This window comes from Mytilus galloprovincialis, chromosome 11 (assembly GCF_965363235.1).
Source record: "Mytilus galloprovincialis chromosome 11, xbMytGall1.hap1.1, whole genome shotgun sequence".
Classification (NCBI taxonomy): domain Eukaryota; kingdom Metazoa; phylum Mollusca; class Bivalvia; order Mytilida; family Mytilidae; genus Mytilus; species Mytilus galloprovincialis.
This window is the reverse complement of record NC_134848.1, coordinates 78,673,776-78,745,864: the sequence shown is the minus strand read 5'-3', so window position 1 is coordinate 78,745,864 and position 72,089 is coordinate 78,673,776. Positions and strand designations below refer to the sequence as shown.

The window sequence follows — 72,089 nt, the reverse complement described above, 5'->3', positions numbered from 1 at the left end:
CTTCTTTTTCACAACCTTGTTATCTGGTAAGGTGAAGATGTTTTATGCCGGACAACGCTATTCACTCGTACTGGAAAGTTCAGTTTGACACCTTAAGTTGAAAATACCAGTTATTTTGCTAAAATCATCTAGGCAAAGTAGACTGTTGTTAGCATCTGCACCTAAGACATACCTATATACATCTGCAGGGAATGAAATAGTAATCTTTGAATTTGTGGATGACAGGCGAGTTTGTACAGCCTCCTGTAGAATATTAGCATCTGCGGATAATTTGCCAGCACAGACTTCTGGTTTAAGAAATAATTCGAAATCTGGTTTAGGAATGTGGGTAACTGGTTGCCAGGTACAACCAGCAAGTTGATAGCCTTCCTATTTTACCACGAAAAGGTTACCTTGCCAAAAAAATTTACTTACAAGTATCAGGACACATCTTGCTTAATAAGGTGGTGTAATGAGAATAGGTTGCTAAATATATATATACATGCAACACTTCAGACATGTCAAATGTTCCTAAGTTATATGTGCTTAGATTATACATGTAGAATGCAAATACAATTGCTCATGTGATTGTATCATCATTACATATGGTTTCATATGTGTAACCTAACCGCTAATTATAGAGGGGGAAACAACAAATTTATAATATAAAGTAACTTGTTTTCACTAATACATCATAACATTTGGAATTGTAATAAGAAATACAATTAAAGTGATATAATATTGTAAACAACACTTACTGCAAGTGTTTTTGTATAAAATGAACCAGCTCTAAATTTGTTGTAACAAGCTCTTATACCCCACTAGTCCTATAACATATGACTTCGCATTCTTATTCAATTTTTAACGTTTTTATACTGATATTTTCATTTTTTTTTTAATTTTGAATGCGAAGTGTGACACATTGATAGTAAAAAAAATTATCAGAACAGTAAATAGAAATAGTAAATAATGCTCCCGAGGTCATATGTTATAGGACTAATTACCCACTTACTTATTAAATAAGTTTGACTGTCCCTTTGGTATCTTTCGTCCCTCTTTTACTAGTGACATAGTTATTTCTGTTACTTGAAGCAAATTCTATTTCTGTAGATTTACACACAATAGCATAATATTGCCAGCTGAAGGACGCCTCCGGGTGCGGGAATTTCTCGCTACATTGAAGACCTGTTGGTGACCTTCTGTTGTTTTTTTTCTATGGTCGGGTTGTTGTCTCTTTGGCACATTCCCCATTTTCATTCTCAATTTTATATATAAATATTAATAATAAGGACCATACACGTATAGGCTCTTAATTGATGCTCTTTAAGAATTATGTACCCTTTTGCTAAACATGGAAATTTCCAAGCCTTATTGTACTCTAATATTTGACCATTCTATGCTTTATAGATAGAGCATTATTGCATGCAGTGCAACATGTAGCAATTATTTCCTTTATGGTACAAGTTTATAGATCAAAATAAAAAACTTGTATATAAAGGTGCACTCGAAAACATTTTAATCTAAACAACTATTGATTACTACCGAGAAAAAAAGCTTTTAATCATTTATCTTATGTAAAACACCGAGAACCCTTACTGATTAACCAATAGAAATTGACTAAACTTTTTAGTTTACCCTGGATACGGACATGTAAGCAAAATAATAACAATGAAAATGAATTGTAAATTGAAATAAGCCATCCTACATATAATTCTAAATATATAAAAACCGTTACATTCCCCCCAACTTAAAAAGCAAATGTTTACATTTGAACATATATATATAAAAAAAATTAAAGTCACATTATAAAGTTCGAGTTTCCAATTCATGATATCTTTTCCAGTGGCGGACAAGCTGTCTAAAATTGAGGTGTCCTGTACTGCAGGCCTTAATGCTCTTGTGTCCATGTATAAACTAGCCATTTATCTCGAAGATAGTGTAATCCATTGCTTAAATTGAACATCAATCATCAGTAAAAACAAAACCAAAAGAAAAGAACACAAATACGAAATGAATAAAACAAAAATGAAACTTTTTTTTTAAGACATATAAACGTTTTATTCCTAAATATTTCCTGTGTACAATTACCTTACTCGTCCAGGATCAGGCTAAGGTCCCTGTTTACAAAGTGAAACCATCCATCCAGGGGAAATAGAAGGCAATACAAAAAAGAAGTCCACTTTTAACCTTGGATTTACATTTAGTGTAAAACATATATCCATATAATGTTAGAAGCATCTAACAGTTCTATACTTTAATTTCTAAATAGTAAGTAAATAAGTATAAGATACCCACATAACAGATGTGCATTTACTACAATAGCCATGATAGGCTAATACTTTTTTTTATCATTTTGTTTTTACAATCATTATTCTAATACTATAAACCATAAAAAATGTACTTTGACTCAAGCTTTATTATACTATATAAAATGTCTAAATTTTCATTATTACATACTCCAATTTTGTCTTATCAATGATATCAACGCCTTTCAAAAGAAGAACAAATTTTAGATTATATTTCAAGTTTTGTTTCCAGATTTTATAAATATCTTTTGGTGTTTTAGGCGTTTTGTTAAAATATTTGAAATCCAAAGCTTATGTAAAAGATGACGAGCTATAATCCAACCAGTGGATGCACAGTGTATGTTTGCCCAGGAAACACCCTAGACCTCCAAAGAAGACCAACACTTGGAGTTTCCCTTGTTGTTCTTAAGTTGAGCAAAAGACATAGTGATATTGACATTTAATTTGTACAATTTATTACATACCACTATGAAAGTGCATGCAAAATTACAATATATAAAATTAGTAAAAGTTCAGTTAACAATTGATTGTCTTTTATCATTGTTGCATACTTCTTATTTCTGTCTATGTTTTTATGATCTGCTTAGGTAATTAAGTTATTAGTGCTTCCATATATATATATATATATATATATATTTCATTATCATACTTTGAAACTGTTTTCATAAATTAAGTCATGAAATACAAATATTAATCTGAATGTTCTGATAATTTTGTACAATCATGTTACAGGTTGTAATTTCTGGTTTTTATTCATCTTCGTTCTCTTGTATGTCTTGGGCGATATCTTGTTCAGCAATCACGTCCTTCAATTTAGAATGGAAAATTATTATAATGTCTTTGTTTGTTCTTGACAGGCAAAGTCTGTAACCATTTAATTCACTCTTTAATGTTGCTTGGTATAATTTGTCAACGATGTTTTCTAGTAGATTGTCTGCAACATCACAGATAGAACTTTTTGACTAGTTTTGTATGTCTTTCATCTGCCGTCTTTCATCTGTTGTTACACAAACCATTGATGCATCCTTGGTCGCTTCTACATTCTCATATTTGGTGTCGTAATATTCTGTTCGTCGGTTTGTTTCCCTTTGCTGGAAATTTATCAGATCGGAATCTAACTCAATTCATGACAAAGAATGATGGGTTTTGGTCTTGTCTAAAGGCGAAAGTAGATATTCCTTCGAACGTAACAGTACTCTGTATGCCGTTATTTGTTCGCTGATGTTATTATTTCTTTGACCTGTCTGTCGCCTCTTTACTCCATACAGTTCTTTGCACTTTTTACCTAGTTGCTTCAACTTATCAAGATTTCTGGTGACCCGTAACCAGTCGTTCCCATCTGGTACACCACGAGGCATCCAAGCTTGCACTTCTTTATTGACTGTTTCGGCTTTGAAATCCAGTCCTTCACCAGTATAATGATCACCATTCAGCGAAACTGACTCTGTTTCATTGAAGAATTGTATCAGTTCATCTGGTTTTTGAATAAATATTAGGAAACTTTCCCAAGGAAAATGGAGTGGAGTGTGGTAAAGTCCAAAATCAAGGTGCTCCGTCACGAAGGAACATCTACGTCACAATGCACATGACCGGAAACCCCACTTCGATGATAGAGTTCAACCCAACAAGACGTGCTAATATCTTGGTACCGCGAAGTCAAAGAAGTCAAGTGACTGATTTAGTGACTATAAACAGATAGTTAAAAGGTTTGTAGCCATGAATATAAACGCCCATAACTGAAACACAACAGTACGGTAAAAAAGAAAAAAGATCGGGAACTCGCGTTAGTTCCTGCAGACCTAGTTAAGGATAAACTAGTTTGTACACCCGAATAGTGTAAACTTCTTCTTCTCTCGATCTTTACACCCTTTAAAGGGTAACCATACTTTCGTATATCGAACAGTTCCACTACCCCAAAAAATGAAGAATAAATTAACAATAGTAACACAACAACATTATATACACTATGTACATTTGTTAAGTCTTTATGTGTTTTTACAAGAGTGTTTACAGGTTTTATTTTAACTTTTACATGGGAAATTTAAAGTTTGTTTAAGACTTTAAAAAATGCAAAGTTAGAATTGTAATGATTTTTAAATTGAGCAGTTATTTATATATGAATGTAGGACAGAAAGTCACAGGACAAAAAGTCACAGGACAAAAAGTCACAATTCATTTTTTCTGATTATTTTCTTTCAATAAAAAACACTTATTTCTACAAAAATATTTTTGTATTTCTCTTTAACTATTGTAAATAAACAAAGATTATCAAATAATTGTTAAAAAAACAAAAAGTCAAAGTGACTTGGCACTTAAATGGCTTCATGGTGCCAAGAAAAACATCTTTTGCATGATTAAAATTAAATAAATCTTAATTCTTCAAGTATAATGACACATTTCCTAAACTTTAATATGAATATATGTATTTAAAAGTAAATATTTCAAGATATATTCGTATATATTAAAACAATTGTCAATAAATTATTTGTGACTTTTTGTCCTGTGACTTTTTGTCCTATCAAATTTGTGACTTTATGTCCTGTGACTTTTTGTACTGTGACTTTCTGTCCGTTTACCTTATATATATATATATATATATATATATACATTTTGATCTATATTTAATGTGATAACATTTACAGATTAGGTCGCATATCCACTTTTTAGCTAATTTATAAAATGAAAAAAACAAATTATTTTTGGTCTTGAAAATGCTAGCCATTTACTTATTCTAGAGAACAAAATTCAAATTCAAATTCTTTATTAACTTTGAGCCTTACGGCTCATCAGTATAATCAAGTACATGTACAGTGTATACATATGGCATATTACAAACAATATAAACAATATGTATAATAAACAATAGGTGACGTCAGAAGTTTCATCAATACAAAATATCTTTTATTACAATAAACTGTTTCTTAATTTAAAAGAGAAATGTATAAACTTTCCCAAGTTACAAAGCTGTTTTGTGTTTTCACCTGACAATAATTCTATTAATTTAAAAGTTGATGGCCTAGACCAGTAAAATTTTTTATATATTTTTTTCGCAAATCATTATATCTACTATATTGAAGGATAAAATGAAATTCATCCTCTATTACTCCTAAATCACAAAAAATACAATTTCTTTCATTTCTATTAGTACCAACATAACGTCCAGTTTCAAAACAAAGGTTATGTGAAGACAAACGAATCCTTGTTATACATTTACGAAAAAGTACAGGAATGCATTTCTGTAAATAAAATTGCAAACATAATAATTTTTTTTTATCCAAGTACTATGAACGTGAATATTATTTAAAAAAATATATCTATAATGTGGTCATGATAAGTTTCTGTTACAAAACTTTGAATTTAAGGATTTTCTAAACCCAGGCATAGATTACCATTCCCTATTTATTAATATTAATAAATCATTTATTAATATTAAATATTATTTTTTAATATTAATAAATCGAATATTTAATATTAATAAATATTTTTTAATATTAAAAAATAGTCATTTTTTAATACTAATAAATAGGTTTTATTTTCTAATATTAAAAAATCATTATTTAATATTAAATATTCGATTTATTAATATTAAAAAATAATATTTAATATTAAAAAATAGATCCTATTTATTAATATTAAATATTCATTTTTTAATATTAATAAATCATTTTTTAATATTAAAAAATCATTTTCTAATATTAATAAATGGTCTTATTTTTTAATATTAAAAAATGAATATTTAATATTAAAAATTCAGGTTGATTTTTTAATATTAAAAAATGATTTTTAAATATTAATAAATACGTCACCTATGTCAGAGTTGTTTGTGTGCTTTGATATACGGTGAATATACGTTATTACATGCTTGTAGCTGATATTGATCAATTGAAAGAAAAATTGACAAGAAAAATGGCGCGCGAAATTCAGGTGACTTGTTAAAGATATTTCAGGATTTTGATAGCCTTTCCACTCAAATTAACATTCCAGTGGAAGAAGTAGATCTTCTTTTGAGAGACGCTAATAGAAAATATGTTGAAGTTAAGCCGCAATTAGACAACCCCACTGCTGAACGTATGACTGTGTTACTGGATGAGATGTCGAAAGCAGCAGAATCGTTACGATCATCCACATCTACAGTTCCCTATCGTGCAGAAAGACCTAAATCAGGTATGTGTGTTAGTGATTTTAAAGAACTAATTATTCGTGTTATTAGATCAAACAGCTTTACATGGCTGTTTTACCCATTACAGGGCGGAAGGCACTCACTCGTCCGGTGTAGAAAAGGCGTCCCAGAAAAAAAATTAAAATAGCCTTGCCAGACGTCATAATTATTTGGACTAGTATGGTACCTGCCAACTTTTCAAAATGCCCAAATGAGGTCGGTGTTACGTGCATTGACTGACTTGAGTTATCATTGATACATTCATAATTATAAATTAATTGAAAACAAAACTTCGAATTTTTGAAAAAAAACTAAGGCTACTTCATGAATAGATTACCTTAGCCGTATGCTTTCGAGACGCGACGGCCATACTTCCATGACGGCCGAAGGGCCAAGTGAGCTTTTCTCATCACTTTGCGTCCGGCGTCTGTCGTCGTCCGTCGTCGTCGTCCGTCGTCGTCCTGCGTCCGGCGTTAACTTTTACAAAAATCTTCTCCTCTGAAACTACTGGGCCAAATTTAACCAAACTTGGCCACAATCATCATTAGGGTATGTAGTTTAAAAATTGTGTCCGGTGACCACGCCAACCAACCAAGATGGCCACCATGGCTAAAAATAGAACATAGGGGTAAAATGCAGTTTTTGGCTTTTATCTCAAAAACAAAAGCATTTAGAGCAAATCTGACAAGTGATATTATTGTTTATAAGGTCAAGATCTATCTGCCCTGAAATTGTCAGATGAATAAGACAACCCGTTGTTAGGTTGCTGCTCCTGAATTGGTAATTTTAAGGAATTATTGCTGATTTTGGTTATTATCTTGAATATTATTATAGATAAAGATAAACTGTAAACAGCAATAATGTTTAGCAAAGTAAGATTTACAAATACGTCAACATGACCAAAATGGTCAGTTGACCCCTCAAGGAGTTATTGCCCTTTATAGTCAATTTTAACCAATTTTAGTAAATCTTAGTAATCTTTTACAAAAATCTTATCCTCTGAAACCCAATATAACGTATTGGTGTTGAATTGGTATTTAAGAAATATTTGAACCATACCATTTACTTTACAACAATAAAGACCATGTTTTCAGTGTCATGAGTTTTAGTTTGTTGTACTTTGTTGTTTAAAATTTTCTTTGTGGTAATAAGATATAGCAAAAAGAAAGTCTTCAATGAAAAGTTAAAATTATACTTCATTTCCTGTTTGAACAGTCTGGAAGGTACAGGAATATATGTTTTGGAAGAGTTTGCAATAGTTATAATGAGTACACACAAACTACTTAGTATTTTTAGATATGTAATTATATGAAAAATCTGATTAGCTAGCATTCTAAATTTAGAATGTAAAATTAAGGTATAAAATAATAATGATGACAGGGAAGAATACAGATAAAGGACAGCAAATAATATTAACATAATTGAAATAGTTAAGTGATTATTTTGCTGTTTATATTTATTTCACTGTGTTGTGCAGTTGAAAATAAAGTAGCATACAATTAAAAGTAAATGTATCTAATTAACAAACACATGTAAATTTAGCATTTTTTGCATGTTCCAAACATTGGCAACAAATTATGTCAATGTTGTTGATGAGAAAACATTCTTGTAAAAGAGAAGGATGAAGTTAAAACAAGTTTTCAATGGATTTAAATGTTTAATGAATTATCATTATAATTGCATTTAAAGAAATTAAAAATATTTTAAGCATTTGTGTTCTGTTGTAACTTGTGAACTGATATATATTGTAGCTCTATAAATTGAAAATTAAAAGATTTTCTTGCTATTATTTTTATAATTTCTAAAAATATTTGACTATGTAAAAATAGGATCTATTAGTGATAGATCAATGAAATTGTGTACAAAACGGATTGCTGTGATTTCTTATCGGTCGTCCCACTGTCTATATTACTCTGTTCAGCTCTTAATATTATTCCATATCATGTCTTTGTGACGTCAAATAAGTTGACCCAGCTCTAATAACTTTGGCTCGGACATATCAGCAATGTCATAATGTTTGAACCGACGTTAATCACTTTGACCCGAACTTATCAAGTCATCTTTTGTGTGCTGGTGAAGCAAAGAAAACACTTCTGAAACACGCAAATATAGTCTAATAAATCGATGATCAAACCAACAAAGACGTGGGGGCCATATATTTTTACCATTGTCCGTCATTCCATCCACAACAAACCTTTCATACACAATTATACCCCCGCTTTAAAAAAGGGGGGGGGGGTATACTGTTTTACCTCTGTCTGTCAGTCCGTCTGTCCGATGAATATTTTAGTCGCCTTCTTCTCAGGAACTACAATACAAGGATTTCTGAAATTTGGTTTCAGGGTTTATCTGAGTCAGCTTTACTGCGTGATGCGTTTACAGATTGATCACTTGACAACTTCCTGTTTACCGAACACTTGTATGATTTTACTCATGATAACCATGGAATTTCGCATGGAATTTCTTACCACAAAAAGTGATTAGTTCACCCCAGGATTTAAAAGAAACAATTATTTTCTTTAGATTTGAATTGCAACAAGATATGTTCGTCTGTCAGTTTATAACAAAAAATGAAACTGAAAAAAAAAATGCTTTCAAAATTTAGTTTAAATAATAAAATCAATCATATAAAAGATTTGGCCAAAGTTTCTTAAAATTCGATGCAGATTTGACAAATTAATTCACGTGTAACCAACTTTATCCCTAGACTGTATACCTGCTAGTCAATCTACTAGTAATTTAAATGTTGACGCCTCTGACAAAATCTAGCATTTCTATGTATCACTTTCGCGACAATACTGTTGCAGGCTCAACAAAAATGCAAACCACATATTGAATCTCGGCATATATTGATTGCTTCAAACAAATGGAAGTAGAGCTAACAGTAGATTAAGACTTTGACAAAAAGTGAACAAACATATACAATCCTTTTTTTTTAAAAGCAAATTTTATAATTACAAGCAATTGAAGAAATATTTAAAAGTTTATGTGCTTTTTACCAGTTCTTTTTAATTCTTTTAGGTTAAAAGATTTGTTTACCAAAATTCAAGTGTATGCCCGGGCGTTTTGGCGTAAACGTAGCTACGCGCATGTAATGTAACCTAGGACATTGTCTTAGTATAAAGCTGGCATTTAAGGTAGCGCCTTCCTCATATTAATAATAAATTCTTTATTTAAAGAGGGTTAACACAGTTAGTTACAATTAATAATCTTCCCTGAGGCCCTCATATACATGGATACAATACAAGTAAAAAATAAATAATAATAATAATAAGAGAAAAAGCAAACATACTGTACAACATTTAAACACAATTGTATAGACATAATAGTTCAATGTACATGTACCATGATTAAAAGATATAAAATTGTTACAGATTGCATGTAGTAAATAGATATAATATACACATCATTTAATCATACATTCTAAGAGTAATATTTTTGACTGATTTCATATGTCAAAGTTCAAACTTCTGTACTCATACATATGAATGAAGTAAACATGTATTGTTTAAAACGTTAAGGGGGGCTCACGGGTCTAAATCAATTTTTTAATTTAATATAGGATTTCTCTATATTTTTCTATAAATGAACTTTATCTTATACTTAATAGAAAATGAAATTAAAAAATGGGGTCACTGTTCATTTACGCTCACAATCTGTCTTCGAAAGAAGCCTACATTTTTAATAATATCCTTTTTTTCTGTTGAACTAATAGGAGAAATAGCGGTGATATCAAAAGAACTTACTTACAGAAATCGCTTAAATTTTACAATTATTTAGTTTATTTAGTTTATGTACATTGATGTACAGCTTATTCAAAAACAACAAAAAATTTATGTACAGCTTATTTGAAAAAAACAATAATTTTTTTTATGTACAGCTTATTTAAAAACAACAATCAAAAATATAGGTCACCGATTGGTTAAAAAAGATATTTCAATTTTATTGACAAAAAATGAAATTTTTGCTTTAAAGGGAGATAATTTGGAGCTTTTTCAATGATATCTACATTTCAAAAGTCACCTGGGGCCTACACGAAATGATTTTTTGGAATGATTTTTGTACCATGTGATAAAGTAACAACTACTTTAACATGTTTAAGTAATGAATAAAGTTTGTAATAAAAATTTAATGTTTATTTTTTTTCTAAAAATCTTATACCCGCGAGCCTCCTTAAAACTAAATTTTACTCTATATGAACATTGGTGCATTAATGTTATCACCTTTATATACCTTATAATTACTTGATTTAGGAAGTCTGTTATAATGAATATATAGATATTTTTAACAATACTGTTTAAATATGTACAAATGCACCAGCAGTACCAATTTCATAAAGCTATACATTTTTTTTACATTAAAAAAAATCCAACATAATATTGATCATTATTAAAAAAAGGACATAACATAACTTTTCCTTTCTAGCCAAAGGCAACATGTTTAGCAACTATAATTGCACTTTGATATTTTATTTTATTCCAATACATGAAGCATATCATGCTTAGTTCAAACGTATTTCAAATTGGTTTACTGGCACTCCAAACATTTTAGTTCTAACCTCATTTCTCATTGAAATTGCAATACAAGTCAAATTTGCCTTACTGTCTTAATGATGTTATCTTTTAATTCCTATTAACAAAATAGTATTTCTAATGCGAATTGGATAAAATGAATTAAAAAAGAAGAGTGGGTGAATGTGATTAGCGAATTAGATTCGAATTGAATGTACATGTGAACAAGGCATCAGTGTTCTAGATACATGTATAGGTATATCTATAAGTATGTCTTAACAAGTGACAAATCTTTGGCAGAAAACACATATTATATTCATGATATATTTAGAATTACTACTTATATTAGCTCTCATTATGCAATTGTTCATCCAGCCTTTCTTTTATTGCATTAAGCACTTGTAAAATTTTGTCCTCATTATTGTACATTATTTGAAAATTTTGCATATATGTATTTATAGATTTTTAAAGATGCCAAGAAGAAAAAATTGGAGGGTAGCAGAGGCTAAACGTGGTGTGAAAAACCCAAAGAAACAGAGACTGACGGACTTGACTGGGGATACTGGCCCCATAAACAGTACTAGAATTGACCTTGACCTGGGTGATACTGACACCCTCAACAACAGTTACTCAAAAAATATGGGGGATGCTGACCTCCACACAAATATAAACAACAGTAACTCAAATAACATGGGGGATACTGACCTCCACTCAAATATAAACAACAGTAACTTGAAACTACTTGAAAAATCTGAATTGAATAAACTTGAAATATCTGAACCACATATACTTGAAATATCAGAATTAAATGAACTTGAAATATCTGAATTAGATAAACTTGAACTATCTGAGTTGAATCAAAACAGTAACAATAACTGTGCAAAAGAATTGAATCAAAACAGTAACAATAACTGTGCAAAAGAATTGAATCAAAACAGTAACAATAACTGTGCAAAAGAAACTTATCATATACAAACAGATTTTCTGTTAAATGAATTAAACAATAGTTATGCAAGAAAAGATTATCATAGTAATATCCAAACTGATCTGTTGCAAGACCAAAATGAACAACCTAGAAATAATTCAGAAGAGGTGCTATCAAAATTTGTCAATTCTTCTAATGCAAACTTTATTAAATTTGGAACTTTTGACCAGTATGCCACAAAATTTGCTGATCAAAGCAGGGGAAACCAATGTACTTGTAATTGCTTAGTTTTCTTATCACTCTCTACTTTAAATTTTGATTCAAACACATTGAACCTGGATTACATTTTAAATAAAGGAGATGAAATTTACAGGAAACATGTTCAAGAATTAACAACACAGGGATTATTTAAAAATATGCTATTGAATTTTGATGAAATTCCTGTCAAAATTGAAATTCCTGAAGGGATTTTTATAATTAACAAACAAAATATTCTGTTTGGTATAGCTTTACAGTACCAAGAATTGACTGGATTTCTCACATTACAAGAAGCAATTCAAAATTGTATTAAGCAGTCAAACACATTTCTTATAATGATTGGAGCCATATGTTCGGCAGTTTATTATTATAATCATATATACTATTTTTTTGACACTCATTCTCATTCAGAATGTACACTGAATAATCCATTAGATTCCTCTGGCAAAAGTATTTTGATTGGATTTGCTGACTTACATGACCTCCTCAGTTACTTGTATGCTTTTTACACAAGTTTACAAATTGATTTAGACTCTCAATATGAAATTTTACCTATATGTATCACTATCAGTAGTAAAGATGCTGAGAAAGATGTGACCAAGCAGATTAAGAATTATTTCGATGATCAGAAACTAAGGAACATAAAACAAAAAAATAATTCTTACCAGTATATAAAGGTACCCAAATTTGTATATATGAAAAAGTACATGCAAAATAAAAGAAAAGATAAAAATTATAGAAAGACTGAAGCAGATAGAAAGAAGTCTATAAGAGATGCTTCTGATATAAGACAGATAGAGAGACAAAGAGAACTTGCTGCTAAAAGAGAAGTAAGAAAGGATAAAAATTATAGAAAGACTGAAGCGGATAGAAAGAAGTCTCAGAGAGAAAATTCAGATATAAGACAGATAGTAAGACAAAGAGAACTTGTTGCTAAAAGAGATGCTAGAAAGAATGAAGATTTCAAGAAAAGAGAACTTGCTGCTAAAAGAATAGTAAGAAAGGATACAAATTATAGAAGGGCTGAAGCTGAAAGTAAAAAGTCTCAAAGAAATAATTCTGATTTAAGACAGATAGAAAGACAAAGAGAACGTGTTGCTAAAAGAGATGCTAGAAAGAATAAAGATTTCAATCAAAGAGAACTTGCTGCTAAAAGAGAGGCTAGAAAGAATGAAGATTTCAATAAAAGAGAACTTGCTGCTAAAAGAGAAGTAAGAAAGGATACAAATTATAGAAGGGCTGAAGCTGAAAGTAAAAAGTCTCATAGAGATAATTCTGATTTAAGACAGATAGAAAGACAAAGAGAACTTGTTGCTAAAAGAGATGCTAGAAAGAATGAAGATTTCAATCAAAGAGAACTTGCTGCTAAAAGAGAGGCTAGAAAGAATGATGTTTTCAAAAGAAATGAAACAGAAAAGAAAAAAATTGCCAGACAAGATGAAGACTACAGAAAACATGAGTCCGAACGGGACTCTCATAGAAAACAAGAATATAGATCACATCCGGAAAATTTAGAACATGAGCGATTGAAAAAACAGAGTTCTAGACAGAACAAATTAGATATAGACAGATGTTATGATAAGACAATTAAAAGTACTAAAAGAAAAAACATTGATTTCACAGATCATGAAAAAAAACTAAAAAAGAAAAGAGTTCAAGGTATAACTCTTAATGCTTGCATAAGAAATTTTAAAACAAAAATTAATGATGGTCCTACATATATATGTACTTCATGTGAACAAACTTGGTTTTGTGATTCTGTAGTTAATTCTAAAACTGTCAAAATGACCACTCCTGCTAACATGTCACATGTCTTTACTAATTTTAAATCTGTACAAGACATAGAATGGATATGTCATACTTGTCTCAATGCAATAAAAAAACAAAGAATTCCTCGATTTTCGATAGCCAATAAAATGGGATTTCCCCAAAGACCAAAAGAACTAAATTTGTATCCTTTAGAAGAGAGACTGTTATCATTAAGAATTCCTTTTATGCAGATTCGACAGTTGCCAAGATGTGGACAGTTATCAGTTAAAGGCAATGTTGTAAATGTGCCTGTTGAAGTTCAACCTACAATAAATTCTCTTCCACATACAATAGAGAAATCAGGTACAATATCAGTTAAACTGAAGAAGAAGCTGGAATTCAAAAAGTGTGATTTTAGTGAAAATGTGAGACCTTTTGCTGTCATTTGTGCATTACATTATTTGATGAGAACAAGTGACTTGTACAAGTCTTCTGGCATAGAAATAAATGAGGATTGGATTACCGAAATCGCTAAAATAAATGAAGAAACACATGAAAATGAAAACAATAGTGCAGAACAAGAGAATGACCAAGATCAGAATGATTCAGATAATGACTCCGATCATTTCAGTGAAGTAGATGAAAGTGAAACGCATGTTGGAAACACAGATACACTGTTAGATCACATTCCAGACGACAATCCACTATGTGATGCAGGTTTAACTTTTGCTCCTGGTGAAGGTCAACGACCAATTAGTCTCTACAGTGATCCTGATGCAGAGTACTTATCTTTTCCAACTATATTCTGTGGTCAACGAAGGCCAGATAACAAAGACAGGTCTGTCTCTGTTCACTTTACTGATATTGTCAAATGGGAACTAAGGTCCATGGATAGGAGAGTAGCACAGTCTGTACCAAATATATTTTTCAAGTTAAAAAAATTCAGTTAAAAAACATAAGTGATAAGGTCAATCTTGCTCTAAGAAGGTGTCAATCAGAAGGAAAAAAATGGACAGCAAAAGATGTACTCAATCCTAACACTGTAAATGATCTTGTAAGATTAGATGAAGGTTATTATATCTTTAGAAGTTTAAGAAATTCTCCAGTATACCTTGAAAAGAGGAAGAAAGATTTGTTTGCAATGATCAGACAGTTGGGTCTTCCAACATGGTTTGGCTCTCTTTCATCTGCAGACACTAATTGGAAAGATTTGTTACGAATTCTTGGCAAATTAAATGATGGCAAAGAATATACTGACAATGAATTGGAAGGAATGGATTGGCATCAGAAATCTAAACTTGTTCAGAAAGACCCTGTGACATGCTCTAGATATTTTGATTATCGTGTCCAACAGTTTATTAACTTGGTGTTGAAAAGTGATCATGATCCTATTGGAAAATTGACAGATTTTTTTTATAGAGTTGAATTTCAACAGAGAGGTTCACCCCATATTCATATCTTGATCTGGATTGAAAATGCACCAGTTTATGAAAGTGATTCAAATGAAGATGTTGTAGCATTTATTGATAAATATGTCTCCTGTTCACTTTTAGAAAATAATACTAATTTAGTTAATTTGCAGGTTCATAAACATTCAAAAACATGCAGAAAAAAAGGTCACCCAATTTGTCGTTTTGGTTTCCCCCTTCCACCTATGAAAGCAACAGTAATCTTAGAGCCTTTAAAAGAAAATGATGACATAGAAAAGTACAAAGCTATATATAAAGAAATACAAAACGAAATTAATACACTTCACAATTCTGAAGATATAGACCAGATGACATATGACATGTTTTTAGATGATGTGTTACAAATGGATGATGAAAATTATATTAAGGCCATAAGAAGCAACTTGAGTGGTCCAAAAGTTTTTCTCAAACGAAAACCATCTGAAGTCCGTGTTAATGGTTACATGAAAACTGTGTTGATAGCCTGGCAAGCAAATCATGATTTACAGTATGTTTTAGATGCATTTGCATGTGCAGTGTATATTGTTTCATATATAAGCAAGTCACAAAAAGGTATGAGTGCATTACTAGACCAAGCAGCAAAAGAAGCACGACAGGGAAATTTAGACTTGAAGCATCAAGTAAGGCACATTGGGAATTACTTTTCAAATTCTGTTGAAACAAGCGCACAAGAAGCAACATACTTAACACTACAGATGCCTTTAACAAAAGCTACAAGACAAGTCGTATTCATTAACACGTCTCCACAACACAAAAGAACTTTTCTCCTCAAGCAATCATCGGTTCTAGAAAAACTAGGCCCAGACTCTACTGAAATAGAATCAGACAATGATATTAAAAGGTACTCGCGTAGACCAAAACAACTGGAGAACTGGTGTTTAGCAGATTATGTATCTCAGCTTGAATTGCAGTATCCTAAAACTGAGTCCTCAGATGATCACGAAACAGAAGAAAAAGATCATGAATCTGATAATGAAAATGAAGCGGCAAATGCAGATATTATAGAAGAAATCAATAACAAAATCGACATAACCCTGAAGAATGGTATTCGAATATATCAAAGAAAAACACCTAAGGTTATAAGATATGTTAAATACAATTACAAGACTGACTCTGAAAACTTCTACAGAGAACGCTTAATGTTATTTTATCCATGGAGAAATGAACTTTCAGATTTGCAATGCGAACATGAAACATTCGAAAACATGTACTTGACCGTTGCAAGAATTTTAGAAAAAAAAGCTAAGCAATATGAAGGAAAAGTGATAGACCTAGAGAAAGCTATAGAAGAGGCAGAAAACGATTGTAATGAGAATGATCAAATAGCACCTGCCACACAGCAAGTAGAAATGGAAGATGCTGAAATAGGCCCAACAGAATCTGAACAGTATGTACATTTCAATCCAGATAGACCAACAGAACATAGACTGTATGATATGTCCCGTGAAGTTGGAATAGAAGCAAGAACAGTAGAATTGACAAATCATGCAAACAGAATAAGTGAGAGGGATTATTTTGATTTGATAAGATCCTTGAATAAGAAACAGTGGGAATTTTTCCAACATGTTGTCACATGGGTTAAAACAAAACATGAACCATTTTATACATTTTTGACAGGTGGAGCAGGATGTGGAAAATCTGTAGTTGTAAGAACAATATTTCAAGCTTTACACAGACACTTATGTTCTATTGAAGGTGAGGACCCTGACGATATTAGAATTCTTCTTTGTGCTCCTACTGGAAAGGCAGCTTACAATATAAATGGTCTGACCATTCACAATGCTTTCCAGATACAACCAAATAAAGGACTTGACCAGTCATTGTCATGCGATGTTCTCAATACACTCAGAATGAAATACAGAAATTTGTCTCTGATTTTGATTGATGAAATTTCAATGGTTGGAAATAAAATGTTCTCTTTACTGGAGAGAAGGCTGAAAAAAATCAAGGGAAGCAACTGTTCATTTGGTGGCGTGAGTATCATAGCTATTGGTGACTTTTTCCAACTCCAACCTGTATTTGACAGCTGGATTTTCAATGATCTAAGCAAAGGATTAACAGCATTAGCTCCTAATTACTGGAAATTATTATTTTCTTTTCATGAACTAACTGAAATAATGAGACAAAAAGATGATTTGGAATTTGCTCAATTACTAAATAGGTTGAGACAAAATCAGCTGACTGAAAATGATTTTGCAGTTTTAAATACAAGAACTGTTTCAATCAGTGATCCAACATACAGAACTAATGCTACTCATTTGTTTGTTGAAAATGCTTTAGTGGATAATTTTAATTTGCAATACATATCTAAATTAGGCTCACAAAAGGTTAAAGTTACAGCAGTTGACACAGTTTGTGGGGATTTACCAGCATCTGTAAAAACAAAATTACTTAGTTCTTTACCAGAAAAACAGTCTGATACAGCAAACCTTGCAAAGGAAGTAGTATTAGCAATTGGGATGAAATATGATCTTACAGCTAATATTGAAGTCACTGATGGTCTCACAAATGGTTCAACTTGTGAACTTAAATTGATAGAGTGCAAAACGAAATCTATAAGACCAAGTATCATATGGGTTAAGTTTGAGGATGCCAGAATTGGTGCTAACAATAGAAGAAAATATTCACACTTGTTTGGAAAAGATGTTGAAATTACATGGACTCCAATGTTTGACATTAAAAGGTCATTTACTTATAAATATAAGACCTTTGAAAGAATTCAATTTCCTCTTCGTCCAGCAGCTGGAAAAACAATTCATAAATCGCAAGGAGATACATTACAAGAAGTTGTTGTTAGTCTGAAATCAAAACGTAAAGGAAAAATTCCACATATTCACTATGTTGCACTAAGCAGAGTCACATCTTTAACTGGATTACAGATATTAGATCTCAATCAACAAGCAATAGCTGTAGCAGAGTGTGTTCGACAAGAATTACACAGACTAAGGACAGATGCAACTCTACAGTTGTGCTTTAAGCCATTGTATAATTTATCAAGTAACTATTTTAAAGTCGTTTTCAACAACTCAAGGTCATTGCATGCTCACTTTAATGATATAAAATCAGACCCTAACATCTTTGATGCTGATGTTATTGGTATTGCTGAATCAAGACTTATATCAACAGATGAAAATGGGGATTTTCATTTACCTGGTTTTGAACCACCAGTTCGGTTAGACCAAAAGCAAACAAACTTTAATACAAGACCACCTCATGGATTGGTATTATATTATCGAAATAATTGTATTTTTCACAATACAGTCACTTTCTCAACTCCATCGTTAGAGTTTGTTATAGCAGACATAATATCACCTAGCAAAGGTGTTTTTCAGATTGTCTTTGTTTACAAGGCACCAAACTGCAAATTGCAACAACTAAAAGATACTTTCCTTGCAAATCTTCTTCCTGATGTGTATTTAAGACTTCCAAAAATTATCATAATGGGAGACTTTAATATTGATTTAAACACTGGGAACACTTCTTTTTTAAAGTTCATGAGAGATTCATTTTGCTGTTCACAAATTGTGTCTAAACCTACTACATCTTCTGGTACACTGTTGGACTTAATTTTCCTAAATTTTGATAGTAAGATAAACTTTGAAACAGATGTTCTTGATTCCTATTGGTCAGATCATAAAGTTATATATGTAGCCATTGAAACACAATGATTCAGTATAATAATTATTTTATATGCCAAAACCAGCTTTGTTTGTAACAATGAAAATTAAACCCGCTTAAAAACATGACACATTTGGGGTTGCTGAAAATGCAACCTCAAATGTGCAGGAGTGGTTTTAAAGGAAAATGGGTTTCCACTCCAACAGATTTGCCTTTTCACAAGTAGGAATAGAAATGAGATGGCTTCAAGACTCCTGATATCCAGTTTTACCTGTATAAAAGAAAGCTTATTTACAAAGCTTTCTTCTTTATAGGTACACTGGATTAACAGTAGCAGAGGTAAATAAATTTGAAACTGTGTTGCTTTGACTTCCATAAAGCAGAAAGGTCCTTGGTGATTGATCAACCATTTTGCTATGGAGGAAAAGTAGAATTCCATTCATTTCAAGTCAGTAATGATTGGAGACATCAAATTTTAGATCCTCTACTACCTGAATGCTCATTGTATCAGTAGAGAGTTGTGTGCACTTTGCATGTGAACACTCCTGATATTTACCTGTTATTAACATGATTAATGTATATGTATATAATTCTTGAAATATTTGTTTTTGAATACAATCAAAAGCCATTGCTTTAATATAGATATAAAAGGGAGTTTTGAAGACCACAAGTTCCATGCCTCATTTCTCTTCCTACAAAATAATTAGATTTAACTGGCTGTTTGATGAACTATGATTAAATAATCAAAATGTTTATGAATGTTGAGATCCTTGCTGTTATTTCAATTATGTCTTATTCTAAGTACAGGTCTACCAAAATGTGTAAATCATTAATTTATGCAAAGGGTTAAATTTTGGAAAAAAATATCAAATATTGCATTAATTTGTCATTCTACTCAACTATGTGGTTGCTTATACATTTGATAAATATGTAGAAGTCATTTATAAAACAGAAACTAATGAACAATTTATGATAACATTTGCTTCATAGAGATAAAATTTGTGAACATTTGATTAATAGAGAAAAAAATTGTGACATTTGCCTATTAGAGAAGAATTTGTGAACATTTGCTTAATAGAGCAGAAATTTGTGACATTTGTCTGTTAGAGAAGAATTTGTGAACATTTGCTTAATAGAGCAGAAATTTGTGAAAATTGCCTATTAGAAAAGAACTTGTGAACATTTACTTAATAGAGCAGAAATTTGTGACAATTGCCTATTAGAGAGAATTTGTGAACACTTGCATAATAGAGCAGAAATTTGTGAACATTTGCTTAATAGAGCAAAAATTTGTGAACATTTGCTTAAAAGAGAAGAAATTTGAGAACATTTATTGATGGTTTTATAATAAGCCAATGTAAAGAAATTCAGTAAACTAACTGCTGAAGAAAGAATTATATAGATTGTTTCAGTTGTTCTTATATTAACATCATACAACAATTGATAAACATATGGAGTAAACTCTAGAATCTTACATTAAAGCAAATCCACCAGAACTGATCTGAATAAAGTTTAAAACAGAAATACTATGGACTATAACTCAGTATACCATGAATAGAAAGGAAACATAAATGACAATTACTTATAGTTGTTAAATGCTCAAGAGAAAATAAATTATATATAGAATCTAGACTCTTAAATTGAAAAAAAAATGGTGAATATTCTTCTTGACAAGTCTTTACAAATTAACTTCAAGTCATTTTGAAGGTTAAGCTATGGAAACAATAATCATATCATGATATAATTGCTGTGTTGCTTTTTATTATATATACTGTTTTTACTGTCATATTTTGACTTTGAAAATGTGTTGTTATAGAATGTAAATAGTGTGCTATAAGTGAACTGTTTTAATGCACAAACATATATAAAAAAATGTATAAGACAATGAATATTATAATGCATTATTTGAAGTATTTCATGTGTCAAATTTTTCATAATAAAAAATTAAATTTGATGTCTTTCAATATTTTTCACACCCCATTCATTTTATAAATTGATAAGAACAAAACCTTCAGTCAAAAAGAGAAAAAAAAAATGAGTTGGAGACAAACTTGGTCACAACCCAAAATGACAAACAAATAGCAGCTTCACATGATAGAACTACTATAAAGGTATTCTCTATTTAAGCTAACAAAAACTTAGTTCTCTGAGTCTACCTTCTTGTTCAATTCAAGTAATACCTATTCATTTTGAATCTTAATTTAAAGGTCGGGTCACCACTCATTAAAGAATTAGATTATAATCTTGGGTCCAGTAAAAAGATTGATCTGTTGTCCTTCTACATAATGATCAGTAACTTTGCTGTCATAACCAATTGAACAACTTATATATGATGAACATGTCAAAATCAATTCAAGTTTCCTTGATGATTCTTGACCAGTAATGATAGCGTATGGCGTATATACAAAATGTAGTCCTGGTATCGATGATGAGTTTATATAGAACAAATATATAGATATGTTTGTCAATGAGCATGATGAGAAAACAACACAATACTTGAAAAGTATGTTTTAGACTTCAAAACTGAAAATAATAAACTAGTTGAAAGTAGTTCAATCACAAAAAAGATTAGATATTGGTTCACAACGTTTCCGTTAACAAAAAGTTATTTCATGCAACAATTGTCAACAACAAATTTAAGGTGAGCGACACAGGGTCCTTGGACCCTCTAGTTATTGTAATGTGATATAAAGGCATCATATTTTATATGAATTTTAAACTGTAGGAATGTTGACTGTCGCTGTCAATGACGATATATAAATACAAGCACATGTTACAGATCTTTTTAGTATATCTGTAAAAAATATATATTATTCTAAACTATAAAAATCTTCTCAATCTCAGTCTTGGTGAAATTAAAAACAGGACTCAGTGTAAAGGTTAACTCTAAGGAAGGCAATTCATCAAGTTCGAGTTATATTTGTCATGATCATCAGACACATTGTTTAATAATTCTGATTTTTTTTTTCTTTCTTATAGTTAAGAGTCATTCTATTTGCTGAACATCTTTCCAAGACAGAGACTGCTGCAGAATTTTCCAATAACATAACAAATTACCCGTAAAATCTGACAGGAATGTGCACCCGATTGGCTAATTATATGATAAAAGATGGCCAGTTTCATTTTTATCATACTGAATGTTATTTTTGCTTTGTTCATTGTGTTGAATTGTGTTGAATACTATTTGTTGACAATTTAAATGTTCTCATTTTTGTGCATTTGTTGATGGATAATTGTATTATGGTCAATCATACCAATATACTCTAGCATAAGAAACAAAAAGATGATATTTTTTTTAATATATTTTATTTATTCATTCAGTCATACAGATAAACAAATAAACACCAAACATATAAACCTTCTTCATACATACAACATACACAAACCATTCATTTATACATTTCATTCATACATGTAGGACATTCATCTTATATACATTTTTTAAATTAACATTCTCGTACGTTTTCTCTCTTATGCTCTTGTCACTCATTCATTTATTCCACTACATACACATGTCTCCCAATATTCAAACATTTATATTCACACTCACACATATAACCTATATCATAAAGCACTAAAATACATAAACATGCAGTTATAAAAAGTCACAACATAAACATGCAGTTATAAAAGTCACAACTGAAACAAAAGCACTAAAACATACCAAAATGCACTATATTACGATATGAACTCATTAAAGTTACTATTTTAACAAAGCACTAGTATACACATAATAAGCACAATCAATATGTTCATCAAGTCACTACAATTAACACTTAATCAGACTCGAAGTCGGAATCTTCAGAGTCGGACTCTGGGAGGGTCTCTGGTTGAGGAACAGGTGGAGTATACAGATGGCCTATGGAACGGAGAAAGTCGCGGATGTACAGATACTGTCTTCCTCGTACTGGTCCCACAGTGAAGTTAGACGACCTTGAAGCTGCTTGTATGTGTCTCGTTGGTATCGGCTGAGCTGCTGTTCACTTACAAGCTGCTGTGTGATGGACACGGTCTTGGCTTCCTGTTGGAAGGCTGGCACAATCTTGTAGAAATGGAGGTGGTTGTGGGCAGCCTTGCCATTGAAACGCCTATGCCACCCTAAAATAAACACAATAATTAGTAAAAATTTGAATAAAAACGAAACAATTTTAATGTGTCTAGTGACATTTATAAACAAGAAGTAATTGTAACAGGATGCTGTTACGAAGTCTCCCAAACAAAGCTCCCATAACTCGCCATTCATATGGTCCCATGTTCATTTGATTTGATTTTTTGTCCCATACAAGAATATGTATGGCTTACGAGTAGGGATCTCCACCATTTACAAGTATTCAAACAGGAAGGGGTGGTGGTGACCCCCAGGAAATTTACCTACATTCCATTTGATTTGTTTTATTGTCCCCTACAAGAATGTATATGGTTTAAGGGTTGGGATCTGGACCGTTTACAAGATAATAGCACATTCTCAAATTGAACGGGGTGGGGCTACCCCAGGAACTTCCCTTTAATTTTATTTGATTAGCTTTATTGTCCCATACAAGAATATATATGGTTTAGGGGTGGGGATGTTGACCGTTTACAAGTTTTCAAACAAGAGGGGGTGGGGTGACCCCCTTTGGACTTCCCTCTTATTTCATTTCATTTGTTTTATTGTCCCCTACAAGAATATATATGGTTTAGGGGTGGGGATGTTGACCGTTTACAAGTTTTCAAACAAGAGGGAGTGGGGTAACCCCCTCCGGACTTCCCTTTTATTTCATTTCATTTGTTTTATTGTTCCCTACAAGAATATATATGGTTTAGGGGTGGGGATGTTGACCGTTTACAAGTTTTCAAATAAGAGGGGGTGGGGTGACCCCCTAGGGACTTCCCTTTAATTTCATTTCATTTGTTTTATTGTCCCCTACAAGAATATATATGGTTTAGGGGTGGGGATGTTGACCGATTACAAGTTTTGAAACATGAGGGGGTGGGGTGACCCCCTAGGGACTTCCCTTTAATTTAATTGCATTTGTTTTATTGTCCCTTACAAGAATATATATGGTTTAGGGGTGGGGATCTGGACCGTTTACAAAGATAATAGCACATTCTCAAATTGAACGGGGTGGGGATGACCCCCGGGGACCTCCCTTTAATTTGATTTGATTTGTTTTATCGTCCCATTTAAGAATATATATGGTTTAGGGGTGGGGATATGGACCATTTACAAGATATAAGCATATTCTCAAATTGAAGGGGGTGGGGATGAACTCCCAGTGACTCCCCCTATATTTCATGTGATTTGTTTAATTGTCCCATAATCAATTCTGAAGACTGCATGTATCTATCACTTACAGTTTTCAAGTTATATTCATTTGAAAATTTTAGAAAATAAAATCCCATTGGGTTCTATAGTAAACCCCTCCATCCTGTCTACCCCCCAAAATACCCCTTAATAGACCCCAATGCACAAACGAAAGATTGATGGCTCACCTAGACATATTAGTCTACCATTTTATGAAATTCTAGGTCAATCTGACAAGCGGTTTTGGAGAAACGCTGCGGACAAGTTCATATTTAAAGTGGCGGAAGAAGAGGAAGAAGAGGAAGAAGAGGAAGAAGAAGAAGAATAATAAAAATAATAAGAACTGAGCAAAAACAATAAGTCTCCAAACTTTGTTTGGGAGACTTAATAAATAAACACAATAAATAAACACAATAGATACCAAAAATTTAAATAAAAGCGAAATATGTTTTTAATGTGTAAAGTTATTTTAATTTCTCATTGGTGCTTGTTGAAAGTTACGGGAATTGTTGTCTCATCTTCTTATTTTTTATTATCTTCTTATTTTGATTTTATTATTAACTATAAAATATATTACTAAGAATTAATACCTTCTACATCATTGTTTGTCCTCACTGAGAGCCGATGGACAGACCACTGTTGAACAGTCCAGACTGTGTTGTTGAACCAGGTACGTTGAAGGTATGTCATCAGCTGCTTGATCTGTGGTGAGGCGGTTGCAGTGGTTTGAAGCATCTCAGTAAAAGCTGGTCTGATGTGGTCAGATGGCAGGTATGGCAGAGCAAGCAACTTCCTGATAAAGAGGTGGACACTCTTCTTGGAGTCATAGGCGGTCTTCAACCCCAACTTAGCAACCTTCCGCATGACTGCTTGGCACCAGTGGAATGAACATCCCTTTATCTCGGCTGTAGGAAAGACGGTCTTGATGGCTGACCAGGCTGCTGTAAATTTAAATGACATATTGTTAATACATAATAAAATTATATGATGAAGAGATTTTATAATAAATAAAATTTTACACTTATACCATCTTTTTGTTTTGAATGATTGAAAAGGAATTGTGAAAGGAAACACAAATCTAATGTCAGCCATGTAGTTGTCTCATTGGCACTCATACCACATCTTCCTTTATATATCTATATTTAAATTCATTGGCGTTTATATCACATTTTGTTGTATTGTAGTATACTATGTTTTATATAGAACATACCTGACTCAAAGTCCAGACAGAAGGCTTGCACACGTAGGTCTGGTACTACCTGCTTCAGTCTTTCGAAAACCTAAAAATTAAGAATAGTAAATTTAACTTCGTGTTACATATACATGATATATATATAAATGAATTGTTATTTAAATGTTAAAAGTAATATTTATAATTTATAAATCTTGTAACATTCACGTGAACAGTTTACTGCATTGTTCCTAAAGATTGTCTTATAATAAACAAATGATAAACTTTTACTAGTAAGATGTTTGGACACCACCGGCTCATTGACAACCATACCACATCTTAGTTATAAAAATAATGATTTCATAATCAACTTACTGCTTTGTAGTCTCTCTTCCTTTTGCGTGACATCAGCACAAACACTAGAGGAACCTGCTTGATGGAATCTTCTTTCTGCAAAAAGGCGTGTACAGTGAAGAGCTGTGTGGAAGGTTTGCGTACAACCTTGAAGGTGCCGTCTAGGTACCACCGTCTAGCTGTCTGTAGGATCTGTTGCTGTGTAGGTGTGGAAAACATGACATGTCGTGCAGTGTCAACTGTCAGGTCGCCTACTAAAAAGTTGTCACAGGCTAGGTACTCTCTGTCAATCTGAAAAATGATAGAGATATTTAGATTTATGACAAAATATAAATATATTTTCAATATGGCATACTGACAATTTTATAACAAGTTACAAATAATTTTTAATTAAATCAGCCAACTAAATTAATTTCTATGTCATTTTTGTAACTTGTGGAGAGTTGTCTCATTTGTTATCATACCACATCTTCTTTTTTTATAATAATGTTAATGTATTATTCTTAAGTAACAAACTTGCTAAAGTAAATGACTAATTTATATCATACGATACCTCAAAGTCAATGTCTTTAGGTTCTGCAGGTCTCAATTTCTGGTGAAGTCTGTTGGCAGCTCTGGTGAGGTTGTCTGGCTTTGGAAGGTTAAAGTCGTCTTCGGTAACATGCTCACGCATCTGCTCATCTACAATATCACCGGCTGACTTGTAGGCATGTCTTGATGCTTCTGTTAAAACCTGAAGAGAGTAAAATACACTGTTTTATTATGAGAAAAGAGTAGTTTTTATGTCTGTAAATGTTCCAAAAAATCCAAGAAGGGTATATATTAAAAGAGTTAATTAATGATAAACTTAAGCATAATATAGCATACAATATAATACATTGAATTTGTCAATTATTATTGGGGAAAAATACTGAAAAGAACTCCATGACAAAGAAAAGCAGTTAAATTCATTAGTATGTCATTGCATAGTATATATTACATAATACACATTTAATGTTATCTAAGTTGGCTCAATTTTTTTAACACAATTAATTTATATGTAAAATGTAAATGTTTTATTACCCCAACTCGTATCTTTGTTCTTTTTGTGATACCTGGATCACTGGCATGGATGTGGTCTGTTGAACCCAGGACGAAGTTGTGACCTCTCTGCATCACAGTGGCTTTGCACCATACCTTCTTGTTCCGAACACTACACCTCCAATTGACCGTCTTAGAAGTGGATGACTGCAGGAAGAAAAAAATAACATTAATTACATACATTTATTATAAAAGAAAAGAAGTACATTTGGTCTTTGTTAGAGAAATGTTTCACTGACAATCATACCATGTCATCTTATTTCTAATAAAAATACGTATATAAAAATAATTTGTGACGTGTTTATAAAAGAAAAGAAGTACATTTGGTCTTTGTTATATAAATGTTTCATTGACAATCATACCATGTCATCATATTTCTATAAACCAAAAAAAAATACATATATATAAATAATTTCTGACATTGGGTCTATAAGTCACTTTCAAAAGCATAAAATCATATATAATACATTTCTTTATATCAATTATAATTATACCTTAACTGTATACGAAAACCCGTCACTGCTGACTAGCTTCTTGGCTCTTTTCATTGTACCGTTCTCCACTACCTCGAACGTTACCGGTATGTCTTCTACTAAAGAGTCGGACAGCTCTGGATCTTCAATATCACTGAAAATAATAAAAATTAAATTAGAGATATTATCTTGATGGCTTTAACAGTCTCATCACATACAAACATAAAAAAAGAGATTTAAAACATTTTTTTCACACCTTTATAAGTTGGGTCTATAAGTCACTTTCAAATCATAAAACATAGAAGATCGGTTTAGTAAATGTTTAGTTGAATGCATAATAAAATTATAATAAAAAAACTGGAAATATTCAGATTGACCATGAAGTAACCTTTTTATAATCATCAATAAATAAAAGTTTTACAATATAAACCAGTTAAAATTATAAAAATACTTCTTTTGCCTGAAAATAACATTATTAACTTTAAAATAATGTATTAAGGTGGCTCGGGACTACTCGACTGCGCATAATTTCACGCATGAATTACAAAAGTATTTGTCGTAATTTTTTTTCATATTTTGATTGATTAGAAATATTAAATCATTGTAGTTATGTGACTAATAGAATATTTTCGTTATTATCGGTATTTTTTAAAGGGTCAAAATGACATCTCACCCATTTTTACCATTTTCCCGCAAAAATTTGGGTTGTAAGGCAAATATTTTTTTTTTTCCTTATCGGTGACCTACGTTTTTTATTGGCTCATTCTTTGAAGCTGTATTCCAGCTTTTCATATTACAGATTTGGAACAATTGTCATAGAACGTTTTTTTGATATTCCGAAAAAAATATGTCAACACCTCTATTTCCCCTATCATTTCATTGAAAAATGGTCCCTTTTACATACCTGTTTAAAAGTAAAAATTTTAGCTTAAATGGTCCGTGACCCCCTATTTATTTTCGACCAATTTGATTCATTTTCTTTAAAGAATAAAATAACCAAAAATACGGCACTTCTGATAGAAACTTCGAATACGCCCGAGCCACCTGAATTATAATTACCTCTCAACAACTGGATTTTCTTCTGCTACCTCAAGTGTAATGTCAAAAGAGTGGTCTGGAAGCGTATCATCAAGTGGTTGTGGAGATGCTGGTGATGGTGGTACTGGTGATGGTGGTGCTTCTAATACTTCTGGAGCCTAAACGAAAAACATATGTATAAAAGTCGTGAAACAAAATATAATTGTGTATTTTTGCACAAAAGAAAAAGTAAAGAACAAACGTCAAATATAATATTATATTATAAAAAATATTGTCAAAATATATAAATTCACATTAATATTTGTAACATTGTTTGATAATTGGCAATCACATAAACTAATTAAAGGATTAACACCTCCGTAATTTGTTTACTTTGCATCAAACAGAGACACGCGCCCAATGATTGGATTAATATGATTTATGATCGGTCTTTTATAGGTAATCATACATTGTCATAAGTAACGGTTTGAAAACTTTGGCATAACAGCACTTATTCGGACGAATAGTCAACCACAAAAAATGAAACATTTATGTTGAATACAATTTTTCTTCTAATACAAAATAATAAAGAAACGATAAGAAATTAAACTGTCGAACACACAGCATTTAAAGAAATAATACAATAACGTATATGTACCTCAACCTCCATATCTTGTGGTATGCGGACACATTCTACACAGTGGAAGATGATGTCGACTTCTTCATTGACCATCAGGCGGTAATCAGTAATTGATATACCTGAAATAACAAAAAAATGAAATATAACATATATTTCTTTACAGTCAAGTAATATTAATACACTGATAAAAAGATTAAAGGCCGTTGTGAGGTGACCTATAGTTGTTAATTTCTGTCTCATTGGGAATCATACCGCAATCATACCACATCTTCTTAAATTTCCAACTTAATCATTACTTGATTACAGCTGATTACCTTGTTTTATATTTCAAAACTTAACTCATTGTTTTAATTATGACAGAAATTAGTCTCCCATTCGGATATAGTCATTAATATTTGTTCATTTCGTTATATTTGCTATACGCAAGATATCAAACAATCATTTAGAAAACAATGATATTTTAATATTTTATTAGATTAAACACATTCATTTACGTAAACATATAGAGTAAACAAATGATATAACAAAAATTAAGATGCAAAATAATGTAAAAACAGTATAAAATTGAGAATGGAAATGGGGAATGTGTCAAAGAGACAACAACCCGACCAAATAAAAAACAACAGCAGAATCACCATGTGTTCTTTGTTCGGCAATGCTTCTAGCACATAAAACAAATCAGGACAATGTTTCTTATTCAACATTTGGAAAGAAAGACATGTTGAAATCTCAATGGAAGCACACTCAGTTTCTAGTAGAAGAGTTTTGGAACCGTGGCGTAACGAATATTTAAATCGTCTACAAACTCGACAAAAATGAATCCGTGAAAACAGTCATATGAAGGAAGGCGATTTAGTACTTTTAAGAGATAATGAATGTGCTCGCAACTTGGGCCAGTCGCAATTGTTGAAAACTCATTCCCTAGTTCTGATCAGAAAATCAGAAAGGTTCAAATTCGTGTTGTGCGTGATGGGAAACCGGTTAGTTATGTTAGACCAATCAACGAACTAGTGATGTTGGTAGAGCATGTGGATCTAAAAGAAAGTGAAATAGACTAATGATTATAATTTTAACTCGTTGAATCTTCAAATAGTCGGAGCATTTAATAACAGTAATTACATTTTGCATTGATAATTTGTTCATGTTATTTCAAATTTGTTTATAAATTGGTGATTTTAGTTTGAAATCAGAGGGGGAGTGTAATATCACACTCCGGACATTTACAGATCTCTTCCGTCTTTATGTTGAATTTTATTATGATGTCTACCAAACGGCAACGGCGGCAAAGCCAAACAAACTTTTCTATGGTATTCAACCCTCCACAGGGTGAGTTTTGTGTTAAACTGTAGTTTATAACCTTTTATTTGTATGTCCGATATACGTATTAAAGTCTAAGGTCAGTCCTTTTGATTTAAATTGTGATTTCAAACGATTCGCCGAGTCATATCTCACGTCACACTTATTTTGTATTTTACATGTTAAATTAAGCATTCCTATGTTTATTTGATTGTTATTTTTATTCATGCATTTATTATACACAATTCTCAGTTGCGATTTTTGAAATTAATCTGTCAGTTTGTCAAAATATTTTTGTATGGAACGCCATTAGAGCCATATATTTTGGCGTACGTTTTTTCTTAAAACAGTATGTGTATGGAACGTTTTTCGTGTTATAATTTTGTTATTCAAAATGTAATTTTATGTCATTTTTTGATCATTTGTTGTTGTTTCATAAGATAGACATATTTTTCAATGTATGGAGAACATTGTTTATACTAATTGTACTATTATTTTGTAAAAATTGTCGATTGTGACGATGTGCTCATTAGATTCATTTTGGTATATTTTCAGTTGTTTACCCTCTTTGGAGGTCTGAAATAAAAGATAGTAACAACTCAGGTTCAGCGTATCTTTGACATTAGGGTGTTATGAGTGCCAATGAGACAACTCTCCCTCAATTTGTGAAAGTAAACGATTAGAGGTCAATTTATTGGATTTTACGCATAGCCTTGGCTCATATCAAATAGCAAATTATAAAGGGCCCACAAAATGTCTTGATAACAACCATTTAAACAGGAAAACCAACGATATAATCTAAGTGAGCAAGTCACTTATAATTCCGGAGTTTATTCATGTACAACCGGTAATATTCTATTTTTATTATGACCGGAAACACCGTTTTGTTGACGTATTATGCATTTATGATAACGCTGAAATGAAATGAAAAACACCATAAATTGTTGTACCGAAGCCCTTTTTATACCATCTGCAGGTAAATTATTATTTTATTAAATTTTCCCTGGCCTTTACATTATTATAAATTGCTTTTATTGTCAACACATATATAAACATGATAAACACATCAAACAAACAATATGCATACGGCGAACGCCGATGTATTTTACATTTTTGTATCATTATCTGTGTATACAGTAGCACTATGAATTAATTACACTGACAAACAAATCGTATTATATCTTCTGTGATTGTGTGACGCATAATTTATGTCACGTAGAATACTATATATACTTGTTTTTGTTGCATGAACATTAAAATTGAGAATGGAAATGGGGAATGTATCAAAGAGACAACAACCCGACCATAGAAAAAACAACAGCAGAAGGTCACCAACAGGTCTCCAATGTAACGAGAAATTCCCGCACCCGGAGACGTCTTTTTATTGTTAAATAATTGTCTTGGTATATTAATCAATTGCATCTATAATGATGGAACTATAACCATCCCTTTTCACTTCTGCAAAGTTCAATTAACATTTATTTTATACACAAACGAGAGCTATTTTTTTTATAAAAACTATGGAAAGCCTGTTTACCATTAATGTGTCATGTTATAGAACGCAGGTTTAACAATATTTTGTAATTCAATTTAAATGAGTGTTTTGATTAAGTAAACTTCATTTTGAATATGAAAGAGAGTTAATGAAATGATTTAAGCAATATTTACTGCTTATAAACCATACTTTGTCATATTAGATGTATACAAGAGTTATTGGTATTAATACTGAGTAATTATTGGCTAAGGCAAGCAAATTGTTACCACTGTATTTTGCTGATGTCATTTACATTATAGTGTACATTATAACTGAAGTTGTGTTCTACAAGCGTGTATTAAAAAACTTTCTTTTTGTGTATTTGCAGGACTACCTGCCACCTTTGTTAATAGTAAAAAAAAAGATCTATATATCATTAAATATGTCACTTCTATCAGCCTCACCCAACACCTGGCTACATTTGCCGTCGTCGACAGGATTTATGTGACAACTTTTTACTAAAGGTGGTAGACGGAGAACAACATTCAAGATGGCCGACGGAGATGTCAATGCTTTGAAAAAGGAACTAGATGATGTGAAGCTGAGATTAGCTAAGGTAATAGCATGTAATAAAACAGTAGAACCGAAGGTTGTTTTTACACCAAGAGAAAGGAAAATAGAGAAATTATCAGGTAGGATAGAGTACTCGCAAATATTAGAGGAGTTGACAATAAAGAGTAGGCCAACCCCAGTGGAAGAAAAGGTTAACTTTATAATTAAGTCTCTTAGAAGGTCCAGCTAAAGAAAAAATAAGGCACCGACCACTCTCTGGAAAGAAAAGGACAAAAAGTGTGTTAGTATACTGAGGGAAGTATTTGGTGAAAGGGGAACAATATCAGAACTGTTGTCAGATTTCTACATTAGCAAACAAACAGACACTGCAATAATTTTCACATATCCTCATGTGTAAGCTAGACAAGATATGCAAGTGAGACCACACATGCATAACAGATCGAGACATTGTCTTGCGCAACCAGTTTGCTGAGAATGTAAGACCAACATGGCTCAAAAGAGAATTAAAGAAACGCATAAGAGGTACGCACACAATTTCATTTAATGATATTCGAAAAGAATCAACTTTGCTCATGGAGGACGGCGATGTTCAAGAAACTAGCCAACAACAAGACAACAGGACAGACGACTTTGAAGTCCCCATTTTTGCTACTGAAGCCAAACCATCTGGAACTTCCGACATAGCAAAAGTACTTGAAGATCTCAAATCTGAACTCCAAAGCATAAAATCAGAAGTAAAAACATTGAAGGAAGAAAAACAAGGACTCTATAGAAAACCAAGAGATTGTTACTATTGTGGTAAGCCTGGGCACATAAAAAGAAATTGTCACAGCTTCATCAGAGATCAAGGTAATGCTACACATAACCAAAAGTATGAAACAAATGATTTAAACGAAAACAGTCTACGGCAGGGAGGTGGTCTGTAGGCACTGGTACAAATAGTTCGTCCCTTGTTAAGAAATCAGTCGGATTGATTGATTGATTGTTGGTTGCTTAACGTCCAGTGGCAAATATTTCATGCATATTCAGGACGAGAACAAGTTAAACAATAAATACAATAGGTAGGTTGTTGTAATAGAGGCCATCTAGGATGATGGTCGGGGTAATTTGGACTGCCACTGGAAAATGAGGGTATATTGGATAGGGACAGAAATTTAGCCTTGCAACAGGCCACCTACGGACCCCTCAAAGAGTTGTTGCAAGGGTTCTTAACGTGCAAAGAGCGTAATAATTAATACAATAATAATCTACCTGCAGATGGTATAAAAAGGGCTTAGGCACAACAATTTATGGTGTTTCTTTCCATTCATTTCAACGTTATCATAAATGCATAATATGTCATCAAAACGGTGTTTCCGGTCATAATAAAAATAGAACATTACCGATTGTACATGAATAAACTCCGGAATCATAAGTGACTTGCGCACATCTATATACAAAAAACACTTATGAACCAAATCAACAAAAAACAACCACTAAACATCAGGTTCCTGGCACAAATTCAGCGGGTTTGAACGTTTAATAGGTACTAACATTTACCCTTACCTGAAACCAATAGTGTAACACCGCAACATAGAAAGACACACACAATTACAATGAACCATCATAACAAATATTAAGAAAGAATTAAATGAATCACTTAAAGTCAAGATATCCATACCGTAAAGACTCATTTAACATAGCATCAGATTAAATATGGCTGAAAACTTACTGATGTGGCTAAGAACTGTATTGACAGTTTCAGTCCCACCAGGAACATACAATTCATGTATTGGTCTTCTTTAATTCTTGTTACATTTATTGTAGTGTCCAGATAATCCCAAGGAACAGGAGAGAAAAAGGAAAACTTGCAGTCGATAATAAGACTATCAACAATGGATTCTACTCTCCTATCAAAAGTGGGAGCAATTAATATCATAAAACCAGGGCATTCTCCCTATGTCTATAGCGATTTGGGAGCCTTACAGTAATACAGGCAAACGAAATTCTTCAGCACATTCTAGACATTCATCAGAAAGAAAAGAAACTAAATTTGAAAGAAATTTCAAGAATGGCTAAGGAAAGACTTATAAAGGATCCACCAAACCCAACTAATGATTTAGCTTTTCAAAGAATAAGACAGGTATTTGATAATTAATTTACTATTTTAAACCATTTATAGGTGATTTAAAATAGCCATATTATTTCATCTATTATGTTAATTCTAATCAGTGTACTATTCATATGAAATATTCATGCTTTCTAAGATTTGTTATAATATTTGCCCCTGATTTTTCAACTATGAATCAAACATCTAATATGGCATATTACAATTGAGTTAATATGATTATAGTATATTATAAAAATTTGATTTTGCAAAATACAGAAGTTCAAAATACATTGGATCACTAAATATGTTGTGTCAACATTATTTTTAATCTTATTACATGCCATTTCATTTTTTATCTTCAAACCTACTCCAAAATCATTAAAGACTGTGAATAAATTTGCAAGACATTTTTGACACCAAGTGTATGTGCAATCTACCAAATACATATTTTGCCATTAATATGATCAAAGAAAAACATTTGATTGATATTTGTCTTTACAACATATTTTAAAATCATCCCTTTTTTGCAGATATCATATATATGTTGTGTACAAGATGTAAGTTTGTACAAATTATAATTTGTACAGGGTTTTTGTACAAGTTATAAGTTTTTCGACACATACCTTCTTGCACCAGGTGATACAGGTTATCTTCTAAAATGTATCAGTTTAATGTTTAAAATTCAAATTGATATACTTCAACCTAAAATTTAGTGCTAGTCCCCTTGTCCTCAAACTGGAAATCAGGACACCTGAATGGTTTAAATTATAATTTTATTTTTCTCCTTATACCACATTCATACCCATAAAAAGTCTTTTTGAGTTCTTATAATGTTTTTCGTATCAATGCTCAGTATTAGACTGTAGGATGAAGTTGTGAAAATATGACAGAAATCTGTGAAACAAAATACTGTTTGCTCGCGTCATCCATTTGTGTTAAGCAGTTCATAAAACACTGATAACTTTTACAAAAAATCTGTACAAATTATGTGCACATCATATACATATCTAAATGCTTATAAATCAATTCAGCTATTTTCATCATGCTAAAAACTTTTACAGTGATTTAATTGTATATGTTCATTCATATGATATTGAAAAGCGTCTTTATCTTCAAATTTAACTGACTCATGATCATGTGTCACTGGTAATAATACAAACTGATTCTTCAACATTGTTATTTTAGAATGTCAAGTCAAAATCTCGAAAAAAGGAAGAGTCATTAGACCAAAATGCTGAAAGCAGTGGTACAAATGAGGTAGCTAATATGTTAACCAAATATTTTGAAATAAGGCTATGTGGCATATTTTAGGATCAAGATACCCACTTTTCCACCAACAACAAATGTCAAAAATATAAACAGCTATTTGTCACTGTATAGCCTTCATCAATAAACAATGCTCATATCCTCGGTTGGGAATCTCCTTTTGAATATGGCTGGATCCGCCCCTGTGCAGAAAGTGTAGTTAGGACAAAAGATAACGTACAGTTAATATGCAGCTTTCATTCGAATTTGGGTTGACAAAACAAGGGTCGCTTACTGACAATTTTTGTGGAACTGGACGATGACCTGACTCCACGTGCTGTAGAATAACCATTCCGCGTCTTGGTAGGAATGCCTGGTGTTAGTATAGAGCTATCACCTTGTTGAATCATACTTAGTCGTACTTCTTTGTGGTGTCTTGGTGTCTGTGACTTCTTGTCAATGGTACCAAAGGCGCCGTACATGTCTTGTCCAGATTCCTCCAGTTCTGCCTTCTTAAGATTTGTTTTGCAAGCAATGCAGTTGCGCTTGGTCTTTGTGTTGCGAACCCCACATTTTGAACACATTTTTGTGCCGTTGTCAGTATTCTGTTTTAGCACCAGCTGTTCTATATTGTCCTGTATTACACCACCGTCTGTAACCGGTTGTTCTGGTTTCCATGAGCTGTCCGACTTTGGAACTCGGGAATACTACAAAACGTGCATGATGTTTATGGTGGCTAATTTCTGTTTTCCTTCATCCTGGCCAAATTCGTCACAAAGAACAGAATTGCACAAAACACCATCCGTCCATTTCAGTTTCGGTATCAACCCACGCACTGTTAATTCATCATCACCGTCAAATCAACATAGACATCTGACAGATTTAGAGTACATTCTCAAGTCCTCCAGGACTGTTGCCAGTGGAAAGTGTGGACTTGACAATTCAGATAGAAATGTTAATCTATCTAAACAGATTGAGTATCTTGAGAAGCAGCTACAACTCGCCGTAAAAAATAGTCTACCAGCCGTCATACATTACCGTGGAAATGGTGTCCTTCAACTTACTTTACTTACTTCTCTTGTAGACTGCTGCCCAAAAGAACAGAAGATCCACTGGCATTGCTTCACTTCATCTCAAGGAATTTATTTAACAGCTTCAGGACATATCATCAATTTAGTTTTTGGCATCACCCCCTTTATTTTTGGCAACCGTTATCCAAATATTTGCGAAATTATTAAAGAAAATGGGATTGATCGTCTAGTTTTGGAATCAGATGCTCCGTATATTAAATATAAAGAAAATCAAATCCCAAACCCATATATAGTCAACTTTGTGGCAGAGGAAATCTCCAAATTATTAAACATTCCAGTGGAGCAAGTCTTCGAAACTACATTTTCCAATACACAAAAAATATATGGAAAGAGGGAATAGAGATGAAGAGCTGACTGTATTTGTGTATATATGTTTATTTCGTTATATGAAGAAACTGTTTATATTTACTCTGTTCTAAGAGTGATTTTGGGTATATTTTTATATTTAATTTTCTTGTTCTAATAAAATTCACCGGGAGTCTTTTTGGTTTTCATTAGTCCAGGATTTTATCTGGATCAGGAGTTGACGACTACTGAATTTTATATTGAGTCCTTGACTCGGAATATAGTTGCTGTGTATTTGATGTATAAAGTGTATAAATGTTGAGTTACAGTTGAAGCATTCACCGAAATAGTATTTTAACCATTGATGGAATTTCAATAGCATTAACTACTGAAAGAGTCATTTCATAAATTAGATTATATATCAACTTTATTGCTACAAATTTAGGATCTTTGATCAGGATTCAAATAAATATTAGGAAACTTTCCCAAAGAAAATGGAGTGAAGTGTGGTAAAGTCCAATATCTAGGTGCTCCGATCACGAAGGAACATCTAAGTCACAATGCGCATGACCGGATACCCCACTTCGATGATAGAGTTCAACCCAACAAGACGTGCTAATATCTTGGTACCTCGAAGTCTAAGAAGTCAAGTGACTGATTTAGTTACTTTAAACAGATAGTTGAAGGTTTGTAGCCATGAGTATAAACGCCAATAACTGAAACACAACAGAACGGTAAAAAAAAAAGATCGGGAACTCGCGTTAGTTCCTGCAGACCTGGTTAAGGATAAACTAGTTTGTACAACCGAATAGTGTAAACTTCTTCTTCTCTCGATATTCACACCCTTTAAAGGGTAACCATACTTTCGTATATCGAACAGTTCCACTACCAAAAAAAAAATGAAGAATAAATTAACAATCGTTACACAACATTATATACACTATTTACATTTGAGCTGCGTCGGATAGTAATCGACCTTATGCAAGTGGATGTACACAGGTTCATGTATAAGACTTTGATGGATTTTGGAATAGTTTAAGATATAAAAGCTGCATTTTGGTCCGTTTTAAAGGGTTGTCTTCTTCTGCAAATCTACCTTTGGAACAATTACAGACTTTCCGTAAGAAATTATTCCAACCAAAAAGAGATTAACAGAGGTATTAATTTTCGTTTGCATAAAGTCGATTTTTATCCGACGCAGCTCATTTGTTAAGTCTTTATGTGTTTTTACAAGAGTGGTTACAGGTTTTATTTTAACTTTTACATGGGAAATTTACAGTTTTTAAGACTTTTTACATGCAAAGTTAGAATTTTAATGATTTTTAATTTGAGCAGTTATTTATATATATATACATTTTGATCTATATCTAATGTGATAACATTTACAGATTAGGTCTCATATCCACTTTTTAGCTGATTCATAAAATGAAGAAAAAAAATATTTTTGGTCTTCAAAAAGCTACCAATTTGTACTGTACTTTCAGAATGGCTATATAAAACTGGAGTCTGTGCTGGCATTCAAAGGTGGTGTTTAATAAATCAAATGCAAATACGCATACAAAATATAAATATGCAAACACGCATAAAGAAACAATGTTATGTTCAACAATATGATATAATCAAAGCACCAAAGGGTGCTATAGGCAGTTAATCAAAAACCCAAAGGCAAACTTGGCCACGTTCAGATGAATAGTGTAAATATTTATCTCAGGCATTGTTCTCAGCTATATATATTTCTAAAGTATCAAATAATGCTTGTACAGTAATGTTTATGTTATGCAATCCTACCACTTTCAAAAGTTATTTCCAATTTACATTTATAAAGATTCAATGTCTGAGATTATACACATACACTGTCCTATGTTAGGGGAGAGTTTTGTGCCAGTTAAGATGTTTAAGCCGCCACATTCTGTATGTACCTGTCCATAGTGAGGACCCACTAATGCGGTGATTGTTGCTGTATATCATATTTATTTTCATAATTGTTTTGTACATTTTTAAAAATTTTATTAATTTCTTGTGTATACTTCTGATTTTAGTATGATGTCCAAGTTATTGTAAATGCTCTTTTGTTCCCACGTTGGAAAGTTCCAGGCGGAAAGAACTAACTAGCCGAAAAGTTCTCCAGAACTTATTAACTACATCGTAGTTACTTTGTTCTTCCTCTGGTTTAAAATTCCACCTGAACAAGTGACTAGTTGAAATAGTTTACATTTTTGTTATCATGGTTATTGTGTTAAGGGGCCAGCAAAAGCAATCCTTTGGGTGTAGGAGTTTCTCCCTGCATTAAAGATCCATTGGTAACCTTCGATTGTTGTCTGCTCTAAGATCTGGTTATCGTCTCTATGACACATTCCCCATTTTCACTCTCGATTTTTTTTACGTCTCAAATTATAACTGAATTAAAATAGCTATGTTGATAACGGTTAACCAGAGCCGGATTTAGAGCCCCCCCCCTTTTTTTGGGAAAAAATTTGGTTGCTTATGTAGGGAATCATTGAAGCGTGACTGGAGCGGGCCCCCTCTTAGGTCAGTCAGTGGGCCCCCACTTATGAAAATTTCTGGATCCGCCACTGTTAACTGTCTTCCATTACTAATATCATAATAAAAAAACCATTTATTTAAACTTTCAATAACTGTAATAGTAAGAATTAAGAAAAACTTGTTTGTAACTTCAACTTATTGAAAACATATAATTTAAACCTTTCTCGAATCTCGTTAGTCGACTCGTTACCTTTTTATCGTATCATGCGATTTGTTTTCCTATTATTTTCATGGGGAAATCGTTTACCAGCATAAAGTTGCTGAATGAACCGCATAGAATTGATTCAATAACACTTAACGAGTGTTTAAATGTGAAAAATTATACAAAGAAACATATAAAAAAGTCGTATTTTTCTGTACTTTGTAAATCAAAAACAATTACGGTGTGATACGCGCCACAGATTCGGACTTAATATTTTACGAAGTATGCAACTTTGAAGTTAAATAATGCCGTCCTTTAGAAAACAGTTGTTAAAGTTTACATCACAATATTTATTGAACCACATCGAGCTTAATCAAAGCACGTGTAGCATTATGTTACATTGTGTAACACCAAAGCGAAACAATCTTAAAATGACCTTGACATCGACCAATCAGAAAACAACAATAACAACTTAATTTGACGAGCATGAAGGTGATTTGCTAGAAATCGGAATAATATTAACAAGAAAACAAATGAGTATTCATTAAAGATTACTGAATAAAGATGATTTAAATAATCTCAATCAGACAAAAAAAAACGAATAAAATGATTAATAATAAAGTACCGATGTATCATCAGAATTCTCCCAATTTAAAAGGTACGTAAAGTTCGTCTTCTATGTAATTTGAAATTGCCGCCAACTTATATCAGCTTATTAATAGACTACTGACGTATGTAATACGTATCGATGACAAACAATATTCCTGCGACTTTTGCCATCTGGGAAATGTAAACGACGCATCTTTATAGATTTTCAGCAATCAAATATTTCATACAATTGTTCTTTGACATCTTAGCGCACAGCGCAGGGGGTAATACACTATAGAAGGATTTCTATCGAGCACTACTTCCTATGTGCAACTTCAAAACTTTTGGGAAAATCGATGACCATTTAACGTTTTTATGGTAATATTTTTTATATTCCAAAATAGAAAGTATGAAAAAAGTGCCCAATTAGTTATAAATAACATGATAGCCAGCCAGATAAAAAAAAAGTGGCACATATTTCAGCATTTATTGGGTAGAACATAAATCTAGGGTGCTCGCATAAAGCAGCTTAACTGCTTAAAAACTGAACACCACAATCACCTATAAAGGTAAAAATTATTTTGAAAAATTAAACAACAAAAAATTCAAAAAAAATGCAAACAACATTTCACTAAAGTTGCAAGCTAAGACATATCAAGAAAAAACATTTCAACATAATACATAAGAAATGCAAACAATGATTCTTAATTGGGAGGGCAGGAGGGATAAAAACGTGGTTAATTTCAATTTGGATCAATAAGTCAAATGCAAATACGCATACAAAATATAAATATGCAAACACGCATAAAGAAACAATGTTATGTTCAACAATATGTCATATACCTTAATCACCAAGGCAACGCAATGCCAAGCACAGAGATCAGGAGAAATAGAGGACAACAAATGTTTTGCTTGAGATGTAATAAAGTTTGTCAGTAAAGTGTTTGATGTAGCCCTTGTAGCACGAGGAGGCCCAATTGCCTATTGTTTAAATTTCCGAGTCTGAGCATCCAGCAGCTGATGCACCTGATGCACAAGTTGCACCGCCTCTACGCAAGCTATGCAACGAGTACAGTGAAGTATCCATTCCACAACGCACTAAGAGTTTGTGAAGAATTTTGTCTATGTCTGACTTTGAAAAGGCACAAATCTTTTTTACGGTGCTCATTTATACCTTTGCATGAGATAAGCAATCTTCTTAAAGAGGTTACAAGTGGCATTTATTTGTTTTAGGGTGGTTATTTCAAACATAAACAGTATGTTCATTGCATTATCACTGCATACATGAAAAAGTAATTCCAGGATACTAGTGTATTCTAGTAGCTAGCTATTTTCATATGACAAGAAAGATAACTCTAGCTTCAAATTGAAATACCTTGAATCTGTTAGTAACATAAATGAGGACAAATATTAAAATGTTCTTTAAACTTTATTAACATATCATACATTATATATAAAACAAGCACCAGACTTGTTTTGGTTTTTAATAAAATATATATTGCACTTTAAAATTAAATAGTTCAAGTTTTTAAATCTCTGAGTTTTCATCATTATGAAATGATATTAACAAAGAAAATGAGGTTAACATGATTTGAATTAAATTTGTAAATGAAAAATTATTAACATTATGATCTACTTAATATATTCATACATATAAAACAAGCACCAGATTTGTTTCAGTTTTCAATAAAATATATATTGAACTTTAAATATAAATAGTTCAAGCTTTTAAATCCCTGAGTTTTCAACATTTTTATGAACCAATATTATGAAACATTATTAACATATCATACAATATATATAAAACAAGCACCAGATTTTTTTTCAGTTTTCCATAAAATATATATTGCACTTTAAAAATAAATAGTTCAAGTTTTTATTATTTTTTTAACCGCAATACAAACAAGTTTCAATTAATAATTATTTTTTTTATTAATTTTTGTTAGAATCACTCAATAAATGGAAAGTTACTGTCTTTTGGAGACTTCCAATGAAAAGCTCCATTTTAATCCTGTGTTGTTTCATTTATGTGATGGTTGTATTTGTGTTTTGTTTGATTGTGGGGTTTGACTCCCCCTTCCTCGATCTAAATGAAAGAAACATGCACAGATCTAACTTGAGCTTAACAGGGGGAGGGAGGTGACCGTCCGATTTCGGCGGGAATCAATACTATAAAAGTCGAAATTCTAATAATTTCCTTCATCATTTTATTTCAAAATGGCTAGCAACGTAGTTTTCCAGCAGACCGTAAACAAAAGTGGGGAAACAGAATTCCGAGTGAAATTTGGCCGGTATAAATCCTTAGTATTTAGGAAACATGAACAGTTTTACTATTTAGATCTACACGATAATAAGTTCGGGAAGTCCCGTTTTAATGGGATATGTCTAGGACTTGATGAACTAGATTTCATTTTATCAATCCGAAGAGATCTTGATTTCTTGAGCAGTGTCTTCCTGGCAGGAAAAGCAGCCGAGGTAAGATATAATTTGTTTAACTTCTTAACTTTTCTCCGTTCAATTGAAAGTTTACGACCCTTTTTAATCTGTAAAGAACCTTTCGCTTTTATTTTTTTTTTTGTTTTTTTTTTAATTAGGAGTCTTCACATAGGATTCAGCAGCAGGGAGCATCCAGTAGGGTGACAACTTATCAGCCTACAAGTACATTTGCCTACCCTTTTCCACCAGCACCACTTCAGACTCAAGCAGTTGCTTATAAACAATCAGCAGCTTTTATACACCCTAGCCTGAATGCTTTCAGACAACCGCCGCCAAGTCCCCCAGCAGGTTCATGTCAACAGATATATGAATGTGAAGAGGTTGTCCCTAACAGAAATTATCCTCAGAAAAGAGGATTTACTCATAGCACTGACTACATTCAACAAACTGTAACCCCTGCAGTGATAGATGCAGGAATAAAAAAAGATTTGAAAATATATCTCCCGTGCCATACGCTGTGGAGGCTAACACTTCAATTCCGGAAAATGTTCTGGATGATTTAATCCTCTTTCATCAAATGAATTGAATTAATTTCAATGCCTTTGTGTTGACAAAAAAACATCAATGATAGTGTCTTGTTTATTTGAAAAACCGTAATTCGATTTTCCCTCCTCCCTATACATAAATAACACTCATCGTATTTGGTGTAATTTTTTTTGTATTTTTTTATATTCTCAATGCTCCTTAACTTTTTACCTAGTTTGATCTTGCTATTATTTTGATTCAAGTGTCACTGATGAGTCTTGTATATATAGTCGAAACGCACGACAGGCATATAAATTTTATAAGTCTATTTGAAAGAAGTATCATTAGATTGATTGATAGATTGATTGATTGTAAGTTGCTTAACATCCAGTGGCAAATATTTCATGCATATTCAGGACGAGAACAAGTTCACAATAAATACAACAGGTAGGTTGTTGTAATAGAGGCCATCTAGGATGATGGTCGGGGAAATTTGGACTGCCACTGGAAAATGAGGGTATACTGGATAGGGACAGAAATTGTGCCTTGTAACAGACCACCTACGGACCCCTCAAAGAGTTGTTGCAAGGGTTCTTAGCGTGGCACTCTCTTTACACGAGGCATCGGATTTAACGTCCCCCTTCTGACCGGACGTGACTGCGAACTTGATATATCCCGCACAGCCAAACGGACGCCCCACTTTAGCAAGCGTTTAACTGCCGGTCGGGAGAAGACCAAGTTACCATATTTCTATACCCCAGTCACCCTTGGGGAGAGTATCATTAGAGATCTCTTTTATTCTTTTCTACCCAATGAAAATTAATGGTTTTGTTTGTATTTTCTATCATGTTAATATATAAATGGGAGGCCAACCTCATCATCTTCACAATAATATCTTACCAGAAAATTCAACTAGACAGAAGCGTATAGAAAAAACTATGGAACAGATACATTTGATGAAAATTCAGAAGAAGAATGGTGCTAATGAACTGAGAACAAATTTCGGGAGGAAAATAACTGCTGTAATGACGAAGGGAGGCGAGTACTTTAATATGAATATATACGACAACAGGCCGAGATATAAGGAAAACAAAATGTGTCTTGGTTTTGACGAGTTGAATGAACTTTATCAGATAAAGGAGGCAATGGAGACTATGAGAGGAGAATTCAAGAAGGTAAGATGATGTTCAAAAGAGGGACGAAAGATACCAAAGGGACAGTCAAACTCATAAATCTAAAACAAGCTGACAACGCCATGGCTAAAAATGAAAAAGACAAATCAACATATATGCATCTTCATTTTCAATTTTACAAATTATTAAAATGTGGCCATTATTTCAGAGTTCAGTCATACGTCTTTTCAGATTCGTTTGTTTTCACACAGTAGCAAATATTTCACAACTATTTAAGATGATATTTAATTTATATGCACATACATACAAGGTCGGTTGTTTTACGTACAGTGACAAATATTTCACCATTGTTCGTGGTTGATATTACTCGATACGTATGTAAAATTAACATTGTTTTACATTGATCGTTTCAGCAAGTATGTATGCCGATGACGCAACCTATAAGTCCTGCAAAATACTACCAACATTCATCAAGACCGGCAACCTACCCATTTCCAGATTGTGATAAACAGTATCCATCACAGATGCTCAGTTATAGTAATTTGCAACGGATGATGACTAAAAACAGAACCGAACAACCCGCAGGAGCACCAATTCCTGTCATAGTGGGACAAAAAAGAAAAAAACATGAATGTCGACGATTCAGAAAAACCTTTAAAAAGTTTTACTGCCGGTCGGGAGAAGACCAAGTGACCATATTTATATACCCCAGTCACCGAAAGTGAGATTTAGTTTGTGTAGATGCGCGGACTTGTAGTTAATAAGCGTAAATTGCATCTGTTTATCGAGTTGTGTATGCATGGAAACCAAAGAATGTAATACAGTTGTCATACTGATATTAAAACATTATCGTTGGTGTTAACATACAACCCCCGTCTCTGTTTTCAGGTGTTATGTCTTCTGAAGGAAGTACACTTTGATAGAGTTTTCAGGTTTTAGGTCTTCTGAAGTAAGTAAACTTGGATAACTATTTCAGTCAATCAGAGCATGAAATGTTTAAATTATTCGTAGTCTTTCGGTAGATGTCATAAATAATTTAAATATACTACGTAAAATCTGTAAACTATAAAATAAAGAAGCGTAATTTAATTGATTTGAAATGCTGAGTAAGTTTGTACTTTGATAAAATAGAAGTTTGCTTCAAAATCGTTGTTTTCAATGTCTGTCTAGATATATATGGAAGTGTTTAACGACCTTGACTGGCTATACAGCCCTCGCACGGTCGACTCGGTGCCCGAAGGCGATAAGTGAGCGTTTGAATATTTTGTGCCGTGGGTCAGGAAAGCAAAGGACGCCGAATAGAGGCCGCCATCTTGGTTTTGATCAATTGATTTCGTTTGTTTACTATTTTGGTGTTATTTCTTCACTAACGGCTGCTTTCAGGGCCAGTTTGGTCAGCTTGGCAGCCCGCTAGCCTCGATGATGGAGTACTGGTAGATGAATCGTGGACGTAGTTCTAAAGATGACAGGAAGCGTTATCAGGACCAAAGACGTGAGGCAGTGAAATGAAGGTCGTATCACCCAACAGCCTAGGATACAGACCTCGGACGTTACTCGGCATAACACTCCCCATGATACAATGGTTTTGGAGTGCATGTTAACGCGGCTACGCCAACTACTACGTCTATCTGTACGGCATGGATTGGTTTCTGTCATCTTAAATAGCAAGTTGTTGATCATCTAACAATAAACCCTCATCGAAGATAGCGGGTAAAGGAGAGCTGGCCCAGCACGTCCGTTCAGCTGTAATGACTGAGATGTGACTGTGATGTTGGATTGAATTCAATGGATATGAATTATAATACCTATTGAAGGTATCTGTCTAGGCAGAGATACTCCACGACATAGCTCAGGACTCGCCCGAACCTAATCCCACGAAGGACTGGGTCCTCTTCCAGATACAAATACTTTCACCGACATATACAATTTTCATATAACTGTGTGCCAATTCCAGTGTTCAAAAGAAATAAACAAATGGAATAGTTGTTTTGTTTTAGATAATGTAGCTTGTTTTAACTTTTTTACACCATTGAATTTCAAATTAGATACCGGTACTGTCAACGTCAAAGTTTTTTTTATTTACCTGTAAATGAAAAATAACTTGCACGTTCGTGGTACAAGTTAAACCATGTGAATGTTTGTATTTATGGCTTTGTGAACATAATTTAGATTATATAATAAATGCCGATATTATCCGAGTTATGTATAAAAGAGCGTTTTTTTTTCGTAAATTCATCTGTTTGTCATCATTAGACAGGGACATGAAATGTCATTTTTTTTTCATTTACCTACATGTATGTGACAAAAAACTTGCATGGTTACGGTACAAGTTAAACCACGTGATGTTTGCCATAATGGTTTGGCGACATTAATTGAAATACCATTTTTTTTGCTAGTATCTAAATTAATTACTTAAAAATATTTCCTTTTATAATATAAAAATATTTGAATATTGATCTCTTTGTTATATTTTAGACAGCGACAAGAAATGACAATTTGTTTTCCATTACCTGTGTGACGTCAAGAACAAAGAAAATGTATGTTGACATTTAAACAAAGCGTTAGGGCTGAGGCAGAAGGTAACGTTTTGTACTAAAACGTGGCCATTCAAAATGTATGAAGTAATCTGGCAGTATATTAAATTCCTATTTTCTACAAGTCTTAGATCATTCATTAATTAAAAGCCGTAATTCCATATTGTTTATTAATAGAAATACATATTTATGTCAAAACATATGATATACAATTATTTAAAAAATGTAGAAATTGTCATCTAGGGGCGCGGTCACATTGACCTAAACTCGGTGTTGTGTTAGTGTAACTCACACATAAAGTAAACATAATTACGTTCCCATTGATAAAACTCAATGTTTACATGTAGTTTAAATCATGTTTTGTCTACATGCAGGCGATAGTCGATATTTGCCTTGTGTAGGTTAAGTGTACACAAAACTAGGCAGTCAGAACTTTAATTTCATATCATAACCTCAACAAGATATTCCAGTGTTATCTCATGCTGCGCACGCAGCCTGACTAGCCAATCCAAAAGATAATGCATGTTCCATGTGCATTTCCCATCAATCGCAGTCACGTCTCAGTCATTACAGCTGAACGGACGTGCTGGGCCAGCTCTCCTTTACCCGCTATCTTCGATGAGGGTTTACAGTTAGATATCAACGACTTACTACTTAAGATGACAGAAACCGATCCATGCCGTACACATAGACGTAGTAGTTGGCGTACCCGCGTTAACATGCACTCCAAAACCATTGTATTATGGGGAGTGTTATGCCGATTAACGTCCGAGGGCTGTATCCTAGGCTGTTGGGTGATACGACCTTCATTTCACTGCCTCACGGCTTTGGTCCTGATAATGCTTCCTGTCATCTTTCGAACTACGTCCGAGATCATCTACCAGTACTCCATCATCGAGGCTAGCGGGCTGCCAAGCTGACCAAACTGGCCCTGAAAGCAGCCGTTAGTGAAGAATAAACAACAAAATAGTCAAAAACCAAAAACAACTCACCAAAACCAAGATGGCGGCCTCCATATTGCGACCTCCACTACTTGTTCCTGACCCATGGCACCAGAATATTTAAAGCTCACCAAACGCCTTTGGGCACCGAGCCGACCGTGCGAGGGCTGAAAGGCCAGTCAAGGTCGTTAAACACCACCACATATGTGCATTTCCTCATTCTCTTACTGGCTAGCGTCGAGTGAAGAGCTCCAAGAAATTCACTGCTAAATAACAAACTCTTTTTGTTGTTTTTACTTAAGTGGATTTGGGTATTTATTTTATTTTTTCGCCGGGATTTTATATGGAAATGTCGTCATGAATGAGTTTAAAGATGCAAGGTTTCATTAGAAGACAATAGTGCGTCTGGTGATTTAGCCGACGAACTCCATGTTGACCACAAGGCCGACATTGACGAAGCACGTGGGCATGGTTCGCAGTCATATGTCCAAAGTGACAATAGTTTGACTAATAAACATAAGAAGAAAAGGAAACGGCCAAAGTATGCCAAGCGTGATTTTCCTTCTGATTCCTCTGAGTCGGAGAGCGAAGATTATTCCCATAGAAGGAAAAAATCTAACGCAGGCAGGTTAATGCAGTTTGAAAAAAAATAGCAATGATTTTCGGTGTTTGCATCGCAATCTAAATCTGACGTCATTTTCCTTACTATTCGACACGTGATTGGCTAGAACGTTTCGTCGACGTCAAATTTGAGCTTGTCACCAACAGCTGATCGGGCACCTTGTTATGATAGAAGTCAGTGTCTTCAGTTCGACAACAACACGTTAATATAGACGTGGGCTGCTTATATTTTGAGGTACGTTAGTTTTAAATTATTTTAGCCTTCTTCCGAGGATCTTGGATATTAATTTCATTCACGATTATGAATGTAGTCTGAAGAGAAAGCTGCATGTTTACTAAAAAATGTGGTTATTTACAAGTTTCGCTGTCAGCATGATGTGGGCAGTCTGTTGAAACTTCCTTTGAATTAATTTTTCACGTTAACACTATTTTACTTGCTTATAAACAATCCAATCTTTATTAGCTATTGACTTTATAAAAAAAATAGTTTCACGTCGACAGTTTGCAGACTGACCATGCAGGGATGCATTCATGCGGGTCAAATGTTTAAATTTGGGATCTTGATGGTCAGAAACAATGATCAACCATGCAACGTAAGCAGTAGAATTTGTTAAAATGTCCGAACAACATGCCGGCTGAGGCCCGCCACCTTTCACCTATGCCTTTATCACCCCCCCTTAATTAGTCTCGTATGCAAACACCTTAACATTTTCTTTAAATATCTATTAGGTATATTTGTACCTGAATCTTAAAATCGATCGCATGTTAAATCATTCCTTATTCCAATTTATAACATATTGTAGAAGTAAAACAAAGAGTTATTTAAATTATATGCATGCATGACTCTGTGCATCATACTTATGCCTCAGTCTGTATTTAGTAAAATTGTGTAAGCATTCACATGAGATGTTATATGTGAGAAATATTATTTATTATCATGGCCATAATTTATTAACAACTTAAAGTTTTCATTTATGGTTTTAAATTTGATGCTAAGTCATTATAGTATTATTCTTAAATCATCCCTTTTAGTGTACATCTGAATTTTTTGTCTTTATTAATTTTTTTTCTTATCTTTTTTTTTATATAGTCATAAGATTAAATTAAATATGTACTTTTAATATTGATTAACTATAATAATGTGTATCTGAAGTATATGTGTGTTTGTGTAAATCTTTTCAAATTTTGACACACTTGTTAATATAAAACAATTTACATCAACAGATCAACCTTAATTGTGTAATTATTGTAACTTCTTTGCAGATTGATTTACAACTGGCACTAATAAGTTGACTGTTAATGCACAAAGAGTGTAGTTTCTATGATATGAGGTCTACACAATTAAATGTAAGTATTAATTGTATTATAATGAATGATTCCCTTCAGTTCTATATTTTATATACCATTTTCTATAATCTTTATCTGTTTTGCTCATTATTATCTATTCTTTGTATTTTAACACACCATCATTCTCTTTTATTATCAGTGTTTTCTTAATCTTCAATGTCTCAGCCTTTAAATTTTGCACTTTTGCCCATATAGGGGATTATTACATGATTGGTGTATCTATTCTGTAAACACCATCCAGACCCTCAGTTTATGTGAATATATAAGTTATCTGGTGTATTTAGTCACACTCACCCAATCTTGATTAAGTCATATTGATTATTAATAACAAATTGGCAAAGCAATGTGATGGGTAAATGTCAGTTAAAGTAAGTTGTACTTACAAACTTTATTGTACTTTTACAGACAATTCATCAATTAAACTTTGTGTCAAGTTTTCTTTTAATTCAATAATAATTAAGGAATACACAAATGTGACAATTTTGACTGAAGTTTTCTATTTGTATCATAATATGAATACCAATTACTTTTAAATGCCATTAATGGTTTACATATTTTTTTCAGTACATGCATGAAGATGACTTGGAGGTAATGGTCTCATACATGTTAGTTTTAACTATAATAGCCTAACTGAAATTTGAAAAAAGTTATCAGAGGAAAAGAGTGACCACTTCTTTTTTATGAAGATCAACACACACAAGGAAATTATCAGACAATTTGTAACCAGATATGGGGGCAGTATTAGATATATGCATGAAAAGAAAGTGAAATCAACATGTTTTTAGATAAAAGCTTGATGATATAACAAAAATATTAAAACAGTGCTGAATATGAAAACCCCATACCATGTCACATGTAACTTTTGGAATGCAGAGATTTTCAGTATTACAATAAAAGAAAGGATTGGATTACTGTTAAAACTGACTCTGGAACATTCAAGACGAAGAAATAAAGAAATAAAAACATGAGAGGAAATGACTGTGCACTTCTGTTTTGAAGGATCAACACACAAAAGGAAATATTCATATCATTATGCATCATGTGCAGTAGTTGAGATAATTTTGGATATATACATAAAGCTGTGAACTAAGTAATAATTGTAATTCAAACATCATATGTGGTACCTGCATGTACTTACTGGTATATATATTGTAATTCACAACATTTTACGTGGATATATAGAATATTCTTTGCATGATACATGTGAAATAAAAAAAGACAAGTATAGGAATAAAGAATTATCTAGTACAGCATTATCATATGAAAACCAGCAGGATTATACATGTATATGTTTATACATTTATTATGGATCATGGAAACCTACAAGGAAGTATTGTATGCATTGTTATAAGGATTATTAGTTTAAATTCAATGTGACATATGCAATGCCTTTTGTTTTAATTTTGAGAAAACTATTTGAAATGAATGAAAAATTATAAATTTCCTTGACATTGAAACCTTTGAAATAGTCATATTTGTATGTAATAGGCAGATAATACTCATACTGAACTCAAGGCTTTCACATGCATACAACTTTATTGAATAAACAAATAGATTTTTCTCAAGGAAATTTCTTTTTTTAATGTTTTTTTTCTATAATAATTTACTGTTTTGTACTGGAAAAAGTGCAATGAATGAATGGTGCACGTTCAAAAAATGAACATAGCTCTAGAAAGTATTGCTTATAGCTGATATAGTTTTAAAAAAGACCCATTCACACATGTGATGTGAAAGTAACTGGTCCTTATAATTCAGTGACTTAATTAAAAATGTTTTTAAATAAAAAAAACATTGAAAAAACTTTGATAGGGCTAAATAGATAAATATTTCTCATAAAACATGAGTTTGATAGAAGGGGCTACATACTACCATGCACTAACTAGTGCTTGTTTTAAAAAGTGTTTTCCCTATCAGGAGAATCATTTTGTTTTAGAAATACTGTTATGCCGTTCGTCATTACGTTATTTCACTATGCTAAACCTTGGTAATTAATCTAAAAGTCGTAAAGACCCTATGATATTCAAATTTAAGGAAGGAAGCCAAGATAATATTATTTCCAATCGGCAGATATGACATACATACATAACGTTATGTTTAGAAATGAACATTTGGTTACGAAAACCCTCACAAAGTATAACGTCAGAGTATCCCCCCTTTTTTCTCTTCGTATGCATGGTGATTCTTTAAAGATTCATGAACAACTCAAGTATGAAAATGTGAGAAAAAAAACATTATTTTACATCTTTAATGTGTTTATCTCTAGTCAGAAACTATCAAAATGTCGATTATTTCTTTCCCTGCATTTTTACACCGAAAAGGGGAATAATCGATCCGAATCAATTCAGTGTTTAAATGTCGCCGAGTAAGGACTTGAATATCATTCATCTATAAAGATCGCATTGGCACACCCCGTTAACATTTATTGATCTCTTTAAAACTTGGCATATTTATTCTTGAAAAGCTCATGAATACGAAGATTGCTGTTTCTTGTTTTTAAAATGAATATAACATATCTAAAATTGGCAAAATAGTTGACTTTTGGTGGGGCCATGGTTGGATTATATGTCATTTCTGTTATTTCTTATTATAAAAGGGCACATTTAAAGAATGAAACAGCTGTTGCGGGAAAGATAACATATTTGTCAACCAAATACAACTTTATTTTTATTCATTTGTCTAGTTCTATGGGGTGTGCCAGGCTCTTGAAGTTGGACGTTCACACGCCATCTTTGAATGCTGCCCGTTACCATGGCAACCAGATGGAGGGTTCTGAGACACCAGAAATTAAAACTTTGGATAATATTAGGGATGATAAAAATAAGTTCTGGGTATGAAAGTTTCTAGACAAAAATTCTAAATAATTTCAAATTTCATTGATTTTTATATGTATAAATAGCCGATTTACTCTCGATCAGCATTAACCTACCTGCGAAGGCCACAAAGTATGGCAGAAAAAGTAAAACATCCTCAAAGAAGGATGACTTTATTTCCGATTCCGAGTCGGACAGAGAAGTAAGGTCCGTCTTAAGTGAAACTGTGTCGAATTTAACATACAATGACAAATACGGCAAGAGTTATCATCGTGTTAATCCTCACAAGAAGGAAAAAACAGGGACTCCAGTTTTCTAAAGATATGGAAATATTTCTTGATGATAACTTCAATAGATTTATTCCTTCACATAAAGTTCAGGAATTAATTTTGAACACGATGCCCGTCCCATCATAAAATCATCCCCTTTTTTAAAGTCAAATGGTCGTTCCCTAATTGCTAGAAAAGTTGTTCGAAAATTTGAATTCTGTTCTACGTAATGAACATTTAAAGTTTACAAGTGTAAACAAAACTTATGTACAGGTATCTAAACAAGTTGTATAGATGTGAACAAATTTAATGTCCTCGTGTAAAAGACTATTTCAGACGAGTGGCGTAGAATATATTGCAGAGACTTAGAGAGTGTGATAATACTTAAACCTAGAACCCAAGCCTTGCCGATCACAGCATAATTGGTAAGTTAGCTTAAATATACATCACTGTAAAATGAAAAATACTTGCACGTTCGTGGTACAAGTTAAAGCATGTGAATGTTTGTCTTTATTGCTTTGTGAACATAATTTAGATTATATTATAAATACAGATCTTCACCGAGTTATCTATGAATGTACTGGTCGTTACTAAAATTAAAAGTGCGTTCTTTTCGTAAATTGATCTGTTTGTTATCATTTAACAGGGACACAATCTAATAGCAACTTCTATAGAAATTTGTCCTGTGGGTAGACACTATTTCATATCTTTTACAGTAAAATTCTGTCCATTTGAGGGACACTATTCAATGGCAATGGACATTATTAAATACCACAATTCTAGTTGTCAAATGTAAAAGAGGATAAGATGTGTTCATTCTTAATATTTTGGACAACAGCGTTCCGTAATTTATGGTTAAGCTGTTAATTTTGAATATATTTAAATATATATTAAGACCCTGTGTACATAAATGTTAAGGATAAACTAATTTTTACATCCGAATAGTGTAAACGTATTCAATTTTGATATATACCAATGACGTCAATATTATTTTAAATTCACCTGAGCAACACTCTGAAAAATTAGGCTATGTCACACAAATTTTAGTTTGAAAATGACTCCTGTCTCCTCTTTTCAACTTAAACTTCAGTATTGTATTACTTCGATTTTTATAGTCTTGTGCAATGTACTTAAATAGTTAAATCTATTTTATAGTTTGAACTATCAAGTACACAAGTCGTCAAAGTTATTTAGTACCTGTTTGACTTTAAGGTGGTGAAAAAGTACTTAACCAGAGCTGTCTTAAAATATATGTTGTAATACACTGAGACAGGATAGACAAAGAACCCGTGCAAAGTAATCTTTACATTTAAAACGCCTCGTTTCTTGAACTAAAGTGTAGAGAAAAGAAATTTCAAGACATTTAGTGAAACAAATAGAGTGTACTTCTTTTCATGTCTATGCTGTTACCAACAATTTTGATTAATTACACCAACAGTATACTCGTAAAAAAAAGCAAAAACGTGTTGGAAACCAAATTCACAATAGAAAACCATAATCACTTCACCAAAGGGAGTAGTTAATTCACAACAGCAATCAAAAACGAAGAAATTTGTCTATCCTGTTACTATGATTGCTATGGTTACAGTAACAGGATAGACAATTGTAGACAAAACCATCGTTAATTTTTTTATCCTAACATATAGGTGCAAAAAGTTTTATATGTTTCGTTGTTCGAACTCATCTTAAGGTTATAACTCCGTAATCTTCCCAATTAAGCATTTGCAGGTGTAATACTGATATCGGTAACAGGATAGACCTTATATAGTGATATTTCAGAAACGTTCCTGTTATCAATGAAATAAAGAGAAAAGTAAACTAACTTATGATGGATTTACTTGATGCTGGGTTTATTGGAAAGGGTGAATAAATGCCGAGCAATATCAATTGCTATCTTAGACTTGCATTACTGGTGGTAATTTTTACAACCTTTGAAAACCAATTTTTAGAGGCATTTTTCAGTACAACCTAGAAAATTGGCAAATAATCTATTACATTACAGAATGAATATATAAGGGTGACTGGGGTTTAGAAATATGGTCACTTGGTCTTCTCCCGTTCGGCAGTTAAACGCTTGCCGAAGTGGGGCGTCCGTTTGGCTGTGCGGGAAGTATCAAGTTCGCAGTCACGTCCGGTCAGAAGGGGGACGTGAAATCTGATGCCTCGTCTAAAGAGAGAGCTACGCTCTTTGCACGTTGAGAACCCTTGCAACAACTCTTTGAGGGGTCCGTAGGTTGCCTGCTGCAAGGCAAAATTTCTGTCCCTATCCAATATACCCCCATTTTCAAGTGGCAGTCCAAATTTACCCGACCACCATCCCAGATGGCCTCTATTGTATCAACCTCAGCTGATCAACCTACCTATTGTATTTATTGTGAACTGTTCTCGTCCTGAATATGCATGAAATATTTGTCACTGGACGTTAAGCAACCAACAATCAATCAATATATAGAAATTTATTCTCTTGAAAACCATCTAATTGGCTACGTAAAACAAGCTTCACATTTTATCTAAACCTTTTCTTAATGACCCAAAATTTCTTTTGAAAATGGTAACAGGATAGACAAAATATTGTACCACCCAGATATAAAATATTGCGTTATATGTAAACAAAAACACAGCAAATGATGACAATTCAAAAAGTTATAAAGTAAAAAAAAAAACCAAAAACATTTCCATTCAGTACAAAAGGTTGGGTTAACCATATACTATAAACATCATTATTTGAATACTTTGATACAGTTATTAGGTTTGTAGAAAAAGGTCGTTCCCCATAAGAAAACAAAATACAAAAAGTGATCTTGCTCTCATAAATTAAATAAAACAGCACTGTTAAATCAAAAACTATTATAAAGCATAATCTACTAACTTTACTGAAGATTAATAGGTTAACCATGACAATCAAATATTCCTTGCTGCTAGAATGATTGAAATAATGCGAGACCAATGCTCATGTAGAAAAATGTTGGATAATCATTTAGAACGCTAGATTCCATCTTCCTTACAAGAAACGAAATTTCCTCACTAGTTATAAATTCACATTTCCTAACAATTGAACTGCAACAAATCTGATACAAAGAGGTGTTTGGCACCTCGAAAGTTAGCTGTGTTAGTATTTCATACAAAATGAATACCACATCAACGGTGTTGCTTGACTAATCAAAATTTTGATGAAGTTCCATCAACAGTGATGATCGTAATTTCATGAGAACGTCCCGGGTAAGAAGAGTTCCAGGTGTCGTACGCAATACTTTGCATATATTAGTTATACATTTAGTCCGGTCGATCGGTGAAAAAATTGCTCAAATAATGAGGAAAGCACCAATTTTTGCATGATGGTACATTTTTGTGTACTGAGCAATATTAGCTATGGACCCATCCTCAAAATTCAATATGGCGGCCTATTTCAAGATGGCTGCCGTACGTTCTAAAATATTTTCCAGTATTGCACAAACCACAGTGGATTTGGTGCTGGGTGCACAAAAATCAACATATTTGAATGACTTGGTTTACTTTGCAAGATTTTGCTTTGTTCTAATTTTGAAATACAAAATGGCGGCTATTTTCAAAATGGCCGCCTTGAAATATAAGCAAATATTCATTATTGAGAATTGACCTGAATATAAGCATTTTATTGATGTATAGTGTCATTTGATATCTATCCCAGTTCTGTCCTTTCTGATTTTGCCTTGCTTGTCATTTCATACACAAAGTAGTAGCTTTCATAAAAAGCTGCAGTAGTAGCTTTCATTAAAAGCTGCACTATTTGTTGTCTTGGGTCACACATAAAAGCTGTAATTTGGGATTTATCTGCCTTAAGATATTATTCAGTGCCTATCTTATCTCTTGGTCGCAATATTTTGCAATTTGAGACATTAAACTGAATTGAGAATCAGTTAAACACATATCAGTGAAATGGCAGGAATTGAGGACAACAAGGACAAGAACATTGAAATGGCAGAAACTAAATCACTTGGTGATATTGAGAAACCCACAGCTGAAGACGCTTTAACAGAGTACAGCTCAATAATGGCTATTAAACAATTGTACCAAGAATATTTAACAGATAGAAAATCAAATGCTAAAAGAACAGTTGATATTTACCGCAATATAAAACAGAGCGAAGCGCTAATAGTCCGGTCGATCGGTGAAAAAATTGCTCAAATAATGAGGAAAGCACCAATTTTTGCATGATGGTACATTTTTGTGTACTGAGCAATATTAGCTATGGAACCATCCTCAAAATTCAATATGGCGGCCTATTTCAAGATGGCTGCCGTACGTTCTAAAATATTTTCCAGTATTGCACAAACCACAGTGGATTTGGTGCTGGGTGCACAAAAATCAACATATTTGAATGACTTGGTTTACTTAGCAAGATTTTGCTTTGTTCTAATTTTGAAATACAAAATGGCGGCTATTTTCAAAATGGCCGCCTTGAAATATAAGCAAATATTCATTATTGAGAATTGACCTGAATATAAGCATTTTATTGATGTATAGTGTCATTTGATATCTATACCAGTTCTGTCCTTTCTGATTTTGCCTTGCTTGTCATTTCATACACAAAGTAGTAGCTTTCATAAAAAGCTGCAGTAGTAGCTTTCATTAAAAGCTGCACTATTTGTTGTCTTGGGTCACACATAAAAGCTGTAATTTGGGATTTATCTGCCTTAAGATATTATTCAGTGCCTATCTTATCTCTTGGTCGCAATATTTTGCAATTTGAGACATTAAACTGAATTGAGAATCAGTTAAACACATATCAGTGAAATGGCAGGAATTGAGGACAACAAGGACAAGAACATTGAAATGGCAGAAACTAAATCACTTGGTGATATTGAGAAACCCACAGCTGAAGACGCTTTAACAGAGTACAGCTCAATAATGGCTATTAAACAATTGTACCAAGAATATTTAACAGATAGAAAATCAAATGCTAAAAGAACAGTTGATATTTACCGCAATATAAAACAGAGCGAAGCGCTAATATATAAAATATGTGTTGGTCTCATTACGTTTCAAGCTGAACAGAAAGTGGCAATGAATATCAACAACAAACAGGTGAAAGCAATATCTCAGCAACTTCAGCAGTCTGAAGACAGGATAGACCACAAGGCTAAATTTGACCTTAGCCAGTACAACGCAAGTTTACCAAAAGTACACAACAAAATCCATGCAGTGGGTCTTTCAACAATTGTAGTTCGCATGAACCATAAACCGTGCCAACTCTGTTGAAGGTGTCTTCGCCTTAAGTGAAAAGTCATATGCCAGTGCCCTTGGCCCTGCATGAGACAGTTCAAATTATTCAACAACAATCTCCACTTAAGAACATACTATAAACCTCTAGTACTAATCAAGGATACCAGCAAAAGGCTTATGTGTCTTCTTACGCACACTAACCATCTACTATGAGTCAATAATATTTGGTTTAGATCAGCACACCATTACAGAAACAATTAGCTGCAAATGAATTCTATCAAGTTTCTCCAATGTTGAATGCAGTGCCTACTTACGGTATCATCCCAGTCGAGTCAATGGCAAATCCCACATTTATCACTCCAATTATGACAATCTCGTCCGCTTCTGGAGCTCTAATATGCTTCCCATAACATCAAGTTGGCTCCATTGACCGATCCAGGAAAGGGCAGAGAAAAGAAAAAGAGTGTGACAACACCTCTTCTTCAGACTCTTCACTGGAGAGAGAATATACCATGTGGCAAGAACATCTTTGAGCAAGGGACCGGAGCCGAAGCCCACAGCTGCCACAAATTTAAAAACTCAATTGAAGAGGATCCATCTCTTGGGAGGCGCTCATTTACCAATTTGAACGAACTGCCGGTAGATGACAATGGGAAATCAGGAAAAATGTGTGTAGGCCCCAGATTGCCAGGCCGATGTTGGCTTTGAGTACGCTCGCATGGTAAACACAGATGATGATTCCAAGGCCTTAAAAAGCATTTATTTGGAGCAGCGCTTCAGCAAGGAAGACGATCAAACCAGATTGCAACCAAAACATTCCGTCGAGGATGTAGAGACAAAGAATCTTCAAGGCATGTAATAGAGAGGAACCTAGAAACATTCAACAAGGCGTTAAAACACGTGAAAACCTCAAAAGCAAACCAGATGGCGATATATGGATAAAAAAGTGCCAATTATGACCATCGACCACCGTTAAAGAAAATATGAGCAGTCCTTTGGATTATGAGTTGCATAACCTCACACTGGATTGGCCGATCAATATAATCTCGGTTCTTCTGATAAAAAAATCATGGAAGATCACCAGTTCAATGGAAGATCACCTGATCAATATAAACGTGGAAGATCTATTGAGCAATACAATCGCGGTAAATCGGCAGATAGAAGTACATCCAAGCTTAATGCCTATCGATCAGTAACACCCCCACTAAGCTAGAGATCATATAGTCCCTAAAGACAACGGTTAGCATCTCCACGGACAAACTCCAGAAATCCCGAATATTTCAGACAACGGTCACCTTCACCAGGATACGGAGCAAATCAAAGTTTAACCCCAACAATGGAGCAAAGGGTCGGGTCAGTAGGACAACTCAGATTCCAAAGTCTATTGGCAATGAAACATCATCTTATCACACAATCGAACAGAGGCCCAGTGCCTCGTCCAATATTGTCAATAGACGAACCATTTGAAATAGCTTAGTAGTACGAGGTACTACACATGACCAGAATGTGAGCATGATTGTGGACACTGCTGCAATGATAACATTAGTAAATGAGAAATTAATTCCGGTAGAAAATTGAGATTTGGAGAACGTAACGCTATGTGGTGAGGTTAACAGCTTGTTATTGAGAAGATTATAAGGAACGACTCTCGATATTAATAGAGTAAACATACAATGGGATGTGTGCAAAGAGCCATTAACAGACGATGTTATACTTAGGCTAGTTATTTTGGACACACTGATCGCAGTGATAAACCTGAGTAGTCCCACAATTACCATTAACAATAAAGAGATAAATGCGTCATTTGTTAATAGTGGAAACGAGATTTTAACTCAGCTAGTTTGCATAAAACGAACCATCACAGTTCCACCAAATTCAAACATGACTGTTACCATTAAGACTAATAAAAGTGCTGACCAGGAGTGCATTTTAGGACCATGCTCGCTGAAATGTTGCAAATTGGTTACGTACGTAGTTGGAAAAGGAAATAGTTGCCCCTTAACCATTTTAAATTATGGCAATCGTCTAATCCGCCTGAAGAAAGGTACACCTATTGATTACATAGAATAATTTGACGATGTAGTGGGTACGGCAGATGCAAACGCGATAAGTGACGTAAGACGTGGCATTGAAGAGACACGAGACAAGGTGCCCTCGGCACTGCCTCAAAGTTCAGATGAGTTTATCCGACCTATATTAACGTCAATCGACCCGTTTCAACCTATTTCATTCCAACCATTAAAACTGAAAGCGTTTGAAGAACAATTACAATAACATGTAACATTATGATATTGATTAACATTTTGAATTTCACTATTTGTATTTGTATATGCAGCTATATTTGCAACTTATGTGTTATAGAAATACCCAAATTATTTGTTTTATACTTTTGAATTAATTGATAACAAATTCAAGAACATGAAGTCCATTTTTTAAGAATCATTATTTTAATTTCCGAAATTATATAAAATACTTTTAGGACAATCTTGAATTTTATACCGTTTTTCCGCCATCTTGAAAATGGCAGCCATATTGGATTTTTCAGAGTGGGTCCATAGCTGAAATCAAAGGATATATAACCAAGAACTACTATGCAAAGTTTCATGCTTTCCTCATCAAGTGAGCAATTCTGCTCTATACCTGCACCAATCGGCCGGACTAATTGTTATGTTAAGACGACTAATCTCAAGCATCCTCGTCGCTGTCTACGGTTATCAGGATTTCTGCCTCCACAGCCCTCATTTTCTTTGTCATTGTGCACTCCAACTTCACAGTTGATCCACGTTTGAGACTGCTTGTTTCTCCATGTTCCGTTTCTTCGGTATCCCTCACTGCCCTCAAGGCCTCTTCAGTAGTATAATGGTAGTTCACTTCTTCAATCTGATTGGTCTCAAGTTCTTATTTTCCTTGACCAAGAAGCTCGTTGAATCTCATGTCTTTCAGCATTTGTGTTTGCAACACCTTTAAACTTTGTTGGAAATATTTGATTTTTACATCAGCGCTCATCAACTTTTTATTGATTATCGAAATGGTGGATCCGATGTTTAGATATTCAGCCTCATTAAGAGATATCCTTGTAGTTATTACCCTACAAAAGAAGAGAAAGGAAAATACGAATTATACAATAAACAAATTGTGCAAAAATACTTCTAGAAATATAAGTTCGTGTGTATCGAGTCTTCATTAATAAAATCAGATAATTATCTGAGCATTTGTTTGATAGGTCTGGGGGGGGGGGGGGGGGGGGGGAATGTTACAGTTAATCTAGACATTTTTTTTCGTGTGTATCAGGTCATTTTGGGTCAAACACATGATTGAAAATTCAAAGTAATTTTTCTGACTATTTAAATTAAAAATATATTATAGCCGAATGAAATCAGAAAAAATACTTCTTGAATTACCATTCATATTCTCCTTTGTAAAATGCGCAAACTGTAAAAAATACTTCTTGAGAATTCGTGAAAGAAACGGGGCAAATCGAATTCAAAATTGACATATTTAATAAAACCAATATATATTGATATATAACATAAACAAATAGCTATCCTGCCTTTGCATTTACATAAAAAAAAACATCTCATTATCATTGTCACTTTCATTCACCATTCCGTGCAGTGGTTTGGATTGCACTCCGAACATGTTAAAAATCCCAGCTGGTTTTGATGGTCCGAAGTGTAGGGACAGGGTACGACGAAACTTAACTCTCGAACAAAGTCACCAATAAAACTTGCCACGACTTTGAGCTAGGCGTATTCAGTAGGTCTTAATGTTATCCCCTTTCTTGTAGGAACCCCGTCGGTTTGTTGTGGAGGTAAAAAATGCTACCTCAGATCGACACAAACACTGTTGTGTCCTATTGTGGCATACATATTTCTTCCTAGGTGGGATTTGTACTCCCTCTTTTCCATGATGGCCTGGTGCAAAAAGTCGAGACTGTCGATCAACATTTTCCATCTGTGCAGAGGAAGGCTGAGTCCTCGTTTTGTGGGAACTCTTTGTCCGTCTTTCCATTCGATGGCCTGTACAAATCTATTATTTCCCAGCTCAATGTTCCAACGTGTCTTCCATCTCGATCGACATGTGAATGAATCGCCTTTCCCGCTTTTATAAATGACTTTTCTTGGATCGATCCTCCAATTGTTCGTTTCCACGTCTGCTAGTACAAGAGCTGCCATGTCTCCATAATTCCGTTTTTATGTAAAATCGAAGGCAATATTTACATGGGAGATAATCAGTGATCTTGTGTTGCCCTTCAGTAGGCCTCCTGGCAACAATTAGTTGCTGTGCTGGCCTTTGTTGTCTTACATTTTGTAAAACTTCAATATTGAATATAAAATCTCCCTAATTACGTAATGTATATAGTATGCATTTTCTTTTATTTTGTTCCACTGATTTTGTATTTTTTGAAGCTTTTGGCAGCTTTTTAATCATGAATATACAGTTACCAGAAATAAACTGAAAGTGTGATAGAAATAATGTTCATGCTGATCATTTTACGTATATGTAGCAAATATTTTTTTTACGAAACAGTATAACTATTTTATTCTTACAGGTATCAGAAGCACAGGTGTCTTTTTCAAAGCAGCAGACAAGACTAATACACATAAATATGTAAGTAATTAAGCAAATATGCATACCTTAAATACTTTCTGTTACTCATTTTCACCTGTGGGATGCCCATTTTCATCTGTAGGGTCTATATGTCCTATAGCTACTAGCTCTGAATATGGTGGTGGATTCGATGTGGGGGAGATGAGTCTTGATGAGCTGGGTCTTGATGAGCTTGTTTGACTTACAAGAATATCCCCCTCATCGAAATGTATTTGGGATTGTGTTATGACTGTTCATCGTCTCCCTACAATTATATGATAATTAAAATTCATTATTATTTCTTTTTTAAATTGTTAAATTCTGAACAATGCATTTATGTGTCCATTTTCAGACTAATAATCAATCAGGCTTGGATGATGAAAGATTGGCATGGTTGTATTCAACTGTAAGCTTGATTATAGGTAAATATTTAAAAAAAATACATAGTGTTGACTTGTTGCACACCATATCCTGATAATAAAATATGTAAGTAGTACATAAATAAATGATCATATTAAATGATAGCAATACCACCTTTTAAGTTTTTTAACTAACTTAATCATTAACAGGACATAACTCATTACCCCCCATGTTTTTCTTTCAGTTGTTGTTATCGCCCTGATTGTCTGCTGTTATAGATGCTTTAAAGCCAGATACTGATTTTCACCAAAGAAAACCAACCTGTTTGAACTTTCATCTGATATACATTTTGAAGTACCTGACGCCATTAAGATAGATTAATTTTTGGAATTTAATATTTTGAGTATGCATTTTAACATTTTCTAAATCATGTAGAAGTCATTATTCTGAATTTCAAATATATATTGATTCATACAGGTTACTCTCATTTTATGATTTTGCTTATATTACGCAAATTGTTTCCCGAAAATGAATTTGTCGTTCAATTAAACCAACTTGTAAGGGGTATACCAGCTATAGCTCGTGGCATTAACGAATCGACCTGAACCTCAGCAAGACGGACAAAATAATCAACTAAATATTAATCAGAATGTGAATCAAAATGTGAATCAGAATGTTAATTCTATCCCACTCCAGAGGTTTAGAAAATCTGATCGTAGAAATCGACCAGTACGAAGGTTGTCTTTGTAGAAGTTGTTTAAAATTTAAACAAAATGATAATGTTACCTTTCTTGTATCACAAGTGCCACCATCTCCAATACTTTTCTACTAATCCCGTCCTTCTTTCCCCTCATCGCCTCTATCAGGTCATACAACCAAAGTAAAATATCCCCTCGATAAAGATACAAATTCGTCAACCCTAGTTTAGGGGTTGCATGCACTAAAGTGTGATAAATTTTAGCTATATCCTGATCACAGTCTTCCATGCTATCTAAGCACGATATCATGGTTAACACCTCTTTTCTGCTTGAATAATCTATATTGCATATCACCAAGTCTAAAATTTCCTCCTTGTGATATTTCAATCTATACATAACAGATTCCATTTTTTTCCCGAAACAACTCGTCGAAATGACATGAGTGACTTTGAACGTTCCTTCATCATTTCGATCTCCTTCCTTACACAAAACTCTAGGTGAACAGCACAGCTGTCGCACACTAGAAATCCGCACAACATAAATTTCTCTTATTCCGATTCTTCATCCTCCTATCTCATTCCATCCACCAATATAATTAATTACATATATAGATATGAATGTCCATCATTCACACATTCTTGAAATCCTTTTAAAGAGGTAATATTATTATTAGCTCACAGAAAAAATATGTACATATATATATAAAAAGTCACAAGTATGTTTATCTCGCTGTAATGTATAGATTTGTTCAGTAGTAATTCTGAAGACATCTTCAATTGGCTGCTGTAAAAGCTCAGATATTTTTAGTGCTACTGCATGTACTGAGTAAGCATTTCCAATAGTGTGAGAATGAAAAGGGATATATGGAGCATCTGATTCCAAAACTACACGTGTAATGCCAAAAGTTTTCACAATTTCTACAATATTTGAGTACCGGTTTTTCAAAATAATGGAGTAATGCCAAAAACAATGTTAGAAAACTGACTGACGGCTGCTGAGTAAAGTTGAGTGGTACAGGTGAAACAATGCCAATGGATTAATTGATCTTGTTTACATATTTCACTTAATGTGGCCAAAACATGATCATGCAGTTATGGTTTTCCTCTTGAGTGAATAACAACGGTTAAATTCAATTCTGCGGCCAAATAAAGTTTAATAGTTTAGCTGATATAAACAGTGTTTGCAGGTGTTAAAGTCTTTCGAAAAGCTGTATCTCATTGATATTACACATTTTTCTGTACTCACTCCAACCAAGTCACAAAGACGTCTGGCAAATACGGTACATTCTTTTCTTCCCTTTTTCTACTACGTGTTTATAATACAAATGGGGGTAGCATTTGTGTTTGAAAACTTTATCTTGCATGGAGCTAGAGTCTCCTTTAGTTAGAAGACGCCAATTCGTGGGAAAACTATTTCGCATGATTTCTGAAAACACACGGCTATTGCCATGGGCATACACAACGTCGTGCTAGGTATGTTCACAATAAAACGTTTTTTTATTAAACTGTTGTGTTCCCCACTTAATTTTGAGATGCGGAGTCGTCCACTCAAGACGGAATATCTATACGACCAACTGTAATCGTACAACAGGTAGTTCTTCGTTACTTTGTAACACCTTGATTATTTCATCCATCACCACTGAGGAGTGCATTTTATTCAGTTCACGCAGAGACTACTATCGGATCTGTCTTACAAGAACCACAGATATAATTTATATTCCAAATTTACATTAACAATATAGACAAGACAGTTTAAATATGTCACACATTAGGCATGGACCCCCACGGTTCTCAGGAGGTCCAGCTTGTATCAGGCCTTGGGGTGTGGAGAAAGGTTCTCCTTCTTCCAAGCCTCTGTCCGTTCTTCCATCTTTTCACCCCTAATATGCTTGTGATGAAAGCTGTCTTCGATCAGTGCGCGAATTTATTTGTGATGAAGGCTGTGTCCAATCAGTTATAGTAGGGCTCTGCCTAAAATTCAGGACAGGAAGTGACATTTCTGGGTCGGGTAAGTCATCTGAATCTGATGATGTTAAACTGAGTATTGCAGGAATCTGTGAATAAAAAAACCAGATCATATCTCAGATGTCATATATATATATGATAAAAGTAAATCGACAATGACTGCAAGGGCCTATATGCATTAAAACATTAGGCATCAGTGATGTTTGATGCTTTGAGCAAACAAGAACCATCAATGTCAGGAACCAACGCATGCAGTCCAAAATACCTTGGCTCTCGGTCAATGGTTTTTTGTTTCTAAAATTACAATTATTACTTTTTGAAAGGTGCACTGCATTAAGATGTCACAAATCCACCTGACGTCCGAAACGAAAAGGTAGTCCGACATATCATTACATTATATATATTGATAAAATTAACGGTACCAATTTTCTTGCACCAGATGCGCATTTCGACAATACATGTCTCGTCAGTGATGATAGTTATCAAAGGTACCAGGATTATAATTTAGTACGCCAGACGCGCGTTTCGTCTACATAAGACTCATCAGTGACGCTCATATCAAAATATTTTTAAAGCCAAACAAGTACGAAGTTGAAGAGCATTGAGGATCCAAAATTCCAAAAAGTTGTGCCAAATGCGACTAAGGTAATCTATTCCTGGGATAAGAAAATTCTTAGGTTTTACAAATATTTAAAGTTTTATATTCAGGAAATTTATAAAAATGACCACATAATTGATATTCATGTCAACACCGTAGTGCTGACTACTGGGCTGGTGATACCCTCGGGGACGAAACGTCCACAAGCAGTGGCATCGACCCAGTGGTGTAAATAGTTATCAAAGGTACCAGGATTATAATTTAGTACGCCAGACGCGCGTTTCGTCTACATAAGACTCATCAGTGACGCTCATATCAAAATATTTATAAAGCCAAACAATTACAAAGTTGAAGACAAATTAACATGTTCGTTTGCTAACTCTATAGCACAATGAGCTAATTTGACCAAGGCATTGGTGTCCAGCGACTTTTTTTATGCCCCACCTACGATAGTTGAGGGGCATTATGTTTTCTGGTCTGTGCGTCCGTTCGTTCGTCCGTCTGTTCGTTCGTCCGTCTGTCCCGCTTCAGGTTAAAGTTTTTGGTCAAGGTAGTTTTTGATGAAGTTGAAGTCCAATCAACTTGAAACTTAGTATACATGTGCCCTATGATATGATCTTTCTAATTTAAATGCCAAATTAGAGTTTTGACCCCAATTTTACGGTTCACTGAACATAGAAAATGATAGTGCAAATTTCAGGTTAAAGTTATTGGTCAAGGTAGTTTTTGATAAAATAGAAGTCCAATCAACTTGAAACTTAGTATACATGTTCCCTTTGATAAGATCATTCTAATTTTAAGGCCAAATTAGAGAATTTATTCTAATTTCACGGTCCAATAAACATAGACAATGATAGTGCGAGTGGGGCATCCGTGTACTGTGGACACATTCTTGTTTAGAATTGTTTCTATTCTTTCTATGTCAACACCGAAACTTTTTGTTATACATTTGATGAGATCGTCCCGATCAAGTGTATCTAAGGATTCTGCGGTAAATCTATGCAACTCTTCCACATGTGCAGCATTATGAAACTTTATGACACTACATAAGGGGTTGGTAGGGAACCCTTCGTTAACATATATGGTATCCTATATTAAGATACCCCAATCTATTTATTTATGGTATGGTATCTATGGTAGGGAACCTCCCATCAACATTTACTTGGACAAATTTATAATTGTTAGATATTTATGATCTGAATAGTCCAGACTAGGTATACTATATGTGGTTTATTTATCATTGACATTTTTTTCTTCTAAGATTTGAAACTTGGATTGCATTGATCTGGGGAAAAAAACGAAACATGTTATTTTGATATTTGTCAATTATATTTACAAAGGGGAATAACTCACAATCCATCCAAAAATGACTATTGTAAAATTTAGATTTTGATTTAAAGATAAATATCGTTAATATGGGATTTTGAGTACTTCTACTACCATAACTAGAGTGTGTTAATGTTTGTGTAAGTCCAGGGACAAATTTTACATGCATTTTACAGACGAAAAAAGATAAACAAATACAAAACGCCAAATACGTTTTTGTAAAAAGTTGAACCAGATAAAAGGTGAGAAAATTAAGTAATTAAAAAAAAAATAAGAAACACATACGTAGCCACATTCTTCTCTACCTCCCTCAATATTCTCGTTACAGTGTGAAGCGCACGAATCACACCAAAGCGGATATCTGCATTCCGTCTCCTTTGAAATTTGTGAAAAGTACCCTAGAAAATTAGAAAAAAAGAAATAGTTCAATTGTTTTGTAGACGAAACGCGCGTCTGGCGTACATATAAAATTAGGCATGATTTCAATGATGGGTTTATTTATTAATATAAACCCTAATCGTATTACGAAAAAAAATATCTAGTTTCATATCGAATATCGTTTCATGTTGTACAAATCAGATTCTACCCATTATATAAAATTTTAGAAAAGTAAAAAGACGACTTGCACACTTGGAGGTGAAAGATCTATCTGTAAACTTTTCCAGTTGTTATATTCGCTGAACTCAGTCCTTGGCGGAGAGAATCTAAAATGCCTGCTGTCTTCAATTTCGTTTTTAGGAGAATAAACTGGTGGTGTCATACTAAAAAATGGTGGGCGAATTAACTTGAAATTGTGAATATTTTAAATATCCCCCTCCCCCCCCCCCCCCAAAAAAAAACAATGATATTTATGAAACGTGTAATCAGTAAAAAAAAATTGAAGATTACTGACAAAAAAAATGTACCTTTTCCCGAAAAGATCGCTACCGTCGGATATATCTTTCAACAGCATTTCGAACTCACGATCCTGCATCTCAAGGAATGCTTCAGCCATTCCTCTTTGTATTGCAATGTGTTTGGGATACAATTGTCTTCAAGTTATTTAACACCATTTGAAGAAAAAAGGATTACTTCATTTGAGTATTTGTAGAAACATGACGGTATTGAAAGATTTTGTGGCGCAATCTCTAAAGACAGCTGTCCGAATTGAAACATAGTATAAGAGACACTGGAGTATCATGAAAATTTATTAATTTGTAAAAACTTTTTTTTATTATTCTTTAGTAATTTTGACCTAAGTTGAACATCGAGGACCATTTGGTATGGAAGCGTCATCATTCTATTTTTGGTCTCTTTCCTATGATGCAATAATTCAAGCTGAACATCTGCACAAGCATCATTTTCTTATTGATAAAAAAAACTTGAACATGTAAATTATGTATACTTTCAATAAACAGATGTCTATAGAGATTGCGCCACTTTCCGTTTAATATAAATAGCATATAGTTTAATATATAAAAGAAAGACAGAATAAAAAGTATGGGGCTAAAGTTTTAATTTCATTTTGTTTTACCATGACCTAGGTCATGGTTTTTTTCTTTCAGTTTTCTTTTACGTGTATCTTCATGCAATATTTAAAGTATACATCAGTGTATCTTCTTGTTTAGATTACAGGGGTATGCTGTAATTAACACCCCTTCTAAACTTGTTACAACTATAACGTTATAACATCGATATCCATAAATCATGGAATATCCTATCTGTGAAAAAAAACATGTGAAGAAAAACAAAACAAAATACAAGCAAACAACCAGACTAGATATCTGACATGTACATGTAATTTTCATGCAAATTTGTAAATTTTTTTTAATTCTAATGGAATGTTATTTGTTAAAGTATAAAAAACCAGTAAGTTAACTTTAATAGTTTAAAATAAATAATAATATACATACAATTAACCATAGGCATTAATTCATATTTAATCTGAATGAAGGAGAAAAAAACTTAGAAAATTTGTTATAGCTCTTGTAAACTATCAATATAGTTAATGGTTGACACAATAATATTCAAATAAGCCCTAAAATGATACAAGGAGTATTCTCATTCACTTAAAAAGTGCTTTCTTCATCTGACTTCTTGTTCTCTTTGCCACGGGTTCTTTATTCAACTCCTCCCCAAGGGTGACTGGGGAATAGAAATATGGTCACTTGGTCTTCTCCCGACCGGCAGTACCGGTCAGAAGGAGGCGTTAAATCCGATGCCTCGTGTTAAGAGAGTGCCACGCTCTTTGCACATTAAGAACCCTTGCAACAACTCTTTGAGGGGTCCGTAGGTGGCCTGTTGCAAGGCAAAATTTCTGTCCCTATCCAATATACCCTTATTTTCCAGTGGCATTCCAAATTTCCCCGACCATCATCCCAGATGGCCTCTATTGTATTAAACTACCTATTGTATTTATTGTGAACTTGTTCTCGTCCTGAATATGCATGAAATATTTGCCACTGGACGTTCAGCAACCAACAATCAAACAATCAATCATCATCCAACTCTGAAAAACTGTCTTCTCAATCACCACCTCTTTCTGGGGTAGAGGGTGACACAGGCTTTGGTTTGGGTGTATGTGGAGAGGAGGTGGGTGTTGGATTAAATACCACCATATGTATTGTAGTGGGAGAATCACTGCCTAGGATAGGTGTATAGCTATGGTTTCTCTTATGATGACATATCACATATACCAAAAGGCCTACACTTACAAATGTACCAATGACTCCTCAGATGACAAAAACTGTAAAATATTCAAACATTTAATTCATTAATTGATTTTATTTACTTATTAGTTCTGCAATAAAATAACAGGTGTAGTGAATATTGATTGAAATGAAACAATATTAAAACAATTATAAATATCTTCCATGCACATTCTTGGACAGTCTCAAAACAGTTTTAGGAAAGGTTTTGAATTTGGTTAGTTTTAATCTTTTAGACACATGTATACAGAAACCAGTACTAGTGGTCACGGGGATACAAAATTACAGTTTATTGTTTAATTTGGTGAATCTATGCCGTCTTCATGGCATAATTAATCTCATATATCTGTTCCTTTTTTTTTATACATGTATGAAAATATAGAAAATCATAAATCAAAATGTATACATGTACTTCATACAATATTTTTGGTATATTTCATTTGATATTGGATGGTAGTGGTAGTACAATACTTGTGGTGTACATACTGCATTTATAAAAGTTACTGTTGGTTTACATTCAAAATCTCTCTGATTAATTTATGACCCCATTTAAAATATTTTATGTACAATATAAATGCCACCCAAACTGACAGACTGGTGATTGAGCAAAAACAGAGAGAATAATTCAGCTAAACAAGAGATGACAGTATAAAAGAATGAACTTGATGAACCTAATTTAAAATGGTAAGTGACAATATTTAAAATAAACTCAAAGAATTTATACTTTACCTCTCTATCAACTTATGTTTTCCCCTACATAAACCCTCCAAATATTTGTAACCTTATTTACACTATAACATTTGATTAGCATAATATGAAATTAAAAATAATTTGATTCATCTTTCTTTCAAGGTATAGTTCACAATTGGTTTATTTTCATAACTGAATGGGCAGCCAATACAAGAGACCAGACAAAGAACAAGCCATACAAAGCCTTCTTGCTAGATTCAATCACTGTCAGTCTCATGAAAACGACCGTACAAATTGTCTATAAGCTGTATATGGATTTCTCCTGAAATTATAAAAGATGTTCTTTTAATAATCTCCAGTAGTAAATATTTCAAGCATATTCAGGACAAGATTAGTTGCAAAATTTTATATTTTAACATATATATATTCCCTTTTGAATAGTAAATGGGGAATATTACCATGCACAAAGATAATGTCCTGCTTGAATATATTAATATATAAAGTTTGCGATAATAAGTATTGTGTACAAGTTTCATAACATTTGGTTGAGCCGAAATAGTGTTTGAGAATAAAAATCAATTTATGGACATTATGGACAGACGTACAATTAGACAAGGGTGAAATATAGTTACTATGTATACAAAAAAAAGCAAGTGTTGCATTTTTCAATGAGACAACATAGAATGCTTGCCATCCAAATCACACTAGCCAAGACTTTACATACTAAATATAAGCAATTATAGATTATATTTGCTGCACAGCCTTCAACACAGTATATTGATTCACGATTAAAAAAAAATTATTAATTTTAAAAAATAGATTTTAAAAATAAACTAATATAAATGTTGATGTTGAAATACAGGACTGAATTTCTTACTCATTGCCATGATCAGGATGTTCTCCATATTGCTGTCTATACTGGTAATAGGCAACGTTTAATACATGTATATCTAGGCACACTGGATGAAATCCCGGATGGTCTGTTATACAAGCTGTGTGAGGGTGTTCCTTTTTCACGTCAACAATTTTTGAAATTTC

General features: G+C 33.2%; 1 protein-coding gene across 1 annotated transcript; it reads right to left on the bottom strand.

Moving 5' to 3' along the window:
• Positions 1-22,659: 22,659 nt before the first annotated feature.
• LOC143052862 (uncharacterized) lies at positions 22,660-29,163 on the bottom strand. Its single transcript, XM_076226002.1, has 9 exons — positions 29,012-29,163; positions 28,396-28,532; positions 27,358-27,490; positions 26,846-27,010; positions 26,337-26,516; positions 25,805-26,074; positions 25,469-25,538; positions 24,849-25,199; positions 22,660-23,072 (listed from the first exon to the last, which is right to left on the bottom strand). Exons 1-9 carry the CDS (start codon positions 29,084-29,086, stop codon positions 22,834-22,836), a joined length of 1,620 nt encoding a protein of 539 aa, XP_076082117.1. The 5' UTR covers positions 29,087-29,163; the 3' UTR covers positions 22,660-22,833.
• Between the last annotated feature and the right edge of the window lie 42,926 nt (positions 29,164-72,089).

Coding starts and splice junctions, on each gene's coding strand:
- LOC143052862 (XM_076226002.1), bottom strand. CDS start 29,086: ATGGTCAATGAAGAAGTCGACATCATCTTCCACTGTGTAGAATGTGTC. Junction 26,517..26,845: donor GAACAAAGATACGAGTTGGG/GTAATAAAACAT, acceptor TACTCTCTTCAG/GTTTTAACAGAAGCATCAAG. Junction 25,200..25,468: donor CTGTCTGGACTTTGAGTCAG/GTATGTTCTATA, acceptor TTAAATTTACAG/CAGCCTGGTCAGCCATCAAG.